At 37.5% G+C, this 72,089-nt stretch overlaps 3 protein-coding genes and 1 pseudogene across 3 annotated transcripts; all 4 read left to right on the top strand.

The window, feature by feature from the left end:
- Window positions 1-367: 367 nt before the first annotated feature.
- Window positions 368-5,564, top strand: LOC110543443 (prolactin-6A1-like). Its single transcript, XM_021629775.1, has 4 exons — window positions 368-628; window positions 1,899-2,012; window positions 4,854-5,033; window positions 5,373-5,564. The coding sequence occupies exons 1-4, from the start codon at window positions 368-370 to the stop codon at window positions 5,562-5,564; spliced, it is 747 nt and encodes a 248-aa protein (XP_021485450.1).
- A 12,030-nt stretch (window positions 5,565-17,594) lies between these two features.
- LOC132649228 (prolactin-6A1-like) lies at window positions 17,595-20,321 on the top strand (annotated as a pseudogene).
- Window positions 20,322-24,734: 4,413 nt separating this feature from the next.
- On the top strand, window positions 24,735-45,466 carry LOC110542453 (prolactin-7B1-like). Its single transcript, XM_060372519.1, has 6 exons — window positions 24,735-24,774; window positions 30,022-30,197; window positions 30,720-30,758; window positions 35,521-35,651; window positions 36,264-36,457; window positions 45,363-45,466. The coding sequence occupies exons 1-6, from the start codon at window positions 24,735-24,737 to the stop codon at window positions 45,464-45,466; spliced, it is 684 nt and encodes a 227-aa protein (XP_060228502.1).
- Window positions 45,467-47,772: 2,306 nt separating this feature from the next.
- Window positions 47,773-54,037, top strand: LOC110541837 (prolactin-8A9-like). Its single transcript, XM_021628539.2, has 6 exons — window positions 47,773-47,839; window positions 49,799-49,977; window positions 50,729-50,767; window positions 52,418-52,525; window positions 52,679-52,858; window positions 53,849-54,037. The coding sequence occupies exons 1-6, from the start codon at window positions 47,809-47,811 to the stop codon at window positions 54,035-54,037; spliced, it is 726 nt and encodes a 241-aa protein (XP_021484214.1). The 5' UTR covers window positions 47,773-47,808.
- The last annotated feature ends 18,052 nt before the right edge of the window (window positions 54,038-72,089 follow it).

Here is a 72,089-nt window from a genome sequence, read left to right on the forward strand (position 1 = left end):
TTTAGTATAAATAGGCACAAAGATGAAGCAAACAGATGACTCATGCTGTCCTTGTCACATCAGGGAACAAATGCTAATATCTGATATTGCATTTAAAATATTACAAATTCACAGAATATGAATATTGAAAAGGAGCACGAGTCTCCTAAACAACAAACCATGACTTAACAAGGTTCAGTTGTATTTGCTGTGAGACCTTAGCGTTTGCAACATTCAGAAGGTCTTCTGTGGGCAATCTCAAATGCAGGAAATCACCCACTTTCAAACTATCAGTTGCAAGATACTTAAAGATCTACATGTGACCAGTGAAGAAGGTTTGTATTTCACTCTTGTTATACAGAACTAAATCACACAGAAAGCCCCAAAGATGGCCAAAGGTTTCCACCGCAGAATTCCTTTTTATAACCACACTGGTGAGATCAACATGAGTGACACCTCCTTTTATTTAGCAGGGACACTCCTGGTGCTGCTAGTGTCAAACCTGCTTCTTTGGGGCCATGTGGCCTCTGTACGTTTGTGCCCGAGCTGGGATGGTTCCTGCCAGGGGACCGTCAAGGACATGTTTGTTTATGCCCTGAGCCTGTCTGAGGAAATGCAAAACCAAACTACGGAAATGTTAAATAACTTCGTAAGTATCTCATTTACTTTTGGCTTCTTTCTAATGGGAAATTTCATGCTAGTGACTGGCTTACTCTAAAGAATAAATGTAAATAACATCAAGGACCGAATTTCATAGGGGGAAAAAGCATCAGTGACTGAGTAGATCAAGAAGGCAAGAGTTTTATGGGATTTCAAAGTGAATAGTTAAGAAGAGAAGAAGCTGAATAGATTATTGTAGAATATTAATGTTTACTATTGACTTATTGCTTAGTTAAGCAGCTGTTATTTCTAAACCAACTATATACCCAAATCACAGAGACTGGGATTTATTTAATTAACCTAGAGCACAGTGCTGGGCAATATTTACTCCATCCTAAATCCCCAAGCCCTCATAGTTTCGTATCATTTAGCTTTCACCCATTATACTTGCTTTTAGTCATATCTAAGGTCCGGTTCATCTCTCCACGTGGTTCCAAGACCTCTCTTGCAGATTCTCCTCCTATCGTCTCTCCTGTTTCCTCTTCTTCCTCCCACTCTGTACTAGGATGTCCCACCAGATCCTCTCCATTGCTCAGCATTGTGGCTGGTTGTTTTAATTGACAATTTAGAGAACAAAGTGGTGGCATGTTTACACAAACTTGAGACAGGTAATGCTTAGAATAAGCATCATAATACAATGTCTGAATTGAAACCAGGTAGTGGTAGAGAGAAATCAGCATTTGAATGAACATGGGTAAATTGTGTACATTCCAAGAGAACATTATACCAACAACAGATAGATCAGAAAAAAAAAAAGAGATTTCATGCCCAGTCATTTAAAAATTAGATAAAAAGTTGATTTTCTTAATTTTTCTGTTTTTTCTTGTAAATGCAAGAACCTGGATACTCCAAAAACTCCTTGCAAATCATAGCACAGGAAGACATTTCTGTAAACCCTGCTTTTCTGCAGAGAGATGGGGAGCATGGCAGAAAAATCGCGGAGCTATACTGGGCTAGCTAGTCTACCTCAAGCTACAGTGTACAACAAAAGACTGTATCAAACAAACAAACAAAACAAAACAAAAAAAAAAAAACAGTGGAAAGCATTTTGAAACAACTGAGGGTGTCCTCCGATTGTGACACTTCTTCCTTGAAGCCCACAGAAGTTCATTTCCACATGTGGACACAAATAAGTACCCATGCATGCATCATATATACATACAAAGATTTAAAAAATTGCACCCATCAACTGTATTAATAGTCTGGTCATGTATAAATTCATTCATATCCAAATTTAAGATAACTGACTTCTTCAACAGTTGCATGATGTAGAGTACACGCCAGGCAGATGGTACCTTGATGGGGCCCAAAGCAGCTGCCATACTTCCACCTTTGCTGTTCTGCTACCTGGAGAGGAAACCGAACAGATCCAAGTGAGTTTCCAGCCTGTGCTTTAACCTTAAGAGCTAAGCAGTTCACTGGCTTCATCTTGAAGGTGGTCACCGTGGGTAATGACACATGCAGAAAATGGCAGATGGGCGAGCAGTCAAAGCAAAATCTGCATTATACAGTGTAACTATTGTAAAAGAAGTAAAAGCTAAGTATTATTACAGCAGATCTATAAACTGGTCATCCAGAGAAGCTATTTTACTAATGCTTACCCTTGGGGTTGTGCTTAATATTATGTAGGACACTTTGTTTTATTTTATTATTTTTAGTATTTTTTTTTCATTTTTAATTTATTTATTCACTCTACATCCTGATCACAAGCCCTCCCATTCCCACCTTCCCTCCTGCTCTCCCCATCCCTCTCTCTCCTACTCCCCAGACAAGGGGAACCTCCCACACCAATCAACCCAGACCAGCGCATCCAATCATACCAGGACACAGTGCATTGCCATCCTTTATGACCTGGCAATGCAACCCTGCTAAGAGGAAGTGATAAAAAAGCAAGCAACAGAGTCCTTGTCAGAGACAGCACCCTCTCCCCGCTCTAGGGGATCCACATTTAGGCTGAGCTACCCATCTTCTACATATGTGTAAGCGCCCTAGGCCGAGTCCATGCATGATCCTTGGTTAGTGCTCCATAAGCTCCCCTGGGTCCAGTCAGCTGGTTCTGCCAGTCCTCCCGTGGCGCTCCTGTGCCCTCTGGGTCATTCTGTTCTTCCCCTATTTTTCTACAAGACTCCTTGCACTCTTCCCAATGTTTGGCTTTGAGTCCCAGCATCTACTTTGATCTGCTGTTATGTAGAGCCTCTCAGAGGACAGCCATGTCAGTGTCCTATCGGCAAGGGTAGCAGAGTATTATTAATAGTGTCAGGAGTTGGCTGTCTTCCATGGGGTGGCTCCCAAGCTGGGCGAAGCATTGGCGGGACACTACCTCAATCTCTGCTCCATCTCCATCCCTGCACATCGCTTAGGCAGGGTAAATTTAGGGGGGAAGTTGTTGTGGGTGGGTTGCTGGTCCCCCCACTCCACTAGGAGTCCAGCCTAGTAGCCTCTTTAATCTTTATGACCCCTGCTACTCAGAGTCTCAGCTAGAGTCACCCTCATATTCTTCCAGGAGCCTAACCTGTGGTAGGTCTCCAGCTTGTCTCAGATGTGCCCTCTCCTGTTGCTTTTCTCTTTGCAAGCCCTCTGTTCTCTTGCCTCCCTCCCTACTCTGATCTGTACCTTCATTTCTCTCCGTGCACATTCTACAACCCTGTTCCCTCTCTTCAACCCCTTCTGCTCTTTAATCTGTTTCCAGTTCTGAGTGATATTTAAGTATTATCCCTTGAGTGCTCCTTGTTATACTTTTTGGATCCATGAATTGTAGTATGGCTATCCTGTGCTATATGGCTAATATCTGTTTATCAGTAAGTGCATACTATGTGTGTCTTTCTAGGACTGGGTTACCTCACCCAGGATGATCCTTTCTGGTTCCATCCATTTGCCTGAAAATTTCATGATTTCCCTATTTTTAATAGATATGTAGTATTCCACTGTGTAAATGTACCACAATTTATCCATTCTTCAGTTGAGTGGCATCTGAGTAGAGATAGATTAGCCATTAAAGGCTAGGCTCACAACCAAAAAATATGTAGGACACTTTGACCTGCATTGCATGCATACTTGAATATATTCAAGAGTATTTATAGGAAGTGAAAACATGGTTTCATTTATTATACATATGAAAGGCCCCTGTGTTTACAACTTTGCACCTTACTGATCATCAAAGCATTTGTTGTCTTTCAAGACTCTCCTTGTTCTATTTTTTGTTTCTAACCTACATGTTCATTCTTCACTGAATTTTGTGACTTCTTCTGTGGCTTAACTGAAAGTCAAGATGTTTTTTTAAAAAAAAAAATACTACAATTCTCAAGATGCAACTATGCCCTGTGTTGTGATAACGGGGTCTATGTATCACGCTGCCTCTGCTTGCTTTAACTAAACTTAGCATGATTTAAACTGAATCTCAAACATGTTCACATAATTTCTAATCGTTTTCACACCAAGATTTTGTTAGTTCATCATTAATTTGTATATTAATGAGAATAGTGCTATCCTCATTAATAGTAAATACTATAGCATAAGAACAAATGAAAGAAGAAAGATGAAAGGACAGTAAATGTAGACAGAGACTTCACTGTTGGAAATGTCACAAAAGAGTCTACTGACGTCCTTGCATTCTATCCTGATAAAATCTATTCCACAAGTTCCAGTTGCTGCAGAGACTGACATAAGGAAGCTGACGTTCAGAGATTACGTAGACTCCATCCACATGCAAGTTGACTAAGAATGGTTGTGTGAGCTGCAGCCAACTCATGCCCACAGTTTTAATCATGTCATACTTCTCCCAGAAAACTACCTTTTTACCATGTGATACCATTTAAATATTTTGTATGCATTTTCTAGTGGCCATATGTAAACACTGCCTCACAGTATAAATGCATGCTAGAGTAGCTATGAATGCAGTTTAGCATATTTGTAATTCATGTCTTACCACAATGTCAAACATGTTGGATATCAGTACATCAATGAAATCCTTACTACTCTGTTTTCCTTATTACCAGTAGGGTAGCTATCACACATCAGCACAGCAGCATTATAATCAGAGTTGGCTTTTATGCATTATGTTGGCAGTGAGTACAGCCTGGGACGTCAAACTCTTTTATGATCTTCATCGATTTTCTCTCTTTTGGAAATATTTATTTTTGTTTGATATTATGTGTTTTGTCAAATATTGCTGTATTTCAGAAAATTTAATACATTTGTTAAATCATGCTGTGTAGGGTATATTTCTTCTGCAAGAGATACTCACTATGTTGCAAGCTTGGAAAAACCCTCTAAATCAGCTCGTGACTGAGCTGAGGGGTATGACAGAAGCTCCTACTTCAATCATAGCAAGAGCCAACGTTGTCAGGACAATAATGGATGGACTTCAAGAAGGTGTTAGAAGGATCCTCAACAGGGTTTGTAGTCTTCCTATGTTCCTTTGTCTTTCTTGTCCATCAGAAAGATGAGCACTGTCATAAAAATTTGATGTAACTAAATTTATCTACCTAGTCTTTTAGAATATCTAGGATATGCTATTCCATACTTCAGGAATCTCAATAGGAAGTTAATGTTCCTCATAGTCCTTTTCTGTAGCTGATGAAATCACGCTATTGTCATGTGGGTATACTGAACTCCATACCTTTGTCTGAAATTTTACAATTCTAACTTCTCCCCAAATAGTCACTCACCATTTACAATGAATAACAGCCAGGAAATAATAATGTGTAATAACTTAATTTGGTTTTGGTGAATAGATTCATCCTGGATTCAAAGAAGTTGAGGAGTACCCTGTCTGGAAAGGATTAGCATCCTTGCAGTCACCTGATGAAGACATTCGTGTTTTGGCTTTTCATAACCTATTTCAGTGCTTGAGCAGTGATTCACGGAAGATTGACTTTAATCTAAAGCTCCTGAAGTGCCGATTTGTCTATGACAGAAATTGTTAATTTTACCCTCAACCCATCTAATTTTGATATCACTGTTACAAATCTTTCTCTTTGGAAGTTTGTTTTTGTTTAATAACTTTTGTATATGATGCATTCTTTGATTGTGAATAAAAGTTCACTCTTTAAGAAGGTAATGTATACATATCACGTGTGTTTTTGCGGTTCTGGGTTACCTCACTCAAGACGATATTTTCTAGTTCCATCCATTTGCCGGCGTGGTGTCCTTGTTTTTTTTTTAAATTATTTTTTTATTAATTAGAGTTTATTCACTTTGTATAGCTATAGGCCCCTTACTCATACTCTCCCAATCTCACCCTCACCCCCCCCCCCCGCTTCTCCTATGCCTCTCCAAAGTCCACTAATACAGAGGTCCTCTTCCCATTCCCTCTGACCCTGGCCTATCAGGTCTCATCAGGACTGTGGCATTATCTTCCTCTGTGGCCTAGTAAGGTTGCTCTACCATCAGGGGAAGGTGATCAAAGAGCCAGCCACTGAGTTTATGTCAGTGACTGTCCCTGTTCCTATTACTATGGAAATCACTTGGACACTGAACTACCATGGGCTACCTCCGTGCAGGGGTCCTAGGTTAACTCCATGCATGGTTCTTGGTTGGAGTATCAGTTTCAGAAAAGACCCCTGTGCTCAGAATTTCTGGTTCTGTTACTCTCATTGTGGAGCTCCTGTTCCTTCCAGGTCTTTCTATCTCCCCCTTCTTTCCTAAGATTCCCTGCACTCTGCCCATAGTTTGGCTGTGAGGCTCAGCATCTGCTTTTGATACACTTCTGGGTAGTCTTTCAAAGGCCCTCTGTGGTAGCCTCCTGTCCTCTTCCCCATTTTCTCTCTCTTCCCATGTCTATACCATTTACCTTTTTGAGTGAGGATTGATCATCTTACCCAGGGTCCTCCTTCATTTTTAGCTTCTTAGGTGTACAGATTTTAGTATATTTATCCTATATTACATGTCTAATATCCACTTATAAGTGAGTATATACCATGTGTGTCAATATGCTTCTGGGATACCTCACTCAGGATGATATTTTCTAGTTTCCACCATTTGCCTGCAAATTTCATGATTTCCTTGTTTTTAATTGCTAGGAAGTATTCCATTGTGTAAATGTACCACTTTTTTTTTTTCCATTTTTCAGTTGAGGGATATTTGGGTTGTTTTCATTTTCTGGCTACAAATAAAGCTACCAGAAACATAGTTGAGGAAATATTCTTGTTGGAACATCATTTGGGTATATGCCCAGGAGTTCTATAGCTGGGTTTCGAGGTAGAACTATTTCCATTTTTCTGAGAAAGTGCCAGATTGATTTCCAAAGTGGTTGTTCAAGTTTTTACTCCCATTAGTATTCTTGCCAACATATGCTGTCACTTTTGGTTTTGATCTTAGTCATTTTGATTTGCATTTTCCTGATAACTAAGGATCCTGAGCTTTTTTAATATACATGTGTGTTGGTCATTCCAGATTCCTCTGTGAAGAATTTTCCAGTTAGCTCTGTATCCCATTTTTAAATTGGATTATTTGATTTGTTGGTATTTAATTTCTTGAGTTCTTTAAATGTTTTGGAGGGTTGGTAAAGATCTTTTTACCTTTCTTTATTATTTTTTCTTTATTTTTAATTACAATTTATTCACTTTGTATCCCAGCTGTTGCCCTTTCTCTCATCTCCTCCCCATCCTATCCTCCTTTCCTCTTCCCCTCCTATGTCTCTTTTTCAATATTTTGACTGCAGTTTTGTTCTATTTATAGTGTCCTTTGCCTTACAGACACTTTTAGGTTTCATGAAGTTCAATTTATTAATTGCTGACCTTAGAACCTGAGCTGTTGGTGTTCTGTTTCAGAAGTCATAGAGTGGGTCTATGCTCCTTACACAGATTTAGCTGTTGGGTAGCTCGAAATTCATGTGGGTCCATTAGTAACGAACTGTCTCTGATGTGGACTCTGTTGCCTGCTTTATGTTCACTTCCCCCTAGCCTGGCTGCCTCTCCAAACTATAGGGGAAGAGGATGGACTCAGAACTGATGAGACTTGATGGGATGGGATCGTAGGGGATCCCCTTTTCTGAGGAGTTGAGAAGGGAGTATAGGAGAAGAGAGAGGGAGGATGGGGCCAGGAAGAGAGGAGGGAGGAAGATACAATGGAGATATAAAGTGAATAAACAATAAGTATTAAATTGATAAAGAAGATAATGCCTAAATATCCAAATTTTGAACCTTTTTTTTTTGTTTATGTAATACAAAATCTATCAGTTGGATTGAGTACTATCTATCAAAATTTGTCACCATTAACTAAAGTTTTGTTTGCAAGTAAGGCAATTCAAAGCTTACCTGGAACCACAGCAATTTAATATGGGTCATCCTATCAAAGCAATGATTGAGACTGCTACTGTTTCATTTTACTGTAAACTGGGAAAGCTGTAAGTTCTTTACAAAAGCTGACGCTGTCTATGGGCTTACACAGTAACAAAATGTAACAAAATGATATACAATACAAGTGCTATGAAACTGCTTATGCCTATGTGCCACCAATTTTTAATGTATTAATTTTTAATTAAACTATGATGACTTTTTTGCTCTACTTATGTTCCACCCCTGCCCTGCACCCCAACATCTTGTCAAATTGATAGCTTTTTTCCTTTTACTATTATTGTTAAATAAATACACACACACACACTGCTAATGTCTTTTTAGGGCAGACCATTTCTTATTGGATAAGCAATTATGGGGCTCATATCAGACAAAGACTAATTCTTCCTCTCAGTAGTGACTAATTGCCAGTAGTTCTTCAACTAGAATTGGAGCCAAGTGAGATTTCTGCCGTATTTTTTTTTTGAGTATCAACTCATTTTGAACTTCTTAAAGTCTTGTTTAAGCATTAATATTCTTGATATTCCATTGGTACATATTTCTTGTTATATCTAGGAAACACAATATCATGCAGATATCCCTTTTCCATGGCTATTATAATCTTTATGTCATCTCTTTCATTATGATTTCTGAGCCTTAGGTGTAAGGGTTGTATTATAGATTTATCAATTGGCACATGACACCCAACAATTTTTTTTCTCCATTTTGATCAGTTGTGATTTTCTGTAATGGTCTTTGCGTGATTCAAAAAGATTCTTTTTTTATAATAGGTTATTGCTATATTTAACTCCGGGCATAAGGATAAGTATGTAGAATGCAGTTAGTAATACTGATTTAAAAAACTGGCATCATTAGGTTCTTCTCTGAAAACCAGGATCATACTAGCTAAGGGCATTTGGCTATCTTTCCAGTACAAACATTATTTTCCTCTTATTGACTAGGTCTAAGCCCATTTAGACACCTGTTCTTGCTGCAAAGATAGACATGCCTCTGTTGCACCTTTAGATATATCTTTTTGTGCTGGTCATTCTTGTACTTTGAGGATATCATGTCTGAGATGGAATAGTGATTGATCTTTTCTATTTAAAGTTTACACAACAACTTCTGATACTATGAAAGCTAGTTTACAGGGATAAGACTACCAGAAAAGGTCCACTTTGATGCCTCTGAATCTCTTGCAAAAAAAACTGTGTATTGTCTTAGGAAAGGGAGACCTAACTTCCAGATGTGAGAGGCGTCCAAAACAATACTGAGAAGCTTCTGGGCCAAGAAACTAGATACAGGTGATATGAAGGGTAAAAGAAGAATAATGAGGGAGGCTTTGAAATTAGGAAGGTAGATACATAGTAAAAGAGAAATTAGGAAGGTAGGAAATACATAGTAAAGAGAGGGAGTAGGAATAAATAACACCAAAACTAATTGAAAAGGAAATAGAGAATCTTACTATTTTATGTTCATCTAAAATTACATTTAAAACATGTTATCTATACTTTGAAATTAATTTATATAATTTCAAATGAGGATTCCTTTTCTCAAAACCATAAACTATTCAACAAAACTGCCCCGCGGGACCTAGTTATTCATGGGAGCGAAGGGGGTTGCAGCCTGTAAAAGATGAGCGGGAGAAAGGAAGGACTCAAGCAAATGTGCACTTGTCAAGAGTCAAATTTTATTGAACCGAAGTAGGCTTTTAAGACCAACCTTAGATAGGGGCGGGGCGAGGGAGGAGCACAGTGTAGAATCCTTTTTACTCAGGGAGGGGTAGGTTGGAAAGGCACACTTTAGAGCCTCTCAGCTCAGGAAGGGGCAGGTTGGAAAGGCCTACTTTAGAGACTCTCAACTCAGGGAGGGGCAGGTTGGAAGATGCAGAATCTTCTTGGCCCGGGGCCTGGAACACTTTGCAGTTATTTTAGGAAGTCAAGGCACAGTTAGCACATTTCTGTAACTGTCAAGCGGGATGTTGGTCAACCAGGTGCAGCAAGGTGGGGGGAGTAAGAAAAGGTTAGAAATTTCTCAGGGCTTGTCTCCAACACAAAACATACTACCTTGAGATTTTTAAACAGTACAGAATATGTTAGGATACAAACATGGCATGCCTAAGATTTACTGCCAACTGTCCTTTACTTTGCGCCTCTGAAATTTTTGTCAACATCAATTTAGGCACTGCAATATGTTCTCTTCACTTTTCATCCAACAGGGCCTAATTGGTCTAGATTCAGCTTCAGTTAATTTAAGATACTTAATACATTTCTATTGCCTTGTTGTTTCTCAAGTTACACCCCAAGGAAGACAGAGATGATCTGTCCATACAACATCTCTGGACTTACACTTCTTTAATGCTGTCAGAATGAAATGGAAAAAAAAAACATAATTTACCAATTTGGTTGGTGAAATCAGATATTATTGACAAGGTCTCAATTTGAACTTCCTGTAACTGGTAATGATTTTTTTTTTTTTTTTACCATTTGGAATACATTAATGGATGGGACATTTGTCAGGAGAAAATCTTTTATTTATTTAAATTCTTTTATTATTTATTTAGCTCAATTCTTTTTTTTTTTTTTTTCAATGCAGTTTATTCAGGAACCTTGAACAATCATCTGACCCTGGGGAAAGCCAACCCCCAGCTTAAATAGCCTCTGGGTAGCCAACCCCAGCGAGCCACGTGGGCAATGCAGATAGGTCCACATACATGGAAGCAAGCCAGGTCCTCAGCCTTAGCCAAATGTGGAGTTGTTTGTGACAGAGAGCACTCACCATCGGGAAGGTGGAAGGCAGAAACCAGCTCCATCTTTAAGGCGCGGCATTACGCAGCTCTCTACAGTTCCCCCTTTTTGTTTTAGACGCATCAGGCAAGAGTAGAGGTCTGATCTCTGATATTAGAAATAAATTGGGACTTTGTACCAATGTTCATTTAGGTGTCATCCACCCAAAGAGCATCAGACCCGTCTGATACCTTTCTCTCAGAGGCGGGACCTGGGGCATCAACCCGCATGCAACCAGACATGCTCTTCTCTGGGTCGAAAGCGGCTGACCCTGAGTGCAGTGCTTAGCCTCGCATCCTGAGCGTAACATTTTAGCTTTTTATGGTAGCCAACCATGCTTGGGGAGACTGTCCTGCTTCAATGACTGTAAAGGCCTGAATGGTCATGGCTGCATTACGCTGTTGTGAGACTCTAATCTTGCATATATACCACAGGCAAACTAAGGAGACCAACACCAGAAGGCCTGCTAACACTCCCCTGCCTGCCCATTCCTTCAGATGATTCATGGCTGCAGCAATCCATGATGATAATCCCGTGGCTAGTCCTGTGTCCACTCTGGTAGAATTTACCATGACAATGGCCACTCTCAGCTGCTCCATCGTAGTATCGAATTCTCCAGTCCAATTACCTAAAATATAGCTAGACAATTGTTTAGACAGATTTGCAGCACAGGGAAAATTCTCATGTTGTATGCTAGTGACTCAAAGTCCAGCATACTTTCATTGACAGCCAAGTTGAGCGATTTGCCATAGGGTATCAATTTGCTCCTGCACGAGGTCAATCCTCTGATTGAACACCATCAAGCCTCCTTTTAGTTGAGCATTAATTCCTTTTTGTACATCTAAGGCATGAGCTACATTGGCTAAAAGGTTATTCAGGGTCTGAGCAGTCTGCATAGTATGACTCATGGCTAATGCCACGGTGGTAGCTCCAACAGCCGTCAATGAGATGGCAGTAACAATGGCAGCTGTAATTCCAAGATCCCTTTTCTGTCTGAAGAGAGTCATAGCGTGAGGGGCATCAACGGGCACAGGCACCCAGCGAGGCATGCGAGTAACCAGCTAGTAAATTACTAGCATTCCAGCATTGGGCAAAAAAGCAAGTATCATTACCACAATTACTTGTATTTAGCTCAATTCTTTTACTGACTGTAAAACACTGCTGTGTGTTTCACTTTTTACAGTTTTTTACTGTTGTTATCCTCTTCTGGAAGAATAAAAAATCTCTCCTGGAGAAATACTACTCAAAAAGTGTTCTTCAGTACCACATCACCAGTGAGGTCAACACCATTCAGTCACTGCATAACCTTTCCTGGCATCTCTACCACTTTCCGTCCCTTCCTTTACATGTAGCTTATAGTAGATAAGAAAGTAAAGAAATACATACACTGTAAGTAATACTGGAAGAATAAACAGAGAGTGAAATCAGTCCAAGTCTCTGCTCATGCACTCACAAGTAGAAACTAAGCAGTTCGCTTTCAAGTCTTCTACACTTTCCCTAAACATGAGAAATCGTTGCTCTTGTTATTTTTAGAAGTAGGGTAGCCACAAATAGCTTGTGCTTTAGAAGTTTGCTCCTCAACCTGTGAATTGGTAGAAATTCTACAACTGTAGGAGGCCATATTGACAGGTATACCTTAAGCCTTGGGACACTGGGATACTAATTTTTCCCACCTTCCATCTTTGTCTCTGTATCTCTATGTCTCTGTTTCTCTTTCTCTGTGTTTCTCTCTCTCTCTGTCTGTCTCTACTGTTTTTCTCCTACATTAAGTCCTAGCATAGTTTAATGTGTTGTCATTTGACCAATACAGCATATTGTTTATTGTAAAAAAACTCTCTGAAATAAATATTTTCACTTCTTAATATCATTTTGTCTAATATTTTGTCACAGCAGTGGATAACTAACTAATCACATTTTTTTTTCTTGTTTGTATCTAAACCTACCTGTCATTGTCAATTTCTGTATCACATTCATCAGATAGTCAATCAATCAATAATGAAATGGATTCCTTTGAAACCTATTTTTGCAATGTTGTTCTTGTTTTAAGAATGATGACTGCCATGGGCTACATCTGTGCAGGGGTCTTAGGTTATCTCCATGCATAATCCTTGGTTGGAATATCAGTCTTAGGAAAGATCCCTGTGCTCAGATTTTTTTGGTTTTGTTGCTTTCCTGTGGAGTTCCTGTCCTCTCCAGATCTTACTGTTTCCTGCTTCTTTCATAAGATTCCCTGCACTCTGCCCAAAGGTTGCCTATAAGTCTCAGCATCTACATTGAAAATCTGCAGGGCAGAGCCTTTCAGAGGTCCTCTGTGTCAGGCTCCTGACTTGTTCCCTTTTTTCTCCTTCTTAGGATATCCATCTTCTTTGCCTTTCTGGATAGGAATTGAGCATTTTAGCAAGAGTCCTCCTTCTTGATTAGTTTCTTTAGGTGTACATATTTTAGTTGGTTTATCTTATTTTATATGTCTATATGAGTGAGTACATACCATGTGAATCTTTCTGCTTCTGGGATAGCTCACCCAGGATGATCTTTTCCATATCCCACCATTAAATTTCCCACCTGTAAATTTCATGATTTCCTTGTTTCTTATTGCTGAGTAATATTCCATTCCAGTTCAGTATCCAAGTGGGTTCCATTGTAATAGGAACAGGGATTGTCTCTGACATAAACTGATTAGCCTGCTCTTTTTTTTATTTTACATTTTTTCTTTTTATTAATTACAGTTTAGTCACTTTGTATCCCCCCATAAGCCCATCCCTCCTCCCCTCCCAGCCCTACTTTTTTATTTTTTTTATTTTTTTTGACATCTTTATTATTCATTTATTTATTTATTTATTTATTTATTTATTATTTTTTATTTTTTTTATCAGTTACATTTTATTAACTCTGTATCCCAGCCGTGTCCCGATCCCTCATTCCCTCCCAGTCCCTCCCTCCCTCCCTCATCTCCACCGTGCCCTTTTCCAAGTCCACTGATAGGGGGGACCTCCTCCCCATTCATCTGATCCTGTTTTATCAGGTATCTTCAGGACTGGCTGCAAAGCCCTCCTCTGTGGCCTAACAGGACTGCTCCTCCCTTCGGGGGTGGGGAGACCAAAGAGCCAGTCATTGAGTTCCTGTTAGAAATAGTCCCTGTTCCCCTCACTTTGGGAAACCAATTGGTTACTGAGCTACCACAGGCTACATCTGAGTGGAGGTTCTAGGAGAATTCTTCTTCTCACTTGCCCCTCCCAAGTCTGCTGATAGGGGAGGTCCTCCTCTCCTTCCTCCTGATCTTAGTCTATCAGATCCCATCAGGAATGGCTGCATTGTCATCTTCTGTAACCTGGTAGGGCTGCTCTCCCCTCAGGAGGAGGTGATCAAAGGACAGGCCTATCAGAGACAGTCCCTCTTCCCATTACTATGGAACCCTCTTGAATACTAAGCTGTCATGGACTACATCTGTGCAGGGGTTCTAGGTTATCTCCATGCATGTTCCTTGGTTGGAATATGAGTCCCTGGGGAGACCCTGTGTTCAAATTTTCTGGTTCTGTTGCTCTCCTTGTGGGGTTCCTGTCCTCTCCAGATCTTACTATTTCCCACTTCTTACTTAAGATTCCATGCACTTTGCCCATCAGTTAGCCTTAAGTCTCAGTGTCTGCTTTGATAGTCTCTAGGGCAGAGCCTTTCAGAGGCCCTCTATGGCAGGTTCCTAGGTTGTTTCCTGTTTTCTTCTTCTTCTGATGTCTATCCTCTTTGCCTTTCGGGATGGGGATTGAGCGTTTTAGTCAGGGTCTGCTCTCTTGATTAGTTTCTTTAGATGTTCAGGGTTTTAGTAGATTTATCCTATGTTATATGTCTATATGAGTGAGTATATACTGTGTGTGTCTTTCTGCTTCTGGGACAGCTCACTCAGGATGATCCTTTCCAAGTCCTACCATTTACCTACAAATTTTATGATTTCCTTATTTTTCATTGCTGAGTAATACTCCATTGTGTAGATGTACCACAATTTCTGCATCCATTCTTCAGTTGAGGGGCATTTGGGTTGTTTCCAGCTTCTGGCTATTACAAATAAAGCTGCTACAAACATGGTTGAGCAAATGTCCTTTTTGTGTACTTGAGCCTCTTTTGGATATATGCCCAGGAGTGGTATGGCTGGATCTTGAGGAAGTGCTATTCCTAGTTGTCTGAGAAAGCGCCAGATTGATTTCCAGAGTGGTTGTAGGAGTTTACATTCCCACCAGCAGTAGAGGAGGGTTTCCCTTTCTCCACAGCCTTTCTAGCATGTGTTGTCACTTGAATTTTTATCTTGGCCATTCTGATGGGTGTAAGGTGAAATCTAAGGGTGGTTTTGATTTGCATTTCCCGAATGGCTAATGAGGTTGAGCATTTATTTAAGTGTTTCTCTGCCATTCGATATTCCTCTACAGAGAATTCTCTGTTTAGCTCTGTTCCCCATTTTTTAAGTGGATTACTTGGTTTGCTGTTTTTCAGCTTCTTTACTTCTTTATGTATACTAGATATAAGCCCTCTGTCAGATAGCCTGTTCTTTAATTACTTCCCCCTGAGGGGGAAGCAGCATTACCAGTCCACAAAAGAAGACAATGCAGCCACTCCTGATGAGACCTAATTGACTAGGATCAGAAGGAAGGAAAAAAAGAACTCCCCTATCAGTGGACTTGGGGAGGGGCATGCATGCAGAGGGTGGAGGAGGGGAGGGATTGGGATGGGAGGAGGGAGGGAACCACAGGGTGGATACAAAGTGAATAAAGTGTAATTAATAAATAATTAAAAAAAGAATGATGACAAAAAAGCTTTCAAATATCTTTCAAGAGATATTTTCCTACCATAATATCCCCTCCCTAACACCTGTCCAAAATGCCCAGAAAGCAGCCAGATATACGTCTTCTGTCTTAAAGTGTTTCATCACAATCATGACCAGCATGAATAGAAAGACCACACATAAACTCCAGCAATGTGTGGAAGCACTTCATCTACACATGGGAGTGCTACTTTTTTTTTTTTAACACAAACCACTACATACCTAACCACCATGAAAGAAGATGTGTAAGCTGAACAAAGTAGACTTCCAAAGAGACAGTTGTGTGGGAATTGTTCTAGAAGCATGTCCAGCTTCAGTCTTTAAAATGATTTTCTGAATTTACTGTTCACAGGCACTCATTTCACTTACACACTCCAAGACAAATAGAAGTTGCAATGTGTGAACAAAACTAAAGCTTTAGTACCACTTTATGAATGTTCAACATGGTTAGTACAATAGATTAAACAATTGTTTTAAAATGTAATTTGTGGTCGTAATGATAAAGTCAAGAGGAAAACGTCTTAGCCTTGTCAGATGAAATGAATACTGTTTTATGAACAATGACCAATAACCTACAGAATCCCCAAACTCAATAGATCAGCCTAAGCAGCTGTTATAGACTCAGTAATTACTGAGCATTTCCTTTTCCACTCACTCAGGCATTTACGTAGTTTATAAGTCCAAACTGATCAGCATAAAACAAACAAGCATACCTGAACTCATTAAACATATATTCTAACTGGAAAGGACACAGAACAAAAAGAACACACAGAAACACTGTGAAGCAGATGAGTAGGTGACCTGTGTGCTAAAGGAAAAGAATTAGCAAATCTCCCTAAAGGCTCAGGGAGAGCAGGTGATAGAAAAGATCCCTGTAAGGTTCAAGACCTAACTCAAGGAAAAGGTAAGCCTCATTTCCTGAATTAATTCAGACTACAATATGCTCGCTTGGATTACAAATCCAGTTTTTGTCCTGTCCACCAGGATTTATGTCCCTCTTAAGTGATTTCAAACAACCTGTCCTAGCAAAATCTATTCTTAAGATGTGCACTTCAATTCATGTTGATCTGAAGAAAAATTTTCCCATTACTCAAACTCTTTTCACATGAAGTGATATTTTTTATAATAATGGTGCAATAAACTCTGAAAATTCACACATCTTGATTGCAATGATATAAACATGTTTCTAGATTTCAACTGAATCTAGTCTTATTCATAAAGTCCTACCAATATTCTCCCTTACATAACTTACACTGTGACACACTATTTCCGTATTGTGTCTCTTAAAATTTATGTGAAATTTGAGTTAAAAACATGTTATATTGATAATTGAAATGGTTACTTCAAAAGGGAAGAGAAAAGATGTAAAGAAAGGAAAAAGGAGAGAGAAAAAGAGAAAAGGAAAATAGACGAAAAGACTATATATTAAAATAAAACTGTGTATCAACAATTAAGTTTTCATATAAGGCAAGTATGGGTCATGTCTGGAAGTTGAGATCTCCAGAAGTTTAAGGGGGAAAACCATGATAAATTTGAGAGAAGTCTGGTTATGTTGTGAGTTTCAGACTAATTTGTCTTAAGATTAAAATGCTCTAACTAATAAACAGACGGACAGAAAAATACAACCACATAGAAGAATAAAAATATTTACATGATTTAAACTAGATATTCACATAAGAATAATTTTATTATCTAATAAGTCTTTTAAAGAAAAATATTACATCTGAAGCACCTTTATGAGCATGGATCAGAAATTATTAAAGTATAAGGGACATGTTGAGTTTCCCACTGACATTTCAAATGAAGTTAATCCTATCATGTAAACATGAGTCAATTTTGGAAAGAATTTTCTCTAGTAATGAAATGTGTGCTGCTCAATGAAACTTTCTTTCCACAGTTGTGTCTGAGGGTAGGAGACATACTTGTAGAAATGGGAGTTCTTTCGAGTGCAAATGTAGGGTGGGAAGCTACAAAGCTTTATTTGTGCCTGAAGATGATTTGCTGTTGTTTCCTACCATGAATGCTAAGGTCTGCTGACCAGCCTTCTACCACACCACTCCACACTTGGGGCCAGTCCCCATCATCGCAATGGCATTTAGAACCCAGTTCTCTGAAGTTACACAGCGTTAGTCACTAGGGCTACTGGAGTCCTCTCTTCTGGGACAATTAGGAAGATGGATCTTAAGGGGATGTTTGGTCTGGCAATATTCTTCATCAGTGAATACAGACTAATACACAAAAAATGACACATGAATGTCTCCATGATACACACAGCACTCTGATTAAAACAAGTTACTTCATCAAAAATTATCTTAACAGAGTCCCTTATATAACATAGATCTATTTTTTCCTGTGGTTACAAACATCTTCCGTGCATTTGTGAAATAGCTTAATTACTTTTGATCATGTTTTCCCAGTGAAGCTTTATTTTCTTTTCTACATTGCAGTTTGGATTACGTATATTAATTTCACATGGTATTTTTTTTTTGCTTTTTGAATCTTGTCTTTAAGTAATTAAACAAATAGAAAAAAATTAAAAATAAGTAAATAAAGAAACTTTTTGAAATTGAGTTCAAAATGTTAAAATATATTCAGTCATTTTTGATAGCAATCAAAAGATTTAGCTAATAAACAATTTCATGTAGTTATATAAATTAACTATTTAATTGAATCTTTCATTGGTTGATATTATTTACTACCACAGCTGTTCAAGGACATTGGGCAGAGATTGTAAATAGTATTGATAACTTCAAATAGATAAATCGTATCCTAGCTCCTGTTTCTGAATATCATACATTGTGATGCTTTGGGACAATATGGCCTCTATGCCCATGGATGAAATCATCTTCAATTCACAATTTTTATATTTTCTCCTTTCTTATTCCCTGCTTTAATCAAACACATAAGCAGTTGAAGATAAATCACAATGTCAAAACATTGGACACTATGGATCAATGGAATCCAATCTAGTCATTGTTTTCATTACCAAAAGACAAGCTCTCATACAGCAGCACAGCAGCATTTTATTCAGAGATTAGCTTCATGTATGACCTTGGCAGTGCACACCTACTTGGAGATCAAAGTTTCTTGTTCTTTCTGTCATTCACTTATTAATCTTTCATTGCTTTTCACCTGCGCATAGTCACAAACAGGGAGCTCAGCAAAAGGCAAGTCGCTATGTTTTATGTAGCTAGGGGAAAGCACATATATAAAGGCCTATCTTCATTGAGTCTTTCTTTCAGTGTATCACAGTAAACAAAAAATCATAAATGAGTGCATCAATGAATAATGTGATATTTTACTGTAGAAGCATTCCTATAGGAAAATCACTTGTGCCACTTGCCGTTAATGTGTAGTCAGTGCTGGCATCATTTTTTTCCGAGCCAGGTCCTACGACCATCTTTTCTGGAAAGCCTTGGATTTTTTGTGAAGAAAGAAACAAATCATAGACTATTGATTTCACCAAGTACACCAATGATAGAATTTCAGAGAGAAACAGAAATATTACCAAACATATTATCATTAGAAAAGTAGTTACTCAAATAAGACATATTTATTGTGCCTAAATCAAACTATAGACAAATGGTTAAACATTGAGATTTCCAAAATAAATAACTTACACAAAATAGTTTCATAGAAATATAATAAATGGATATTTTAGTTCAGCTTTTTTGAGCATGTACCACATGGGCTAATTCGTCTGTATTTCACCCATCTTGATATAACTGTTTAATTATTGATGCTTAAGGTGTATTCCTTCTGGCAGAGATGATCAGTATGTTGGGGAGGGTGGAATGACCCTCTGCATCACATAGCAACTGAACTGGGTTGTAAGGAGGAAGCCTCTCTTGACATCATAACAAGAGCCAAAGACATTGAAGCAAAACTGAAAGGACTTCTAGAGGCTCTGAGGAGGACACTGAGCAAGGTTTGTCATCTTATAGTCATTTGCTTTTCTCATTCATCAGAGAGCTGACCACTGTAGTAAGGAATGCATGTAAAAATGTTATTTCACATAGAAAGAAATTAATAATTCAGGCATCTCAATACAATGTAGATGTTTCTTTGAGCAACTACTTTTCCTTGGGAGAAAGACCCCTGACCAACATCATCAGATCTCCTCATCAAAACAATCCCTGGACTATTTGCACCTGAAAATGTCACGTGCAGCCCTTACTAAGCCTTAGTTTTTCGTCTCATATATTATGAGGACAATAAATTTAGTTGAAAAGTAGAGAAGAGCAGGCTCAGTAAAGTATAGTCTGGGCCTATATTGAGGATGTGCTTCCTCTTGAGCAACCTGACACTACCACCTGCATTGTCTCTTGCTAAAGTCCATGCCTGTAGGCTTGTAGAATCTATCTGACTCTCTATTTGCCTTATATGTGAGAACATCTTTAACTTGGTATCTACTGTGTGCAAGAAATTTATCCAAGCATTTTTTTTCTTGTAGAAATTTCATGGTTAACACATTCACAATACTCTGGCATAAATACACTGAAATTTGTGCCTGTGTCTGAGATTTTATAATTCTAATGACATCTTAAGAATTCACTCAACATTTAAAACTACTAACACCAAGTAAGTAATAGTGTACGATAAATTAATGTCTTTTTTGGTTTGATTCATCCTGGATTCCCAGAAAGTGAGATGTCCCCCACATGGAATGGATTGGCATTCTTGCAGTCACCTGATGAAGACCTTTACTTTCTTGCTCTGTATAATTTATTCCAGTGTCTGGCCAAGGATTCACATAAGGTTAACTCTAATCTCAGGCTTCTGAAGTGTTGACTTCTCTTTAACACAGATTCTTAATCTCACAGACATCCGATTTAATTTTGAGGTGATTGCTTTTAATAAGTCTTGTTTTGACCAATTTTTAATTTGTAACTTTGAATACATGAGGGTTGTTTTTGTGTGTGTGTGTGAAGAATCCTTCATTAGAAATAAAAATGTAATCTTAAGCTATGTTAATGTCTAAAAGACAAGTTGTAGACATTTCTTTTTTTCCCTGTAATACAAACATATCACTAGCATAAATATGTAGATATCAGCAATTGTCACCATTAACAGAAGTTTGATTGAAATAAGGCAATTAATGATTTATAGACCCACAACAAAACAGTATGGGCGACCTCATTAAAGCAGTGTGAGAATATGATTAGTCAGTAACACCATCCTACAAAGAATAAGGAAAATCACAGATATTTCAGAAAAGGCATATAGGGAACAATTTTCACTGTGAAATGATAAACAGTACAAATATTATGAAACTATGTTATGCCCAAGTGCTATTAAATTTTTAATTTAGCTCAGTGCTCTTTAAAGGTTCTCCATTTTCTCTTAAGCATTCCTCATTGCTCTTGCTTACAACTGGGTTACCTGCACATACTTGTGTTTTGAAAACCCTTATGATGAATTGATAAAGACTATACATGGAAGAACATGGTGGAAGGAGCCATTGCTATTGGGGTATATGTGAACTTGACTCTAGATGTTCCTGAAATTCTTGAAATACAAGGATACTAGTTCATTTTCTCCCTTCCCCAAGCCTTCAAGGTACAATGATCTGAAACCATTTTAAACTGTAAATTAATTATCCAATTTCACCTCTGAATGTGATTTTCTCAAGTATTGTATCACAGCAATAAGAAGTTGACTAATAGTGTTTTGTTTTCTTCCTCAATTCTACCTGTGATTTTTTTATCCAAGTTTTATTATCAAGAGATGGTCAGCCAACCACTAATGAAAACAATGTTTACAGTTACTTTTGAAATACTGCTCCTACAATTGAGGAGCAACAGAATTGTTTTCATATCTTGAAAATGTATATTAGTAGCATAATGTCTAACCTTACCACCTTTCCCACATTCCCAGCAGGTATCCAGATATGCCCCTTATATAAAAAACATATAACACAATCAAGACCAGTATGCATAGATGGACAAGAACTATAACCATAAAATACGTGGGAACTTCTCTACCATTGATATATGATAAATTATTTTACTATAAACTACCGTGTGCCTACATAGCATAAGGAAGATGAGTGAGTCAAACTAGGAGTGACTTCAGCAGTGAAATCCATGTGATAATTCAATTAATAAGCTTATCTCATTCACTGCAAAGCGCTTTTCTGAATTTACTATTCAGAACCTCATTTTAGTTAATTGCACAAAGAAAATTTAAAGATCAAATTAAGCAAAACAGAATCTTTTAGGAATATTCTTACAAATTTTTATTCTGCTTAGCACCATTAGTTTGCAGTTATTCTCAGATGTAGTTCGTGTCATGCTGAAATAGTGAAAAAAAATAGCTTAATCTTGTCATATTAAGTGAATAATACTTCACCAACAATCGGTAATAACTATGGCCTTTCCAAAATTATGGCTCACCTCAGGGAGTAGTTATTGTCCACTTAACTGATATGTATTTCCTTGTCTAATTGTCCAACCATGTAGGCAAGTGTTGGATCCACACTGGTGAGCAGTTAAGACCAACAAGCCTGACCTCATTGAATGTAATATTTAATTGGGAAAGACATAACACAAATAGGACGCGAGAACACTGTGAAGTATATGAGCAATTCTGGAGGAGTGTAAACCTCAATGAAAAGCCCACTTCCTTACGTCAGACTGCTGTGTGTTTTCTTGGATCAAAGATCAAGCTTTTGCTTTGTCTCACGGGATTTAGCTTCCTACAAGATGATTTCAAAATGTCTCTTTCTAGAATGTGCTAAGCTTTAGGCATGTACTTCAAGTTGATCTAAACAAGAGTATTCCATTAACGCAAGCTTTTCAGTTGAATGAAAGATTCATAAATAATTGTTCAGCGAATTCCTGAAAATCCAGTACATATTAAATGCAATGATTTAAAACTCTTTCTAGAATATAGAAACTAAATCACATTTTGTTGACCAATTCTTACCAGTACTCAGCATTATGTAAATTGTGACATGCATATTGCTATTATTTCATTATAATTTATAATTCATTCAAGGTTTTAGTGAAGAACAAGACATATTGATAATAGAAATGACTATGTTGAAGCACTCTCCAATCAAGGTAAGATCACTTAATTTTTTTTTAAATCTAAAAAAGAAAAAAATTAAAAAATCATGTTCATTTACCCAAGTTGAGAACTAAAAGAAATGGAATTTTGTTTAGGTCTAATGGAATGTTAACTAGATAAATCTCTAAGAAGATTGTTGGTTCAAGAATTGGATAGTAAGTTTATAAAGTCAGTATTACATATATATGTGTATGTGTATATGTATATATATATATATATATATATATGGAATGACACATGAAAATATACAATGATACAGACAGCACTCTTAGATTTAGAAAAAAAATGACATTTCTTCACTAAGTTTTCTTACCAAAGCCATCGATATAACGGATATATTATTTCTTCTGGTTACAAATACCACAGTAGAGATATTAAAAAATTTCTTTAAACTAAAATGTAAGCAGACAAGTTTTTTTTTTAATCTTCTGCACATGTTTTCTATAAAACAAGAAAACTGGACCTGAAGGGTCGCTACAATATCAGATAGTGCAGACACTTCACTTCATATCATCTGATACAAAAAAATATCCGAGATTGTTCCACATTTCCCTGAGTTATCGTGGAGCTTCCATGTGAAGAGAGAACAAAACTTTACTTGATAGCACAGGCTATACAATCTATAGTAATGACTGATTAGAAAGACACAACTGTAGAGAGCTGATTGTTTTCACCCCTGCCTTCACCTGGAGACAGGGATAGGCAGGATGTTTTGCCAAGTTCATTTCCTTTTGTTTGTGTGAGGATCACAAAGACAAGTGGTTGAGGCAAACAAGTTTGACATCTCAATGAACTCCTTCATTGTATTGAGATGCTTTGCTCTGATTATAAAAAGGATTAAACTGGTGTGACAGTTTCTACTAGCAGCCCTCTTGAACTGATCTCATATGTAGTGAGCGAGTGAGTGTGTGTGTGTCTGTGTGTGTGTGTGTTTAAATTTTCTTTCAATCCTCACTCCTCACTCAGGAACTGTTTGACTCTGCCAGTGGGCTCCAGCACATACCCACTGGTGCATGAACACAGTGGGAATAGTCAACCACTTTCTGGTTGGATGTATGGCCTATTCTTCAAGGAGAAGCCTGTACCTGCCACCGTGCTTGGACTAGAAATGTATAGCAAGAGAGTTCACTGATCATAGTTGAGAACCTATTCATATTATTCTCCAAAATGCATATAATATTAAAAAGACTGCTAATAACTTATCATCGTCTTTCTAGATTAGTACATTCCTTAGTGATCAGCTGAGAAACTTACGTTTTGCAGCAGATACTGATAAATAAATAGACTCACAAGTGACCAAGTTATAGAGTAGAAGAGACTGCAGAATGCTTAGCACTAAATGGGGCATAATGCCCCCTTCTTCACAAGACTCAAGGATCCCTGATGAAGTTGGAAAATGTAAGGGCCACAGGACAGGACTATTTATGATGAAAGGGTTTTCACTACAAAAACAAACAAAAAACCCAACTGTCCAAATAAACTCATAGCACTTGTGACAGTATGAATAAGACTTGTATTAATTAGCCCAAAGCCAGACAAAGTCCTAACATGGAAAGGGTATTTTGCCAGGAAGTTGCATTCTTCTGAAAGGAACATCTGACCACTGATAGTTACAAAGAGAGAGAGGAGACATAGATGGAGATACAGAGACAGATTGAGACAGATACAGTCACTGAGAGACTGAATCAGTTTTCACTAAAATCTCAGACCTTGTGAAAATGATCATGCTCCAGTGAATATCCATACATCCAAGAATACTTTGACAGCACAAATTTGGCTTGATAAGTTTAACAGCAGCTAAAAAAGAGTAAAATGGTGGCAAAGTTCCATAGGTTGAATGGAGGGTAAAACACAGAAGAGTTGATGACGTAAATGATATAATCAAAGCATGTTATACATAATCAAATAACTAATATTTTAAGTAGAAAGGGGAGACTAGTAAAGAAGCAGAAGATAAACAGGATAAGGAGGAAGATGAGAGATTAACAAAATGTTGAAAATAAAACCAATTATTATCATTTTAGTATATGCTGATAATTTTAAAGGGATACATTTGGGAAACAAATAAAATGTCCTAAGTAAGCCTAAATTATAACTACACCCTAAAACCAAAATCTTCTTGTCTATGGGCAGCCCTGGCTGGATAAATACAGAGCGATGAGAATGAAAAAGGTTGAATTTATCTTAAGTGTGGAAAGTAATCCTGTCCTCAGAGGATACATTGTGTACAGTTCTGTACTAAACATGGGAATGCTGTGTGTGGATGTTCAGTGAAGCATCTGCTGAACAATTTTCTGGACACTTTTGCCTGAGGATGAGAAATGTTAGGCAATCACTTGTTTTCCCAGAAATTTATCTGTGGGGAGGAATTTGCTCACCCAGCTCCAGGCCCTTACAGAAAACATTCATCCCAGTTAAACATCTCCATTACACAGAGCTAATCAAAAGCCAGAAGTAGCTGACTGCAGCATGTGTGGCCTACATCTAGCAAGGTTTGTGAAGACATGGCAAAGCATCAGAAATAACAAACAGAAAAGCTTAAAAAATGTATTAAAAAGTATGTATCACACCCATTCTACCATGCCTGACGTTTTACTCTAGAGAAGTGGCTCTCAATCCCTTCGGGGATTAGATGACCCTTTCACAAAGGTCTCTTTAGACCATTGGAAAGCAGAGATACTTATATGACAACTCATAACAGTAGCAAAATTATAGCTGTGAAGTAGAAATAAAAATAACATATGATTGGGGTCACCACAACATGAGAAACTCTATTGAAGGGTCACAGCATTAGCAAGACTATATTAATATGAGAATGAGACCCATTCATGATATATTGAACATATACAAGGATTTTGTTTAGAATTCACATCAATGAAAAATTCAGAGGCAATTCTACACTTCCTTGAGGTAGGCAGAACAAGGCCTAAGGAGAGTGTGATTACCATATCCAAATTATTATGTAAGATAAATCCACAGGTCTTGATAACTTAGCAATGCACTAGAAAAAAACAGATGGGTGAACATCTAAAGACAGCTGTTAAAAAAATGAGTAAGATATTATATAGAGACACGGGGAAAAACATTCCTGAGAGCTTTAAGTTTATTAAATGACATACTAATGTAATGCCTGGCATGTGTTACCTTACTATGATTTAGTAGACAGCAAGTTCTCGAAGTCGTCTTACACCATTCGGATTGTTCAGACTACAGGTGGACACATGTCAGAAGGAATTGAGTAGACTCAGTGGCAAATATATTTCATTGTCTCTCTCCATGATAAGGAAAAATCAGATTGGGATTGAAGTGGAATCTTCCTCCATGCTACTTGTTTCATAGTTTCAAAGACACTAAAGGATCTGCATAAAAAGAACTGACAGCAATGAGAGGACTCCCTTATATGTTGATGCCAGGAACAAGCACAACACTGCATGTCCAACAAAACAGTTGTGAGAGAACAATTCTGATTACAGGAGTAATGGCCATTTAAGCTGCTGTAAGATTCTGATTAATACTTTGACATATTGGTTCAATATTGAATGGATACATACATCATACCCTCAAAAAGTCCCAAAGTTTATAAGCCTCTACTGAAAGGATGCAAGAGCATGAGCAAGGGGAGGATGTGATAGAATACAAAATTCTACATCTGGCCTAGTATGTTCATCAGTGATTATGTACTAACTTGGCTTTAGAGAGCTCTAAAATGACGTGGACACTAACTATACCATGCAAATAGTAGAGAGACATATATTCAGCAGTTTTATGACAATAGCGATGAAACTGCTAACATTTCCAGAAGCAATAAGGTCATTAGAACCTTATCTAGGTTTTGAATTTTTTTTATTTTTTTAATTTTTTATTTTATTTTTAATTATACTTTATTTACTTTGTATCCTCTCTCTAGTTCCCTCCCTCCTCCCCTCCCAATCCCTCCCTTCCTCACCTTTCTCCACGCATGCCCCTTCCCAAGTCCACTGGTAGGGGAGGGTTTCTTTTTCATCCTTCTGATCCTAGTCTGTTAGGTCTTATCAGGAGTCAAAGCAGATGTTGAGACTTATGGCCAAACTTTGGGCAGGATGCAGGTAATCTTATGAAAGAAGTGGGAAATAGTAAGATATGGAGAGGACAGGAGGTCCACAAGGAGAGCAACAGACCAAAAAATTTGAACACAGGGATCTTTCTTGAGACTCATACTCCAACCAAGCACCATGCATGGGGATAACCTAGAACCCCTGCACAGATGTAGCCCATGGCAGTTCAGTGTCCAACTGGGTTCCATAGTAAGGGGAACAGGGACTGCTTCTGACATGAACTGATTGGCCTGCTCTTTGATCACCTCCCCCTGAGGGGGTGGGGGAGAGCAGCCTTACCAGACCACAGAGGAAGACAATGCAGCCCCTCCTGATGAGACCTAACAGGTTTTGAATTTTTATTTCCTTCCTATTACAGCAGTGAATGGCCTTGGGGGCAATTTGCTGGAGTATATAGGAATTAGAATGTTAACTGAGAACAGGACTTCACGGTAGCAGTGGGCCACACTCTGTGGTGGAGCTTTTCTGAGATGCAGAAGTCATTGACTCAAGCCTGTGCCTGTAAGTAACATCTCAGTCATGCACTTTCCTTAAATATGAACACTATGGGGATTCTCTGAGGTTATTAGATGAACTCCTTTCGTCAGAGGCCTGTCTTGTTTATTTTGCATTAACAGACATTGTATTTATTCAAGTAACACAAAAACGAAGCTTAGGAGAAATTTTGCAGTCTTGCAAGCATCTTCACAGGGATGTAGCATACACTTCAAAGTGGTTGACCAACATGGGGACCCTTATATGTTTTTCTGAGATTCTTAAGTGGTAATGTATGAGGAACAAAAGAGTCAGTGTTTTCATATTGTCACAACTCAGAAAGAAAAAGGAAATGTTTTCTTGTTTCTTGCTTCTTAAACATGTGTTTGCCCACTTGAATCAAACATCAAGACATTAGGTGCTGAAGACTAGGGTAGACAATGATAACAGACATGAGTCTTACACTCCTGATCAAACAGAGGTTTTGGGGTTATATGCCTAACACTGCTGTATTTATTAACAGTTGCTGATAAAGTTCTGTAGATGATATGAGCAGGAAAACACGAGAGAAATGGATTTTAGAAGAAAAGAGAGAACAAAAGTATTTACTTCACTTCATGTTAGATTATGGAAATTCTTCATGTAATATTGGATAGCACACTTATACATACATTCATACATACAAAGATAGATAACTATTATTTTTATATTGCACATAGTAAAGTCAGAAAGCAAGACATTCATGTGAAATTAAAGTCTATAATATGTGTTATTTAATACTAGGTGAATTATTTAGCCAAGAAGCTTTTTTAGCAAAATTGCATACTACAGCATGTTTAGGTCCTCTTACTTGTGAGTATTTGTGTTCTTCAGGCAAAATCTTTAATATTGACCTGGTATATCATGAACATGCTCTGTGCGTCATAAATTTGAATATAATTCAGATTACTGAGAATCACATTTTTGTTTCGTTTTTTATTTATTTATTTATTTATTTTTTTCAGGACCAGGTTTTTCTGCACAGCCTTGGAAGTCCTGGAATCATTTATAGATGAGGCCAGCCTTGAACTCACAGTGATTTGCCTGTCTCTGCTTTCCCAAATTCTGGGATTAAAGTTGTGCATCACCACACCCAATTTCAATTTTTTTTCCAGAAATTATTTATCAGTAATGTTAAAAAATGTAAAAAGTAATTTTTAACTTGTTTTCTATATCATGTTTCTTTTGTGTTGACAGTGCAACTATTGATGTGTTAGAAATCTATCTGTTTGTTTGACTGTTGAATCAGCAAATTATGGAGGATCCCGCAGAGATCATTGTCAAAAGTCTAAAGAGGATTGTTTTCACAGAGCAAACAATATAGATAAAATGAAGATTACTAGGGCTTCTGTGCTCAGGGCTTAAAAGGGAAAGTTGGTGATTTAGAAGCAACAACATTTGCAGAAATGAGTCTCAGCAGTATAGATGGGGTCTCTGCTACATATATACTCGAAAGAGCCAGGTGTATCAGGCACGTTCCTGTGGGGTAAAGAGAGCATAGTGCAGGCATTCTGCCTTCCAGTGTCTATTAATAAGACTTAGGATATGGCTGTGGGTCTCTGCATCTGTCTCCATCAGCTTCTGGGAAAGTCCCCTCAGAGGAGTTATGCTAGAAGACACCACAAGAAAACCTAAAGGGTTAACTAACCTGGGCCAATGCGGGCTCATAGAGAGTGAACTTACAACCAAAGAGCATACAAGGACTGATCCTAGTCTCCATGCACATATGTAGCTGCTGTGCAGCTTGGTATTCATGTGGATCTCCCAGTCATTGAAGCAGGGGTCCTGATTCTGATGCCTGCCTTCTGATCCCATTCCCCTCACTGAGCTCCCTCAAGAGAAAGTTCCTAGTCTGGCAGAAACTTACTATACCAAGGCTGATTGGTACCCGTGGTGGACCTCTGCCTTCTCTGAAGAGAAGGAAATGGGGGAATGGAGAAAGGGGTGTGTGAAGGAGGGACTGGGAGAAGAGGAGGCTGTGGATCAAGATGCAAAGTGATAAATAAATAAATAGATAGATAAATAGATAGATGGAGAGAAATAGGACTTAACAAAAATCACATAAATTTTAAGTCTTTTTTCATCATGTAAAATTTTAAGATATTTTTGATTAAATTACAAAAAAATATTACATAGAGAACTCAGTCTGAGACTTTAGTAAAAGAGCAGTCCATACCTTTCTTGTGAGTTAGTAATGGCAGTATTCAGTATTGTTTCACTACTAGATTGTCATAGCTTTTATTACTACACAACAAGCAATCATGTTTTGACTCTTACCAGGTGTGAAGATACAGGAGATTAAAGTGTACTGTATTTGTCAAAATGCAAACACTGCATGCTGAGTTAGAGACAAAGTTTTGGAGAATCAGATCACTGAAAATCAACATAAATTTCTAACATTAAAGTGTCTGTGGTAAATGATTCTAAATGTCTCACTTAGAAATTACTTATGGTCAAATATTTAAAAATTTCAGTGTCACTTCTGATAGCCAACCAAAATTTTACCAAAGCAACTCTTCCAAATGTGTGTGTGTGTGTGTATGTAAATATAGTTATTTACTTTATTCTGGGTAATATAGTCATTCTTTAATACAGCAGTTTAGCAGGAAGCTGTCAAAGTCAAGACTAAGCAAGTTTATAGTAGTATTTTTAAAATAGTCTTGATAATCTCAGAAACATGGTTCTCAATAGAGCTTCTGTTTTTGTATAAATAAGTAATAAATAAATAAATACATGCAGGGAAAATGGGACTTAACAAAAATCACATGAAATTTAAGTTGTTTTTTTCATCAGTATAGCTTGATAATAATAGTATATCAGTTTAGTTTGATAATCAGGAACTATCCTGATGCTACTGGTGTCAAACCTGCTCCTGTGGGAGAATGTGGCCTCTGCATCCATAGATGCCAGAGCACTTGGCACTGGTGAGGTATCCTTCATAGACCTTTTCGACAATGCCATTATAATGTCTGAGAACATCAGCAAGTTGGCTACAGAAATTCAAAGGCTACTGGTAAATTGTCGAAAGCCTGGCATCTTTTGACAATGGATGGTCCTGATTTTACTGGTAGTGCACTATAGTTAAACAGAAATTACCATTATCTTTCAGGTAATACACATTCATTTATGAAAGCACACACCAGTCCCTGAGAAGCAGGAAGAGGCATCTTCACTGAGAAACTAGAGTTATTTAATGGAGAAGAACTTAGCCATGAACTGGGTGAATGGAACAGAACAAAATTAAACTGCAGTAGATTCAAGATGGGAGGAAATACCATAGCTTCTCTGAAACTCGTAAGTTCTAGGAAGCTTTTTAAAACATTCCTGGTACATACCTACAGATGAGGCCTAGACAAGTGCAGGGCTGAATCTTCTTGATAACTGTATGTTATGTGATCAAGAACAGTGGAAATCAAGGAGGGAAAAAGAGATAAGTCTCCAGTGTTACAACGGGCATGCCAAAATGTGCCTCTATGTTTGTAGTAGGTATGCTATTGTTCTTTTACTCACAATTTTTTCTTTCCTCCTGTTTCAGAGCACCGATGACTTCTCATCAAACATGTTCCTTAAAATTGTGTTTCTTTTACTTTCAGATTTTTTTTTTCACACATAAAGCCAGGAGCCAAGAGTTGTACTACACTTTAACCTAGACGAAAAACCATCATGGGTCAAATTTTTAATAGTATACCTCCAGAAGAAAAGAAACATCAGCCAGGAATGTTAGAAAAATAATAAAACCACGCAAGAAAATCCTCTGACTTGTATTAAATGCTGAGACATTTCACAGTGTTCTCTAAATTTATGTTACTACAAGCTTATATTAAGTATAATATAAGTATAATATACTTTATACAATATACAAATATACTATGACATAAAGCTCTAAAAGTTGTCCAAGAGAAAATATTCTGTGGTCCTGATTGTGCTTGTAGGGAGCCAGTGTTCTTTGATACATGTATTGAGTACACTGTAGATATCCATTAGCTGAGAATTTCATCCTTGTGCATTGCATTCCATGGATTGACCAGTTCTAACTTAAACTGAAACCAAGCCAAGTGTTGGATCGATTAGCTGTTCACACTCTTCCTGATGCTAGTTATCTTGTATAAGATTTCTTTCTTGTAAAAGAAACAGGAGTACTGGTTTGGAAGTAGGCAAAATTTCTGGGCATTTATATTTGTATCCCCTTGTTGTGTCTAGAAGCTGTTTCCTGGAGTCATCCATCATCTCAGGCTCATGTTCTTTCTTTTTTCCTTTTAAAAACTTTATTCATTTACTTATTTATTTCTTTATTTCTTTGTTCACATCCTGATTGTAGCCCCTTTTCTTCTCTCCTCTCTGTGTTACACTCCCTCCCTCTTCCCCCTTTCCTGTTCTTTGGACAACAGGAGCTCCCCTACCCCACCAACCTACCCTAGCTCATCAGGACTGAATGCATCTTCTTTCCTGTGGCCTGGGGAGGCAGCCCCTCCATGGGGAAGTGATCAAAAAGCAGGTACCTAGGTTCATGTCAAAGACAACCCCTCCCTATACTAGGGAACCCACATGAAGCCTGAGTTGTCCATCTGCTACATCTGTGTAGGGGGACTAGGCCCAGTCAATGTGTGGTCCTTCGTTGGTGCTTTAGTCTCCACTAGCCTCTCTGGGCCTTGGTTAGTTGGCTCTGTTGGTCCTGTGGAGCTCTTGTCATTTCTAGGTCCTTCTATCATTCCCCACTTTTATACAAGACTCTATGCTTCCTTTGGCTGTGAGTCTCAGCACCTGCTGCTAGGTGGAGCCATTCAGAGTGCAGCTTTGCTGGCTCCTGCCTGCTAGCATAGCTAATAGTGTCAGGGGTTGGCTCTCTTTTTTCTCTTTAACATGGATATCTTAGTCTTGAGAAGGGCACAGAGTACCACTCCTATCCAAGAAGCTATTTACAATTGATACCTGCTGGGAAAGAAAAAAAAATGCGTTTTCTTTGATGGAATGTAAATGAGTATATCAACCACACTGCAGAACAGGTTCCATACCCAGGAGCAGTCAGCACCCCAAATCTAGCAGACACTATGTTGCTGGTTTTGAGGTGCTAGGAGAAATTATGTTTCATTTGTTTTTTTTTTTTATATATTTGTCTTATTTTTGTTTGTCTTGATTTCAACTTTTGTTTCGTTTTGTTTTGGTTTCAAAGAGAGAAAGGCAAAGCAAACCAGAAAGAGAACATGAAGTTGAGTGGGTGTGAAAGTGGGGAGCTATGTACAACTATTTGGGAGAGGGTAAAGATATACTTAAACTATGTTGTACATGAAAATTAATAACAAAAGGAAAATAGAGTAGCTTCTCTCTGCCTGATGGTTGTATGTTATCTGTACATAGTTACTCAGTGTACAAGATGAGAAAATATATTAGGCTTCAGTCCAACAAATGGTACCCAGAGAATATATCTCAAAATATATAATAAATATATTTCTTGATTTCTTTTTACTCACATGATTTTCTGAAATTTCATATTCTAGCCTTTAACGGCCTACATTTCTGAGTAGTCTATTAAACTGTCACAATATTTGTGATTTATTTTTAATAACAAATATTTTAAATAATATAGTTAACTAAATATGGTTAAATACTTATACATTTATTAATGTAAAATGATATATTTTAAATAATTTAAGTAAATGTTTATGTACATAAATATGATTAATACATGCATATTGAATTATATTTTTTTATTTTAACTACTCCTTGTTTAGACTTTTTTTTAATTAAATTTTTGCTTTGTTTTTTTTCCAAACAGGGTTTCTCTGTGTAGACTTTGCTGTCCTGGAACTCACTTTGTGGACCAGGCTGGCCTCAAACTCAATGATCCATCTGCCTCTGCTTCCCGAGTGATAGGATTAAAGGGGTGAGCAACCATCTCTTGGATTATTTAGACATTTTTTAAAATGTCAAAATTGGTAACTGATTTTTGTCCACACAATTCCGTTCAGGATTTATGATTAACTTTTAAAGGTATAATTGTATATATGCAGTGTTTATAGAAAGAATTGTCTAATTTAATAACACCTAGTTAAAGGAAACATCAGTTTTGAGTGAATGAAAGAGGAGAGTAGTAGGTATAAATGCATATTTGCTGGAGCTATAACTGAAGTCCCAGAGTAGAGTAAATTTTAAAATATTCACTGTTTTGTTATATGAAGGACTTCATGTCAAAACATAAATATTGAGAAGAAACACAGAAACATTAAGAAAGGAAATGGCTCAGAGCCTAGGCTCTTAAATGAAAGAAAAACAGAGATTTCAGAACTAATGAAAAAACAGTAGGTGAAATAGTCATTTCAGGTATATGTAACACTTTTAAAATTATACATTTATTAAATGCATTCATATTCTGATTGTGAATTCATTTGATGAACTTCAACTCACTGAGTTACTATTTTAACATTTACAGACCCTACAATTACTCGTACAGCAAGAGCTTATGGCCAAGACTTTCAAAAGCTGCCACACTTTTTCACTCGACACCCCAGAAACAAAAGAGGAAGCCAAAAAAAATTTCAATGAGTCCCCAGTCCTTGGATTTATCTTAAAGTGTTCAAGCAGGACACTGGATCAGCCATTCTGTAGGTCTGATCTACAGACCTACAGAATGTAGATAATGAGCACTCTATAGATGTTATGATCACATCTTTCAGAAAATGCTGAGTGAGCAATGGAAAAAAAATCATGTTATATAGTTGATGAATTATAAGAAAATAAAATTTTAAGTAATTTTGTAACTAAGTTATAAATTGTTCATTTAGAGAACCCCAGCTTAGCATTGTCCAGTTACCAGATTTTCTTAATAATTCTGTAGGAAACTGTCCTGAACTGTGAACCTATGTTTAAATGTACATTGTGTAGATGCAGAAGAATGAATGTGCAATTGTATTTCTTAGATATTACTAATGCTGCCTCTTTGGCAACAATTGATGCTACTAACCCCTCCTCTTGATTCTCAGGAATCTTTTGGAGCCAAGTTTGCATCTTATTTATATGTTATTCTTCTCTGATTTATTGGTCATTTCCTATGGATTTACTGAAAAAAAAAAAAAAAAACCATGACGATCACAAAAAGATTGTATAATGTTCTTCAGAATGGCAGAATGCCCTCAAATGTGATGGAAAGATCAACTTATTTTGACAACTATAACTTGTAATTGTTATAATTATTCCTATCTGATCTCCTGCCATAACTTATCTTGAAACAATTTTATTTGAACATCATATGGAAGTAATGATGTGAAGTTAAGGTAGAGGAAGAAATGACATTTTTATGACATTCAACATTGGTAGACACTTCATAAACTACTGTATTGACTTTACTGCAGTGTTGCTACAAAATGGAATATTATCACATTAGTTGAGAAAAGTAAAGATTAAGAAGGTTAATAAAGCATTTACTGCCAGCATGCCCAGTAAGATTGGAAGTCTGTGCTTCCTCCAACTCCATCACTCACTATTAGTGATATACCACAATGCTCCCAGAAGCCATCACCATTTGGTGTGTCCTTTTCCTTCATATCTTCATATGTTTTTCTTCACAATGTTTGTTTCATAACATTCTACACTTTATATTCATTGCTACAGAGTTGCTTAAACATATCAACACAGCAAGTATTTTAAATTAGAACTGAGCTTCATGTATAGTGCTGACAGTGAACACATACTGAGAGATCTGACTCCACTGAGATTCCCACTGGTGCTGGTATTGAAAGCAACACTGTGCTATTGATCTTCATTAGCTCATGCTTGACAGCTGGGCTGCTCTGCTAGAGCCACGGACAGAGAGTGAAGTAGACTGAGGAATACAATCATGAATGACATGATTTCTTTATTAAATCTCTGTTTTCACATCACCTAAAGCCTATCCATCTTAGATAAGCATAATTGTGAAAAGTGTGATTGTTATGATGAATCTTACTGAAGTGATTTGGGCCACATGCCACTCACATTGGTGACAATCACCTTTCTGCATCAAGTCATCTGGGCATCTACTGAAGCCTAACAATGCTTTAGTTTTTTGGGTGGACAAACAACAAAATTATATAGGAAAGATCTAAAATGGGGTTCATATGGAACAATTTCAGAAGAAAAGACAAGAACAACATGATGTTTCATTAGTAAAAAAGTAGCTACTATTTACGATAATGTATTTGTTGAAATTTACAATTCAAAATTTGTTTTACAAAATATATTTTACGTCTCCATAATATTACAAATATACATTTTAGCTATACTTCTCTTATCAAAATATAAATGTACCACATCCTAATCAATATCATTTATGTCAATATAATTGCTTAATTACTGTTGCATAGCTTGAAGACTTTTTGAAAACGATACTCAGCATATTGCATGCCTGCGACAACCCTCTGCACCACTTACTGATGGAAATAAGCCCTTCACCAGGAGTCGCTGATACTATTCTATCAATAGTTGAAGAAACAGAGTTGAAAAAGAGTTCCAGGAGCTCATCATGAGGATACTCAGTAAGGTGAACCATCTTCTCACCCGCCTACTTTTTTTTTCCTTCTTGAATGACGTGACATCTGTGGAGAATGATAAATTTTGAAACACTTTACCTGCCGAGAACAGAGTTTGTGAGAAAGGTCCATGTGAAGCTTGGCCACTAAGCACCATAGATATCCCTCACAGCCACTGGAACAGTACCTCCCCTGGCAACGTGAACTCTTTCCAACTACTTATTACTACTATCCCTGGACTCCCATGTTAAGTAAGAAAGTACGAGTTCATCCATTGGCTTTGAAAAAATACAAATGACAATTTTCTGGTCTTTTATGTAACCTGTCAGAAAAAAATATATATATATTTATATATTCTACAATCAGTTTCATCTAAGAAACCATACACTTGATCCTTACCTCTAGTTTTTAGATGACGGAGGGATATTTAAGGCACCCAGGCTTAGGCACATGGAAATTCATGATTCTGACTGAGGATTTACACTACTGACATTATCTTAGGTATAATCAGTCGCTTATAATGAATAATGACAATCAAACACAAATAGTAATAATGTGAGCATCAGTTTTGTCATTAGGTTCATCCTGGTATTGAAGAAAATGAAGAGAACCTTGTCTGGTCAGAGCTTGCATTATTACAGTCAGCTGAGGAAGAATCAGGGCTTTTGTTTTTTTGTTTGTTTTGCTCTGTATATATTGTCCTACTGCCTGCGTGTTGACATATATAAAGTTGACACTTATCTCAGACTCCTGAGATGTGTGCATGTTCATGGTAACATTTGCTACAATCTCGGGGACATACATGCATTTTAATAATCCATTTTTAATGATTTTTGAATGTACGCTTAAGGATAACATGTCTTCATAAAAAGTGCTCTATATATTTCAATGTGTTATATGACAATTGTTAATACCTTCTACTTATTTAATACTAAAAACATTAATAACATTAACCTCCTCTTAAAAGGAAGAATCATAAACCTACTAAAATCTGTACATCTAAAGAAACTAATTAAGAGAGAAGACCCTGACTAAAATGCTCAATCCCCATCTCGAAAGGCAAAGAGGATGGACATCAGAAGAAGAAGAAAACAGGAAACAACCTAGAAATCTGCCACAGAGGGCCTCTGTAAGGCTCTACCATGCAGACTATCAAAGCAGACACTGAGACTTATGGCCAACTGTTGGGCAGAGTGCATGGAATATTATGTAAGAAGTGGGAAATAGTAAGATCTGGAGAGGTTAGGAACCTCACAAGGAGAGCAACAGAACCAGAAAATTTGAACACAGGGGTCTTCCCAGAGACTCATACTCCAACCAGGTACCAGGCATGGAGATAACCTAGAACCCCTGCACAGATGTAGCCCATGGCAGTTCAGTGTCCAAGTGGGATATAAAGTAACGGGAAGAGGGACTGCCTCTGACATAATCTGATTGGTCTGCTCTTTGATCACCTCCCCCTGAGGGGGAGCAGCTTTACCAGGCCACAGAAGATGACAATGCAGCCACTCCTGATGTGATCTGATAGACTAAGATCAGAAAGAAGGAGAGGAGGACCTCCCTTATCAGTGGACTTGGGGAGGGGCATGTGTGAAGAAGGGGGAGGAAGGGTGAGACTGGGAGAGAAGGGAGGGCCTTATGGGGGGATACAAAGTGAATAAAGTGCAATTAGTAAAATAAAATAAAATTAAAAAGGAAGAATCTATATTTGATTGGCAAATGAGGCAAATGACTTTCTACTTTCATTCAGGTTGATCCTCTAAAATTTACATTGATGTCTTAGAAAATCACATAAAAGCAAGAGATAATTAATTTGATGGCAATATTTTTTCCTAAACTCATGTCAGAGGCAATAATCCGACTGAATTTCAAAGCCCTACACATTATTTGGCACATAGTCAGTATCTGTCTTGACATGGGAAACCAGGCCGTTCATGTGTAAATTAAATTTCCAAATGCCAGCAACACATCAAGTTTGTCTGTACAAAATCAGTATCAAATGTTATACTGATACCAGATCATTCACAGCCTCCTGAACCCCTGTCTGTTTCATATACAGAAGAGTATGGTGAGTTCATAGATTCAAGTTTCTACTCTGCAATTATATATAAAACATAATTGGAGTTTTTTTATTTAAATAATTTCAGTAATTTTATTTAAAACATGACATATAGGTGGAAAATGTCATTTTATCACCTCCTTGGGGTAGAGAACCATGACAGGCTATCCTTATAACTATCCACTATGACACAGGGTACAAATCTTTCATGGAACAGTAACTTTCCAAAGATGGTCAATGGTAAGATATGAAATTGATATTAAAATTATTAAAAAAAAACAGGTATCTGAGAAATTTCCAATTATTCTGTATTTTCATTGTTTTTCCTTCCACTGATTGACCCATTTCTCTAGTCAATGTTTTGGCAATAATACTTTCTTCAGATTAAGATATTTCTCGCTCATAATTCTGGTGTGAATGCAGGACATCTTCACAGGTATATATGTTGGAACCCTTTGGGTCTCAGCTGGTGGAACTGTGTTGGAGATCTGTGGAAGCTTTATGACTGGGCTTAAATGGAGGAAGTGGGTCACTGGGAAACCAGAAAGAGCTGAGCGAAGTGTACCTCTACAGGACAGGTCCCGAGGCTTAAAGTGTATCCTCTCTGTCTCCACCTCTCTGCTTCTGTTTTTGTTTCCTTATGTCTCTCTCTGTGTCTGTCTCTCTGTCTGTCTCTTCTCTAATCCACTCAGTTGTGACATCTTATACTTTTAATGCCACAGTCAAGAGTTAATTTCATGCCCACCTTCCCTACTGATATGTATGGTACCTTCAAACCTTGAGACAATAAAAATACAATCCCTTCATTTTCTTTCTCAAGTATTTGTTCACAACAGTAAAAATAAAAATAACTGAGTAAAAATCACTTTAAGTTGTAGATGAGGTTATTAATATCAAAGTATGAACACTAGTAGAAGTTCGGTATTTGGGGCTTCCTCATTGTGTTCTCAAAGCCTTATTGCCTGCCATGTGATTTCTTCTCTCCCATGTTTTTGTCTTCTACGTCAGCTTAAATGGCATGGACATTTTCCCTTCTTCCATTAGATTTCATCTTTCACTCAGAGTGAGATTTTACAGCTTGTATGACCCAGAGTTTACTCTATTACTTTTATTAATCTTTGATCTTTGATTAAAAAATGTTTATGCACACAGATTCCAGAGTGGCTGCACCTGTTTTCAATCCCAGAAAGATTGATTGCGGTTCTCCTTTCCCCACATCCTTGGCAGCGTTTTGTTGTTTTCTTGATCCTAGCCATGCTGACAAGAGTAAGATAACATTTCAAAGCAGCTTTAACTGAATTTTCCTAATTATATGGATGCTGAACTCTTTTTGAGGTATTTCTTATGTTTTAAACTTTATTATATTGAGAGTTCTTTTTTTTTCAGATCCACAGTTCATTTTCAAGTAAGTTATTTTTCATTTGAGTATGTTTTTTTGAGTTCTTTATATATAATGAATAGAGTTCTTCTGTCAGATATATAGCTGATTTATTTATTGCACTCTGTGTGCTTACTCTTCACTAAATTGATGCTTTTGTTGCTCTTTTTCTCTTTCCTATAGATGTTGTCTTCTCTCACATGTGTTTTGGTAAATATTAGATGAATGTAGATATGGTCATGTTTGGATCTTTGTTGCATTAACCCACATTTCTCTTGTTTTTCCACTACAATGCTTCTCTACATTTGGTTCCATAACATTTTGAAAGGGTTAGACTAACTTTGTAACCTGTATGTCTTCTAAAGCCTATAGTTTTGAGTTTTAGGTTCAGGTTAAGCTAAAGCCTCTTAGTACCTTTCCAGAGAATGGAGGAATGTGACCCTATCTGTGCGGACAGATATAAAAAAAAGCAAGCAAGCAATGACCTTCACTCAGCAAAAAGAACGACCAGAACCTTGCCTTCAAGATAGTGTTTCTTAGCAACAAAACCAGACTTCTTCTGAGTAGCTTTTGACCTCCAGCCAAAAGTCTGCAGTCCCTAATCTTCAAGGATGAGCTAACCACCCCCACTTTAAATTGCAGCTGCATCCACACTTGGCAGGACAGGCCAAGCTTGAGCACCTAAGACTAACCAGTTATCTTACTTTATAGCTTCCTCATCCAATCCTAAATTGCCAAAACTGCAACTTCAAATCTCCTGCAATTTTTCTTTTAAAAACCTAAAGGCCTTTGTCTCCCGGTGCCACTCTTTGCTGACCGGTAGGGGTGACCCCATTGCACAATGGTTAATAAACCTTTTGCTTTTGCAACGAGTCGTGGTCTGGGGGAGTTTCTGGGAAGAGCGTGATCTTGAACTCCTGAGGTGTGAGACCCCAGGTCTTAACAATATCTTGACATCTCGAATGTTAATCTAGGTTCTTTTGTGGTACCATATAAACTTTTGATTTTTTTCCTATTTCTGTGACCTATGATAAAAAATTTTAATTGGAATTGTAATGAATATGTACATTGATTTTACTCTGATGGTTATGTTTATAATATTAATATTATCAGTATTAATAGATTTAAATTAAAATCTATTCTAATTTTAAAAGAACTGAATGAATAACTAAAATGAATTAAAGAAAATAATTTCAATTTTCAATAATTGAATGAAAAGAAATTATCACGGTGGACAGCCTGGTATCATTCCTATTTTAATGGGGTAGTTTCAAATTTTTTTTCTCTGTTTAGAATGATGTTAGCTTTGGATTTGTCACACATAGTATGTGGAGGTATGCTCCTCTAGCCCTATTTTCTTTTGGACTTTTATTGTGAATACATGTTAGAATTGTCATTTGTGGGAAGAATGAAAGTATTTTCACACATATTTAGGGGAATATTGTGGTGATTTGCTGAGGTACACAGCCAGGACAAATCCCCTTGTTTTTCAAGATAAAATATTACATTTATTTCAGAGGATCCTCTATAGTAGTCTTCCATCCTGTTTCCTCTCTTCCAAAACTTCTGGTGTCTATTCTGTTGGTTATTCTGAATGAGATTTAAATATCCTCCCTGGTGTCTTCCTTAGTATTTAGCTTCTTTAGATTGGTAGATTTTAGTATGGCTATTATATATTACATGGTTAATATCCACTTATAAGTGAGTATGTACCATGTGTGTCTTTCTGCTTCAGGGATACTTCACTCAGGATGATCTTTTCTAGTTCCCACCATTTGCCTGCAAATTGCATGATTACCTTGTTTTTAACAGCTGAGTAGTATTCTCAGTAGTATTCTATTGTGTAAATGTGTCACAATTTCTGGATCCATTCCTCCACTGAGGAACATTTGGGTTGTTTCCAGATTCTGGCTATTACAAATAAAGCTGCTATGAACATGGTTGAGCAAATGTTCTTGTATGCTCAGGAGTGATGTATCTGGATCTTGATGTAGCACTACTCCCAACTTTTTGAGTAAGCACTGGATTTATTTCCAAAGTGGTTGTACAAGTTTACATTCCCACCAGCAATGGAGGAAGGTTCCCCTTTCTCCACATCCTCTCCAGCATGTGTTGTCACTTGAGTTTTTTATCTTAGCCATTCTAATTGGTGTAAGATGGAATCTCAGAGTTATTTTGATTTTCCTCTATTGAGAATTCTCAGTTTATCTCTGTACCCCATTTTTTATTGGATTATTTGGTTTGTTGGTGTCTAATTTCTTGAGTTCTTTATATATTCTGGATATTAGCCCTCTGTTGGTGAAGATCATTTTCCAGCGTGTATACTGTTGTTTTGTTCTGTTGACAATACAGAAGTTGACAGAAGTCCCATAAGGAGAACAACAAAACTAAATAATTTGACCCCAGGTTGTCCTGCAGAGACTGATGCACCAACCAAGTACCATGCAGGAAGGGGATCTAGACTCACTGCTAATATGTAACCTATTGGCAGCTCAGTCTCCATGTGGTTCCTAAGGGGATCAAGGGGTTGCCTCTGTCATGAACTACATTGCTTGCTCTTTGACCATTTGCCCAGAGCCAGGTGGCCTTACCAGGCCTCAGAGGAAGAGGATGCAGGCAGTCCTGATGAGACTTGATAAGCTATGGCAGGCATCAGAGGAGAAGAACTCCCCTTTTCAGTGGATTAGAGAAAGAGGAAAGGGTGGAAGAGGGAGGAGGAAGGCTGGGTCTGGGAGGAGTTGAAGTAGAGGGCAACAATCAGGATACATAATGAATAAATTATAAAAAAATTAGAAATGATGGAAAAGGAAAACATACTACATTTATATGAATACTCAAAACGCTTTCATTTTTAACTTTGAAAATTTTTATTGAGTGCTTTCAAATGTAATAAAGAAACTACTTTTCTTTGATATAACACTGTTGTCAAGGGTTCCTTCTACATTTATTTGTATGATCATGTCATTTTTATGTTCAAGCCACTTCATGTTTTTTTTTTTAACTTTATTGACATATATGCAGAACAAATCTTGCACTTCTGAGTGAAGGTAAGCTTGATTAGGTTAGATAATTTTTTTTTTGATAAATGCCTGTCTCTTCCTTCTGTTTCTTTTTATTATTTTTGCCTTTTTAAATTTATTTTTTAACTTAAATATTGGCTATAGGCTTTCTTTTTTTCAAACTCTGATAGAATTCTGTTCTGAATTCATCTGGATGTACCCTTTTTGTCAGAAAATTTTATTAGTCTTTCTATCTCCTTGTTATAAGTCAGTTGAAGTTGTTGGTCTTGGTTTAACATTAGTGATTTGGGTGATTCTAAAAAATGCATCCATTTCTTTGAGGTTTTCTAACTTCATGAAGTATAGATCTTCATAATATACTTTTAAAATTTTTCTGAATTTCCTTAGTGTCTGCTGTAATGCTTCCTTGATGGTCTTTTATATTGTTAATTTGTGTTATCTTACTTTCTTCTTGTTAAAGGTCTGTAGCACCTTTATTCAAAGATTTACTCTGTTTACTTTTTGTATTGGTTTCCTTTGATTTTACTTCATTAATATCTGATCTGACTTGTTATTTCCTGACATCTACTTGATTGGGATTTTTTTCCTTTTTTTTTTCAAATTCTTGAGTTTGGCTATTAAGACATTAAATTTTTCTTGAGAAACTTTTTAAGTTAGGCACATAAAGCTGTATATTTTGGAACTTTGTGGTTGTTTGATTGCTTGATTTTTACCAGTTCAAGAAAATTTTATGTTGTCAAATTTATTTAAATCCAGAATTTTCTAATTTTTTTTCTTTGAGCCACTCAATAATGTTACATAAGATTTTTTTTCCTTACTAAACAGTTTCTGTTGATTTTAACCTTAACCTCATTGTAGTCAGAAAAAAATACATTTGATTATCACAGTTTTTTTTTCTGATCATGCTAAGTTTTGTTTTATATTTCATAATGTGGTGTGTTTAGAGACACTGCCATGGGATGGAGAGTAGAATGTATATTGTATGGTGTTTGGGTGGCATATTCTGAAGATAACTCTGAGGTGTATTTCATAAATAATACCATTCAATTATGATATTTTTTCTATTTTTTTCTTCATATATTATCTATTAAAGGAAATGAGCTGATGAAATCACCTCCTATGAGAAGGTTGGAGTCAACATCTGTCTTTTATTCTAGTACTATATTATTCATGAAATTGAGTGAACCAAATTTTGGTGAATATATATTGGGAAGTCAGTATGGGGAATTCTCAAAAAACTAAAAGGCGATCAGATCAAACATATGCAACTAACTGTCATATTCTAAAAATTCAAAAAAAAAATTCGACATCTTACTCGTTAAATTCTTCTCAGTCATGTTCTTTGTCACTAGCCCCAAACTGGAAAAATGTAAATATTTTTATCCACCCCCTAAAAAACTACAAGGTGTGGATAATGAAAGTGTAGTATATATACACAGGATATTACTTACTATTCATTTGTATGGAAAAATAAATTCATGAAAATTTCAGGTCATTGTATGGAACGTAAAAATATAATGAGTGATGTAACCTGGACTCAGAAAGACTAAAGCCACATTTTGTTTCTTATTTGCGGGCCCTGGCTCTGGCTTTAGATTTTAGAGAATCTGATAAGCCAGGAAAGCCAAAAAGGTGCAGAAAGGATGAGCGAGAAGGCACTCTAGAGAATATTATGGCAGGACACGCGAAGTGGGAAAAAATGTAAGTAATTAAATTAATGGGGGTATAATTACAGAGAAACAGTGATGGAGGGGTGCTAGCTACAATAATGCACTAAGGATGTTTCTAAAAGCCATAGAAAGTTATATTGGTTTATGTTCACCTAAAATTTACACACAGAAACAGACAGACACACACACAATATGGTGGTGGTAGTGGTGCTTTTTGGTTTTGTTGGGTGTTTTCAAGACAGAGCTTCTCTGTATAGTCCTGATTGTCTTGGGACTCGCTCTTTAGACCAAAGTATTTTTGAACTCACAGAGATTCCCCTTGCCTCTGCTTCTTGAGTGCTGAGATTAAGGGTGTGTATCTTCACACCAAGCTAACCAAAGTAATTTGTAACAGATTTTGAGTAGTAGCTCTCAGCCCTCATCAAACAAGCTTCTTTTTCTTGCAAAGAGAGCATTACAGAAAGCCACAGCAGGTCAAATGTCAGAGAACAATTGACTATAAGTTGTCCATCTGACCTAATATACCTGCAATATATCCTCGCATGCAAGACTCAGGAGAAAAATTCAGAAGGGTAGAATGATTGTAAGAGCTAGAGGACAAAGATGTTGTCTGCAGAGATTGAATCTTTGCAAGCATGAAATCTCAACATTATGGTACTCTAAACAAGACCCAAATAATGACAGCAATAGCTGAAAGATCGGTGATTGAGAGAAATTTACCAAGGCCCCAATGTTAGGTAAAGAGCTATAAGGAATAAATGATTTCTGTGAGATAGAAATCAGACTTCCCTCAGGATGAGCCCCTAATTGATTACACAAGAGAAATTATCATTTCAATAAAGTTATCTAGAAAGAGATGAACATTCATTTTTCTTTTCTTCTTGATTGCACTTTTGGTGAGCTATCTACCTCATGATGTATTGTCAAACTATGAACCAAAAAACAAACAAACAAACAAAAACAACTGTATTTCTTATTATGCTCCTTTTCTCAGGTATTTTAATCATAGCAAGGAGGAAAGTATATACTATATAAAACATTCAAGCACATTAAATAATCATTTGGCATAAAATGTAGCTATATTAATTAGAATACTTACTTAGAAATACCTTAAGAAAGCCATTTTCATAAGCCAGTTTTCACAATAAAATAAAATAATCACCATGCAACATCACTTTAAATTACTTATTAGGCTATTTTTAATAGAACATGTTGTGTTTCAAACATGATATATTATTGTATCTCTTCAGGAGTCACCTTCAACTGTGCTTCTCTGAAGTTGCAACTCTTCAGCATCTTCTCTCACGTATTTGATGTGTTCTTTACTCTGAGTCTAATAAGTCTTCTTTGTAGGAAGACTTTCAGTTTCCTCTCAATTGTTAATTATTTAACACATTAATATCTTCTGTGGTTCAACTCACAGATTATTAAATGGAGAGAAGTTCAGTTCCTATACTTTCTCTTTACTTCCTACTGCTTCTTATATGTTTCTTTCATCTGTAGAATGTAGTGGAAATGAAAAAAAATTCTCTCTGTGTCTTCTTTGGTAGATAGGAATGCTGGAGGTGAATGTGTAGCAGGGACCCAAGCTGCACATCAGGTTCGGAATGTGCTGCTTGAGGCTGTGAAATTTATGATAAACTTGTGTGGCTGAAGAAAGAGGGGTCTGTGGGGAGAAGATTACTCACCCAGACCTGGGTTCTTTCCTAAAATACTGTTGACAGATAAACAACTTCAGAGGAAGGAACCAACCAAGAGACTGTTGATTAGTGGAACACATCTGGAAGGGCATTATGTTTAGCAGTTCTGAGTGTCCTCTGCTCCTTCTTGACCCCTTAGCCAGATGCCAACTCTTTCTGATCACATGACAGAGTCCCAGTTACAGCAATCTAAACACTTCATAGTGCTGTTATTAGATTATAGGCTTATAACATAGATTATAGGAAAAGATGTAATGATGCCATTCATGATAACCCACACAATTGTGTGCTTTGGAAGAAATGGCTGAAATATGCTTGAGGTTGGCCATGATGTCCAACACCAATGTTAAAAAGTGTGATTAAACTCTCCCTGAGGGGGGACCAGCCTTACCAGGCCACAGAAGATGACAATGCAGCCACTCCTGATGTGACCTGATAGACTAAGATCAGAAGGAAGGAGAGGAGGACATCCCCTATCAGTGGACTTGGGGAGGGGCCTGTGTGAAGAAGGGAGAGGAAGGGTGGGACAGGGAGGGGAGGAGGGAGGGGCTTATGGGGGGATACAAAGTTAATAAAGTGTAACTAATAAAATAAAATAAATAAAATTTAAAAAAATAAAACAAGTGTGATTAATATCTAGGTAGGTACTTCCCTAGTAAGGGGAACAGTGACTGTCTCTGACATGAACTCAGTGGCTTGCTCTTTGACCTCCTCTCCCTGATGGGGGAGCATCCTTGCCAGGCCACAGAGGAGGACAGTGTAGCCAGTTCCGATGAGACCAGATAAGCTAGGGTCAGATGGAAGGGGACGATGACCTCCCCTATCTGTGGACTTGGAGAGGAGCATAAGAGGAAATGAGGGAGCGAGGGTGGGATTGGGATAGGATGAGGGATGGGGCAATAGCTGGGATAAAAAGTGAATAAACTGTAATTAATATAAAAGTAAAAATTTAATTTAAAATAAAAGAAAGGGAAAAAAAGAAGTTAAAGTATGGTTTCCTGAAGCAGGTAGTATTAGTCTACGGAAATGGTGGTCTATATAAAACTTCCATTACAAAATCCAACTTCCATTACAAAATCCAACCTCTACATATCTTGCATATTTGTTGGGGCATTTGGAAGGATACAAAAGACAGCTGTTAAGGAATCTGTGGGAATGTACTTGAATGAATAGAAAAGGATTCCTGAGAACCATATCTTTACTAAGTTAAATCCCTGAGATCAGTGTTAGCTTCCCAAGAGATATTGGACAGTCAGGTTTATGAAGCCCCTCACACCATCCTTGCAGTTGAAACTCATTTTGAATGCACACTGGAACTACCTGGTTGATCTAAATTCTTTAAGCAGCATATACTCCGCTTCAACAATATGAGGAAATGTGGTTGGCATTGATGTGGGAGATCCCCCTATGTTGCCTGATTGTCAGAGTCTGGAAGCCACTATGGAGTTGACTTTTGGAGTATTGTCACCAGTTGTACCATGGAACTAGTGCTAATGCAGTAAACACATAAAACTATACTCACTAAGTCAATAGTGTTACACATGTTTCTGGTGCAATAAACTTCTAATATAATTAAGACCAATTCCAATAAAAGAATCCATACTTGATATTTTAGCCAATGAACAGCCATCTACTTGAGAGGCCATAGGATCTAGAGAGGAGTTAAAGGAGTTTTTCTGTTACATATACCTTATGTCTTTCAAATTGACTTCTAAATATCAAAGTTAAGCATGTAGATTATTATAACTGTCAGCTAAGTTTATGGGAAATCGCTCTTCACAGTAGTGAGTGACTACAGAGAGAGATTCATGATAACACTATGGTTAATTTACTAATGCTGTGGCATGGTGGTCAAATATTGAATAAAGAATCCCTCTCTGTACACAAACATCATGAAAGAGATGATAGAAAGAATGTAAGATTCTAAGGAAGGGAAATAATTATGAACAACAATTCTCTCTTGGTCTGACATGACCATCTGTCATCAGGCATCTGAGATGGCTTCAGAGATATCAAAAAATAATTTGGAGAATAGTCAGCATGTAGTAACAAGCAGAAAGAATTAATCCAGACACAAATAAGTATTTGCAAATAAAATAAAACTGTTAACATTCCTTGAAGATAGACAGAGTTGGCTCACGAATGAGGAATTCTGCATGTGACTTCTTGCTGTTACATGGCTGTGAATGCCCTTGGGGCTATCTGCAAGAATATAAGGAGGAGGAAACTAACTGAAAGCATGACTCCAGTGAAGCAGCTCTCCAGAGTCGGTACTCATCTTGGGAACTCCTTAGTGATGGAGCGGCCATTGAGTCAAATTCATTTCTGTAAGTAAATTCTCCCCTATGCCTCTCTGAGTAAAAGTATTCAGTTCAGTGGTTCTCTAAAATTTGGGGTTATTTTTTGTTTGTTTGTTTATTTATTTGTTCATTTGTTTTTAATGGAATTGTTTCTTAGGAATCTTTGATGTGCAATCTGGCTTGGAGAGATAGCTCATAGTTCACCAGAAGAAGAACTTAGCATAGACTTTCTAATATCTTTTAAAATTGTTTTTTCAAAGCAACCATACAAGAGCACAAGAGACAGATTGCTAGTTTCACAATGTTGCAATGTTCAAAGATAGTCTGAGTCTACCGAAGTGGGAGAAGGAGAAGGAAAATGTTACTGATATCCAATGAGTAGAGATTATGGGAATCATTAAACATCTCCAAATGCACAGCATACCTTCCAGAACAAATAATGCAGCTCAAAAGAACAATGTTTTTGATTTTTAGAAACTGGAAATTATTGAGTACATAAAGTCAGTGGGTCCAACTCATCTTACCTCAAGCCAGAAGAAACATAATTTTGGTTGTTAATATTGTATATACGAGTGTCCTTATTGTAATAGATCTGAAGAATCTTTAAGTTCTGAAAACTGAACTATAAAAAGGTGGCAGATTGTGTCTTTTATTGTTTTCCAGTTTAGCACAAATCAAAGAATATCACACAAAAAAGATCAAGGGGACGCTGACAAAGCCCAATATTATATAGGAAATATTTGCTAGAAAAAAAACAAAATTATTTTTGAAATTATATAAGATCTTTTTATGTTTTTAATATTATTTGAGAATTTCATTCATAAGTATTATATCACTCATCCAATGCTTCAAAAACCCTTTCCCATGGTCTTGCTCAAAAGTAGGAGCATTTTCTTTAATTATAACTGTTAGTTATATTTATAGATAAATATAAACATATATGCAACTTGTTTAATCCATTTGGTGTTGCACATATGTCTATGACTTTTGACCTGGCTACTTGCATTGAATTATCAAATAAACCTTCTGGACCTCTGTCGCTTATATTCATTTTCCCCTTGCTCTAAGATGTTCTCTCAGCCTTACATGTACTTCTGTTGTGGTGCTAAATAAGTAGCAATTTGAAGTTGCAGCTAACCCTGATCATTGTCAAAACTTTTAAAAGTGAACGTTTAAAGAGAATAAATAGATCAAATTGGGATTCTAAGCTTCTGCTATAATATCATAGAGACAAATTTATTCTTGCCAAGTAATGGCAATGACCTTTGACAAAACTGAGCATCAGAACGGTGACTTTGTTCTCTGACAGAAAGATGTGTAGTGGTCTCTCTATGACCAGGGAAGGATAAAGTACTGATGTTTGGTGTTCTCATGTCTACATCAGCCAATATCAAGCCATTAGGGAAATTATTGGATCATGTAAGCCTTCTTCTTCATCTTCATGAATATTATCAGAGTACGATGGTGATAACCTAATCTGCTCACAGAATTATAATGAAGATAAACTTTAAAGAAAATAATCTGAATTTTTTTGATGAAATAGTACTCGTTGAAGCTTTGTCATGTTAGCAATTCCAAACTGACATATGTTAAGACAGCATTCTCTTTATACTCTGTTATCTTCTTGTGCTTATTATCAAACTGTGTTGAGGAAGCAAATAGATAAACTGCACTATCTTTATTCAGTCAGTGTTCAGAATGCTGATTTAAGAAACAAAGTTTAAAAATTAAATTTTTTTTCAAGAGTTTACTAGTAAACTAGTAAATGAGATCAGTCTCTAAAGATACTAAACAGTCCTTAAATTATACACAATAATACAATTGCTTACCAAAGTACTCTGAGTAATTTTTTCTGCCATGCCAGATATTCAATACCAAGTCATGCAGCAAAACAAACTTTGGCCAGATAAAACTTTACTGAATCAATTGAGCCCTGAAAACCTCAGATTAATGCATCATTCCTAAGTGGCTCCTGTTTCTATATAGCAGGGACACTTTTGCTGCTGGTGATGTCAAACCTACTGCTGTGGGAGAAAGCTGAATCAATTCCTGCATGTTATACTGAAGAGGGAGGGTGTTGGAATCCCCTTGAAGAAACATTTAACGGTGCCATGAATCGAGCTAAAACCATCTATAGTCTTGTTCTTCAATTACATGAAGAATTTGTAAGTACCTCAATCTTCATGCTAATGTTTGAATTGCTCTAGATCCTGAGATCTTAAGCACCATGATCCAAATATCAGAAAATATACCTTACTAGTTAAAGGATACGCAATGTACTAAATCATGGACAAGGTCAATTGGACAGTTTCTTGAAATTTCAGATAAACTAATGATTTTTCTATTTTTTCTTAAAAAAAAAAAGAAAAAGTAAAATCCTCTGAAATTTGCCCAGGAGAAGAACTCTCATTTCCCATGCTTGCATTTAGGGTCATAAGTATCCATTGGCTATGTTCAACTAGTAAATTGCAGATATACACTGTAGAAGGTGTGTATTACAGTGATGCAGTGAGCTATAGATTTGGAACAAAGGTAAACCAAATCATGTGAATAGAAAAGAAAGACACATGCACACACACACACACACACACACACACACAGAGAGAGAGAGAGAGAGAGAGAGAGAGAGAGAGAGAGAAGAAAGAAACAGTACAGAGGAAATCGAAACCTTCACTAAGTCCTTGGATGCTGGGAAGTGCAGCTTAAAGATTTTCAGTGCTAGAATTTGTCCAATATCTGTTCCTTTCTTGCTGATTACTACACATCATTTCTCAAGGTCAGAATATACAAAGGAAAAAAATAGGCGAACATTCAATATGATGGATATCAGGAGAATATGTCTTAATTGCAATAAAAATGTCTGCATGTTGTTGTTTTTTCATTGACAATGTTATTTTTTCCCCTAACGTGACTCAGTTCCACAATGAATTCTCTGCCAGTGAATTTTCTACTATTGTAAGTACCTCATTTCTTTCCAGCTGTTTCCCAAAGGCAGCCTCATGTCAGTGATGGCAACTTAGATGAGGAAGCATTACAGAGTTTTTTTTTTTTTTTTTTTACTTCTTAACTGACAGTTTTTCAACTTTCTACCCTTCATAGTAATCTACTAACCTTTCCAAAACTGGTTGATTATTAGAAATAGTTAATATATTTTAGATTACATATTTAGGCAAATTTAAAATTTCATTAATCATACAATGACTAATACAATACATAAACTTAATAACGTTTTATAGTTTAGTTGTCTAAAGTTTACTAAAATCAGTCTATTTTTTTCATGAGTAATATTGTCACAACGCAAAAAAAAATTCTAAAACTATTATATCATTGCCTTACACAGCTATCTATATGCAGTGTTAAATTAATAAACATTTAATTTTATGTTTTGGTAATAAATGTCAGAATTTATTTACAGAAAATAAAAAAAATGATAAATATGTTCTTTGGCTTCGTGTGAAATACCAGAGAAAGATGTTAATGAAAACATTTAGTTCTTGAAAAATTTAGTCCTTTCAGTGTTGCCTTCCAAAAACTAACTTTTAGGAAAAGTGAGAAGACAGCAGAATAAGAGGGGAAGGAGTTCAAAAGTGAGTGAAAAATCAAATTAAGTTGCAGGTACATGAGACACAGAATGAGGTGATGGGCACTTTCTTAACTTCTTAATACCAGCTTTTATGAAGTACTTATTGTTATAATTTAGATAGCCTACCACAGATCTCCTATAAAATCTCCACCCTTCAGGTGATGGTAAAGATACAGAGACTTACAACCAAACATTGGACAGTGTGGGGAGTCTTATGGAAGGATGGGGGAAAAGTAGGACCTGGAGGGGACAGGAGCCTCACAAATAGAGCAACAAAGCCAAAGAAGTTGGTCTCGGGGGGACCAAATAGACTGATGCATCAACCAAAGACCAGGCATAGAGAGGACATAGACCTCTGCCCAGATGTAGCCCATAGACAACTCAGTCTCCATGTGGGTTGTCTAGTAAGGGGAAAAGTTTCTGACATGAACTCCATTGACTGTTCCTTGAACAGTTCTCCCTGGTGGGGCTACTTAGACAGCCCACAGAGGAAGGAGATCCAGGCAGTCTTTAGAGAACTTGATAGGCTAGGGTCAGATAGTAGGGGAGGGGAATATCCCCTATAAGTGGACTAGGTGAGAGGGATAGGGGAAAAAGAGGGAGGGAGAGTTAGACCAATAGGAGATGAGGGAGGGGGCTACAACTGGGATACAAAATAAATAATTGTAAATAACAATAATTTAAAAAATACCTACCATATTTGACCCCCCCCCCACCTCCAAGAGAGGAGCAGCCCTGCTAGCCACAGAGTAAGACATTGCAGCCAGTCCTAAAGAAATGAGATAAGCTAGGGTCAGATAGAGGGAGGAGATGAGAGAGAGAGGGTGGGATTGGGAGGGAATGAGGAAGTAGGCTACAGCTAGGATACAAAGTTAATAAACCGTTACTAACATTAAAAAAATAAAAAAGAAATAACAATTAAAAATACCTACCTTCAAGAAAATGGAAAAAAAAATTATTCCGGTCTGGTAGTCATTTAAACAATTGCTGAAGTCTAACTGAATTTTTGTGTTTGTCTGAAGGAGGACCGTCTGCATAGAAGGGATCAGGTTGTTTTCTCAGCCAGAGCTTACTGCCATTCTAATATCACCAGCCCTCCAGATACGATAGAAGAAATCACAAATTTGAAAGTGAGTCTCCTGCATGGGTTTTTCACAAAGTATCAGAGGCAACGAATAGGATTTTTTGGTGCATACATAGTTCAGCTTCTTCACTTGTACGTTACATGCAATAACCTGCCTTACAGAAACTTTTAATAAAATGGTTCTATTGTGTTTGCTCAGACCAAAAGATATTTGAAAATTATGATCAATTTTGTGGGTGCCTGGATCAGCCCTCTATATCATTTGGTGGTTGAACTGAGTGCCATGGAAGGGGTTCCTGAAACTATCCTTTCAAAAGCCTATGAGATTGAAACGAACAACAGAGAAATCCTGGAAGACCTTAAATGGATACTCAACAAGGTATGAAATTTCCCATTAGATATTCTGGTTCATAAAACAGATGAGTTCTGAAAATTAAATAAACAAAAAAAGATTCTGAAATACCTCATTTCCCAGAGTGAAACATAGAAATCTGATCTTATGAACAATCTTCTTGTGAGACAGTAGTTCTCAACCTGTGGGTCAGGACTTCTTTGAGGGTCAATGACCCTTTCACAGGAGTTGACTATCAGATCCTGCATATAAGAGGTTTCCATTATGATTAATTACAGTGCAAATTATAGTTATGAAGTGGCAACAAAAGCAATTTAATGGTTGGGGGTTGACCATAGCATGAGGAACTGTATTAAAGGTTCACAACATTGGAATAGTTGAGAAATGCTGCTCTAAGAAGTAGCTGGCAGCTCCAACCCTCTCAGAGATGCTTCTTGTCACCAAGCACCCCGGGAATCAGAATAAAACACAGCCGTTACTCTTAGGGATTTAGAAGACACCTTTTCTGGACAGAGTGGAAAGAGCTCAGCTCCTTCTATCACAGTCATCCCTTGGCTTTTCTTATTGAATCACCATCTGGTCCTCATCACATACGAGATTACCATACATAAACTTCATAGAAAATGGATTTATTTGAAATGTGTAAAAGAATAGTGGTGCATTTCAGCTTCTGTGAAACACGAAAGACCTGTAATTGTCTCCTGAGTGAAAAACTGACACTGGCTTTTCCATTGCCACAGAGTCGAATAGAAATTTTCTATTTCTTCTCTGCTTCTGAAAGTGCATAGTTCCTCTGCAATCTATTACCTGTTAGATCAAATGCAGATGAGTCTTGATCATACTTACTAAAAGACTAACTGCTTGAGAGTCTCCTGGCCTGGATAAATGAATACCTGTAACTTTGATGGAAGCAATACATTTCTGAATGTGTTACTCTGATTGAACATGTAAGAAACAAGGAGAGAAGAACTCTAACAATATACTCAATCAGTAACTTGCTCTCATTTTGATTTACAGGTCTATCCTACAGCAAAGATGAAGGAAAACTTCCCCAGCTGGCCTCATCTTTCACACTTAAAATCAAATGACAAATATTATAAATTTTTGGCAATGTACAACCTTTCTAATTGCCTAAAACATAATATAGTCTACACTATGTATCATCTCAGAGATCTGAAGTGTCGAATAACCGAGGAAGATTGCTAAGTACATATCTTCCCAGTCTGCTTTGGAAGTGGTCCTTGACAGCCCATTGCTGAGAAGTTTCTTCTAATTTAATACCTTTGAATATATGTGTGGGCATAATGTATCTCACTTTACATAATAAAAACCATTTTCTTGAGAAATAGCAAAGTCTAAAAAGCCTATCTTTTTTCATTGAATATAATGCCAGTCATTAAAGTTAGCTTTCCCCTATCAAATTTATCATAGAAAATCAATCACAAAAAATGTCAAGCTTGCAAATAAACTTACAATTCACTTCAATGTACTCACAATTACTTCACAGAAAAGTAATGGAAGTCAAGTTATTCTATCAAAGTGTGAAACTCAAATTAAGTAATACATGTATCCTAACAAGAAATCAAAATTTAATAATGCTTCATGATGTCCAGACTGTCCTGAGGAAAAAATGTTCACAGTAAAAGCACAGTCAAACCAACACAATTGCTATATGAGTCCACAGCCTCAAAAGGAGTTGGAAGACACCTAAATGAACTTCAGTACAAAGTCCCAATATATTTCTAATATCAGAGATCAGACCTCTACTCTTGCCTGATGCGTCTAAAACAAAAAGCGGGAACTGTAGAGAGCTGCGGAATGCCGCGCCTTAAAGATGGAGCTGGTTTCCGCCTTCCACCTTCCCGATGGTGAGTGCTCTCTGTCACGAACAACTCCACATTTGGCTAAGGCTGAGGATCTGGCTTGCTTCCATGTATGTGGACCTATCTGCATTGCCCACGTGGCACGCTGGGGTTGGATACCCAGAGGCTATTTAAGCTGTGGGCTGGCTTTCCCCAGGGTCAGATGATTGTTCAAGGTTCCTGAATAAACTGCATTGAAAAAAAAAAAAAAAGGAGTTGGAAGGAAGGTGGAAAGATATGATAAAGATAGACTCAATTTATGAATCAAGTTTCCAAAGAATTAATTTTTAAAAATTAAAATTTGTTTTAGGATGCAGATAACAGTGAGTCAAGATCTCTTTAGAACATGCTGATGAATTTGCTTTTTTGTGGGGTGATCATGGCTACGTTGTGAATGTTTTCCTTTCTCTGTATCTAACAAGTCCTTCTTTGCTCTATGATCATGTTAACTAGATGCACTCTTCATGTGGTGTTTAATTAAATCCATAGCAGCTTGAAGATGAAAAATCCCTTTGACTGTCTGACATGAAACTGAAGCAACCAGTTGTCTTTCATTCTGTTCAGGATGAAGTATAAGTCTTCGCACACAATATTGTGATTATTAATATAAATTTGTAAAAAACAGATTGTTATAATTGTTAATATCTTTTATTATCTATATTTTTACTATATTATCTATAATAACAACTGTTATTCTACTTCATGTATACCCTAAAGGTTATGATAAGCATTGCTTTGATTTTGATTTTTTTTTTTAATTTTGATTTTTATTCTAGGAAAATTTTGTATTTCCTCTCTGTTTTTTTTTTTTTTTTTTTTTCCAATAACATTCTGGATCATTCAACCTCCATGTGTTTTTGTAGATTTTGCAGTTCTTCAGTCTTATAAGATATTGAATTACTGTTACAGACTACCACAACAAATTGCAGACTTGTGGATTCCAGTGTCAAAAAATACGTTTACAACACGTCTTTGGCACTGATGATTGAGGGTCATTGTGGAAGAGAGGTAGAACTCTTTTTAAAGCCAGAAGATGGGAGAGTTTGCTTTGAGATTGCACTTGGAATGCCACAACTTAACACACAGACAGTCTCACCAGCGTGGCAGTCCAAGCATGAGCTAAACAAAAGCAACAATAATAGATGTGATGAATCCCAGGGACCTTAGCCCCCCAACACACACACACACACACACACACACACACACACACACACAAAACTGCAGACAGCTAGGGAACATTCATGTTTAAAGAAAATATTACATGGGCCTTCCACAGAAGACCTCTGAAAGACTCTACCCACCAGGGTATCAAAGCAGATACTGAGACTCACAGCCAAATTTGGCCAGAGTGCAGGAATCCTTATGGAAGATGAGAGAGATAGAAAGACCTATAATTGTCAGGAACTCCACAAGGAGAACAACAGAGCCAAAATACCTGGGCCCAGGGAAAGAGGTGATGCAGAGACCGATACTCCAACCAAGACCATGCATGGAGAGGAATTCCTACTCCTGTTCAGGGGAAGCCCATAGGCTACTCAGTTTCAAGTGGGTTACTTAATAAGGGGTACAGGGGCTGTCTCTGTACTTCAGTGGCAGGCTTTTTGATCACCTCCCTCTTGGGGGAGAGGGCTTGCAGCCTTGCCAGGCTACAGAGGAAGATGTTGCAGCCATCTTTGATGAGACCTGACAAGCTAGGATCAGATAAAAGGGGAGGAGGCAATGGTGGGATCTAGAAAAGATCATTCTGAGTGAGGTATCCCAGAAGGAGAAAGACAAACATGGTATATACTTGCCTATATAGACCTACAAGATATGGTAAACATAATGAAGTCTATACACCTAAAGAAGATAAACAAGAAAGCAGACACGAGGTAAGATGATCAATCCTCACTTAGAAAGACAAATGAGATGTGCATTGGATGTATGACAGGAGTCTACCGCAGAAGGCATCTGAAAGACCCTACCAAGCAGCAGTGACAGTATGAGATACTAAGACTCATAACCAAACCTTTGGCAGAAGGGGAGTTAGTATCATGCGTAAAGGATAGGAGCCCCACAAGAACCAAATATATCTGGGCACAGGGTTTTTTTTCTGAAACTGTTTCTCCAACCAAGGACCATGTATGGATATAACCTAGAACCTTTACTCGGACAAAGCTTGTGGTAGCTCAATAACCAATTGGCTTCCCATAATAAGGGGAACAGGGACTATCTCTGACAGGAACTCAAGACCTTGAAAAAAAGATTCTCAGCTTCATATGGAGAAACAAAAAACCCAGAATCTCCAAAACGATCTTGTACAATAACAGATCATATGGAGGTATCTCCATCCCCAATCTCAAGCTGTACTATGGAGCAATAGTAATAAAAACTGCATGGTATTGGCATAGAAACAGAAAGGAGGATCAATGGAACCAAATACAAGACCCAGAAATAAACCCACACACCCAAGAATACTTGATTTTTGACAAAGAAGCTAAAACCGTACAATGGAAAAAAGATAGCATCTTCAACAAATGGTGCTGGTCCAACTGGATGTCTACATGCAGAAAAATGAAAATAGATCCATATTTATCACCCTGCACAAAACTAAAGTCAAAGTGGATCAAAGACCTCAACATTAAACCAGATACTCTAAATCGGTTAGAAAAAAAAGTGGGGAACAGCCTAGAACTCATTGGCACAGGAGACAATTTCCTGAACAGAACACCAGGAGCACAGGCTCTAAGAGCAACAATCAATAAATGGGACCTCAAGAAGCTGAAAAGCTTCTGTAAAGCAAAGGACACCATCATTAAAACAAAACAACTGCCTACAGATTTGGAAAGAATCTTCACCAACCCTTTATTTGATAGAGGACTCATTTCTAGTATATATAAAGAACTATAGAAGCTGAAAAGCATCAAAGCAAGTAATCCAATTAAAAAATGGGGAACAGAGCTAAACAGAGAATTCTCAATAGAGGAATATCAAATGGCAGAGAAACACTTAAGGAAATGCTCACCATCATTAGCCATTAGGGAAATGCAAATCAAAATGACCCTGAGATTTCACCTTACACCCATCAGAATGGCCAGGATGAAAAACTCAAGAGACAACACATGCTGGAGAGGTTGTGGAGAAAGAGTAACCCTCTTCCATTCCTGGTAGGAATGTAAACTGGTACAACCACTTTGAAAGTCAATCTGGCACTTACTCAGACAATTAGGAATAACGCTTCCTCAAGACCCAGCTATATCACTGCTAGGTATATACCCAAAATTTGCTCAAGTACACAACAAGGACATTTGCTCAATCATATTTGTAGTAGCGTTATTCGTAATAGCCAGAACCTGGAAACAACCCAGATGTCCATCATCGGAGGAATGGACAAAGAAATTGTGGTATTTTTACACAATGGAATACTACTCAGCAATCAAAAATGAGGAAATCATGAAATTTGCAGGCAAATGGTGGGATCTAGAAAAGATCATTCTGAGTGAAGTATCCCAGAAGGAGAAAGACAAACATGGTATATACTTGCTATATAGACCTACAAGATATGATAAACTTAATGAAGTCTATACACCTAAAGGAGATAAACAAGAAAGCAGACATGGGGTAAGATGATCAATCCTCACTTAGACAGACAAATGAGATGTGCATTGGACATATGACAGGAGTCTACCGCAGAAAGCATCTGAAAGACTCTACCAATCAGCGTTTCAAAACAGATCCTAAGACTCATAATCTTGGCAGAAGGGGAGTTAGTATGACAGGGAAAGGATAGGAGCCCCACAAGGACCAAATATATCTGGGCACAGGGTTTTTTTTTTTTTTCTGAAACTGTTTCTCCAACCAAGGACCATGTATGGATATAACCTAGAACCTTTACTCGGACGAAGTTTGTGGTAGCTCAATAACCAATTGGTTTCCCATAATAAGGGGAACAGGGACTATCTCTGACAGGAACTCAATGGCAGGCTCTTTGACTTCCCACCCCCCAAGGAAGGAGCAGTTCTGCTAGGCCACAGAGGAGGATTTCGCAGCCAGCCCTGAAGATACCTGATAAAACAGGGCCAGACGAAACGGGAGGAGGTCCTCTCCATTCTGTGGATTTGAAAAGGGGCAGGGAGAAGCTGAGGGAGGGAGGGTGGGATTGGGAGGGAATAAGGGAGCGGATACAGCTGGGATACAGAGTTAATAAAATGTAACTAATAATAATAAACAATAAAAAATAAAATTAAAAAAATTAAATAAAAAATTATACACAATTGAAAAAAAAAAAAAGAAAAAAAAAGGGGAGGAGGTCCTCCCCTAGCAGAGCACTAGGGAAAGGTCATAGGGGAAGAAGAGGGATGGTGGGTGGGAATAGGAGGAGAAGAGGGAGGGGGCTGCAGAGGGGATAAATGCATAAATTATAATAATAAATATATAAATAAAAGTAAATTTAAAAACGTGTGGCATGTTAGTTCAAAATTTCAAACTTTTGTTTTATTTTCAAAATAAACATGTAATATTTGAAAAATAAAAAGAAAATATTAGATACATCCAAAGCTTCATGGCAGAAACTGTAGGTAGCTTTAAAACCAGAGAAAAGTGTTGAAAATGAAGCCTGCATTAGAGAGTATGGTGCATGTCAATCTGAAAAGTTTCTGTATAGGTCCACAGAAAAGCACTACATTTTAGTACAAGGAAGCTCTTGGAGCTGTGGCAGTAAGAAATGCTGCAAATCGAAAGGGACTAGAAACAGTTTCAAATACTGTTACAGTACTTCTCAATAAAAAGCAGGGAGGACTCTGGAATGAAGTAAAAAGGATATGAGATATCTGAGGACATGAACAGGCCATGCTTCTAGAGGATAGGAGGGGAAAGTTGTAGAGAGAAGACACAGGAATCTGTACTGGACACAAGAATGAATGAATAAGTGGGTGAGTAATTGATGGACATATGCATAGAGGAAAAAACAATTTAAGACATGATGAGTTACATTATACTTTCAAAGATATTGAAGTACAGTCAGTGAATCTGTTCCTAAATATTGTTGAAAGTGAAAATAATAATAGAAGCCTCCATACAATGAGAGACAGGTGCACTGCTGAATTTTACAATACCAAAGAAGAATAGCTGTCATCTATGGTCTTCAAACAACTCAAAAAAAAATGCAAAAGAAAGGCACAACTACCAAACACATTATAGTAAGCTAGCATGGCCATGATACCAAAACAGACAGACAACCAAAACAGTGAGGCAATGGACTTGAAAAAGAGCAATGGAAGACACAAGTTAGGGGATATAAGAAGAAAGGAAAGTGGAGAAACTATGTAATTATATTAAAATTTAGGAAAATTAAAATGTGCATTCTTTCTGAAAGTATTCAAATATATAATGAATTTTCTAATTGAAATTAATTATATATTTGAATACTTTCAGGAAGAATGTTAATCCTGAGACATTTTGAAAGCAAACAAATGATGTAAACAATGAACTAAACTCACCATGGTTATCGTAATAAATCCCCATTTATATACATGATTAAGGAAGAAACGGTAAGTACTCAAATGTGAGCAATAAAATCACAGCCAGTCAGAGAGGATTAACTATTAATGTGTTACAGAGGGTTTTTTGTTTGTTTGTTTTCCCATACCATGACTTTTCAGAAAAAGAATAGTTCCAGAGCCCTATGGAAGGTTTGGGGGAGCTTGAGTGGAGTCAAGGGTTCCACAAGAAGGAAGACCTACATAGTCAACCAACCCGGACCCACAGGGACTCACAGAGACTGAACCACAGACAAAGGCCTCGGCCCTCTCCACACATGTAGTTGAAGGACATCTTTGTCTTCATGTGGATCCCTCCTCTGGAGCAGAGGCAGTCTCTGACTCTGATGCCTCCCTTCAGATACAGTTCCTCTAATTTTGCTGCCATATCTGCATGTGCCTAGTTCTTCAGAGACTTAGTGTACCAGGCAGGATGGTACCCTTGTGGGACTGCCCTTCTCTGAGGAGGAGAAGAGAGTAGGAGGAGGGTGTGCCAGGGTGGGGACTGTGAGGAGAGGAAGGGGGCTACAATCAGGATTTCTTTTTTTAATTAATTTTTTTTAATTTTTTTACACTAATTACATTATATTTGCTTTGTATACCAGCTGTAACCCCTTCCCTCATTTTCCCAACCCAAAAATTTAGACATGCCTGATATCATTTTTCCCAAGAAAGATGCAAAAGAGAATTGAGAATTGATTAATCATGTGAAGAAATTCAGCTTTCTTGCCACCCAATTACCAAAATAACAGTGGAGAAACAGTTAAATTGTACCTGGGAATAAGCTTAACCAAATGGAGGTACATATGCATATTGTATTGTAAATAAATATACTGTAAGAAAAGACTATTAAATGAAATAATTTAAAAATCAATAAAAAGAAGACATAAATTGACAGATTGGCAAAAGAGTGATCCTATTATTAATTAAGGAAAAATGAATTTCACAGTGTCTGGAGGTATCATACTTTCATTCACTAACACTCCTTTGGGAGATGGTAGAACCTTAAAGTCTTCAATAAGATTTCAGGAACTCCACAACGAGACCAATAGTGCCAAAAATAAAAAGAATAAAAATCTGGGCTCGGTGGAGGGAAGACTGCAGAGATTAATGAATCAACCAAGGACCATGCATGGAGAGGAACTAGACCCGCTGTGCAGATGTAGTCCATGGACAGCTCAGTCTCCATGGAAGATTCCCAGGAAGGGGAGTAGGGACAGTCACTGGCATGAACTTTCAGAGAACAGTTATGCTAATCTCCTGTCTGCAAGCATAGCTGAGTACCAATAATAGTGTCAGGAGTTGGCTCTCTCCAATGGGATGGTTCCCAAGGGGGGCGGGCATTCAATCTTTGGCACTTCTGTCAATATCTGCTTTATATTTATTCCTGAATATCTTGTAGGCAAAGAAAATTTGGAACAAAAATGTTGTGATTGGGTTGGAAGTCTTGTGTGCTTAGAGCAGATATCTACTTTAGCCTTCATAGCCCCCACTACTAAGAGTCTCAGCCAGATTCACCTCCATATTCTCCAAGGACCCTACCCAGTCTGGAGTGTCCAGCTTGTCCCAGAGATGCCCAACCTCCCAACATATCGCTTTCTTGCTGGATGATGGTGGCATAGACCTTTAATCCCAGCACTTGGAAAGCAGAGGCAGGTGGATTTCTATGGTCTATAGAAAAAAAATCCAAAACAGCAGGGGCTACAAGAGAAACCCTGTCTCAAAAAAACAAAACAAAACAAAACAAACAAACAAACAAAAAACTATAACAAAAAACACAACAAACAAACAAAACCCCCTAATCATCATTGTGACCTACATGGCTTTTTAAATTTCTTTAAATTTTATTGATTTTATCACTTTAAAACCTGATCCCAGCACTCTCTCTCCTTCCCTCCCAGTCTCACCCTCATGGCACAATCCCCCATCCCACCACCTTATTTTCAGAGACAGGAAGGCCCCTGATGTATTCCTGCACATCTAGCACATCCTAGGGGCCCACTGAGATGAGACAAGACAACCCAAATGGTGGAAAGGGATCAAAAGCAGGCAATAGAGTCAGAGACGGCCCCTACTCTCATTGGTAAGGGATCGACATGATGACCATGCTGCACATCTGCTACATATGTGTAGGCAGTATAGGCCTAGCTCAAGGAAGCTCTTTGGTTGGTACTTCAGTCTCTGTGGGCTTAACTTCCCAGGTAAGTTTACTCTCTAGGTCTTTTTTTTAATTTATTTTTATTTTTATACTAATTACAGTTTATTCACTTTGTATCCCAGCTGAACCCCCTCCCCTCTCCCCTCCCAGTTCTACCCTCTCTCCTTCATCTCTTCCTGTGCTCCTCTCCAAGTCCTCAGGCAGGGGAGGTCTTCCTCCCCTTCCATCTGACCCTAGCTTATCAGGTTTTCTTGTGATGCCCTTGACCCCTCTAGCTCTCTCAATGCTTCCTCCCACTCTTCTACAAAACTCCCCCCATATCCACCTATAGTGTGACTGCAGGCCTCTGCATCTGTTTCTATCAGCTGCTAGATGAAACCTCTAGAATGCAGTCATTCTAGGCTCCTGTCTCCAAGCAGAGCAGCTTATCATTAATAGTCTCAATGGCTGCCTCTCTCCCATGGTGTAGAGGATCTCAAGTTGGGCCAGACATTGGTTTGTCACTTCCTCATATCTTTACACCTACACTTCTTGTATGCAAGACAAATTTTGAGTCAAAAGTTTTATGGGCGGGTGACTTCCTTCCACAGGGAGTCCCACCCAACTACAGGAGGTGGCAACTTCTAGTTCCATGTTCCCAACAGTCAGTGATCTCAGCTATGATAATCTCATAGATCCTGGGGGCCTCCTCTGTCCCAGTGATGGCCCCCACCAATTTTCTTTATCTCTCCATGTCCTACTCCTCTTACTATCCAAGCTTCCCTACACCTGATCCCCACCCCAGTTATATTCGCTGTTTCCTCTTCCCCAAAGCTCACTCCCTCACCCTACCTCAGAGCTCTATGTTATTTCATCTTCTGCATGAGATACATGCAGCGTTCCTTGAGTCTTCCATGGCTTCTTTGGATTTGTGTATTGTAGTATGATTATCTTGTACATTGTGGCTAATATCCACTTACAAGTGAACACATACCATGTGTGTCTTTCTGGGTCTGGGTCATCTCAGGATGATTTTTTTTTCTATTTCCATCTATTTGCCTGCAAATTGAATGATGTATGTGTTTTGAATAGCTTAGTAAGATTGATTCTTTTGTGTAAATGTGCCACAGTTTCTTTTTTTAATTTTATTTTTTTCTTATTAGTTACATTTTGTTAGCTCTGTATCCCAGCTGTATCCTGCTCCCTCATTCCCTCCCCAATCCCACCCTCCCTCCCTCATCTCCTCCCTGCCCCTTTCCAAGTCCACTGATTGGGGAGGACCTCCTCCCCTTTCATATGATTCTGTTTTATCAGGTATCTTCAGGACTGGCTGCAGCGTCCTCCTCCATGGCCTAACAGGACTGCTCCTCCCTTGTGGGGTGGGGAAGTCAAAGAGCCTGCCATTGAGTTCTTGTTAGAAATAGTCCTTGTTCCTCTTACTATAGGAAACCAATTGGTTTCTGAGCTATCACAGGTCACATCCGAGCAGAGGTTCTAGGTTATATCCACTCATGGTCTTTGGTTGAGTGTCCATCTTAGAAAAGACCCTGTGCCCAGATATGTTTGGTCCTTGTGTAGCTCCTATCCTTTCCACATCAAACTCCCCTTCTTTCATATGATTCCCTGTACTCTGCCGAAGGTTGGGTTATGAGTCTTACTATCTACTTTGAAACACTGCTAGGTAGAGTCTTTCAGATGCCTTCTGTGGTAGACTCCAGTCATACGTTCAATGCATATCCCATTTGTCTTTCTAAATGAGGATTGATCATCTTACCCCGTGTCCGTTGATGGACATCTGGGTTGTTTCCAGGTTCTGGCTATTACAAATAAAGCTGCTACAAACATGGTTGAGCAAATGTCCTTGTTGTGTTCTTGAGCAAATTTTGGGTATATACCTAGCTAGGTCTTGAGGAAGCACTATTCCTAATTGAGTAAGTGCCAGATTGACTTCCAAAGTGGTTGTACCAGTTTACATTCCTACCAGCAATGGAAGAGGGTTCCCCTTTCTCCACAACCTCTCCAGCATGTGTTGTCAGTTGAGTTTTTCATCTTGGCCATTCTGATGGGTGTAAGGTGAAATCTTAGGGTTGTTTTGATTTGCATTTCCCTAATGAGTCACAGGTTCTTCATCCATTTATAAGTTGAGGGACATCTAGGTTGTTTCTAGTTTCTGGCTATTACAAATAACGCTGCTGTGAATAGAGTTGAACAAGTGTCCTTGTGGTATGGATGGAGCATCTTTGTGTATATGTCCAGGAGATATATAGCTGAGTCTTGAGGTAGAATAATTCGCAGTTTTTGGAGAAATCTACAGATTGATTTCCCAAGTGGTTGTACAAGTTTGTACTTCTACCAGCAGTGGAGGAGGGTTCCCCTTTCTCTACACCCTTTCCAGCAGGTACTGTCACTTGAGTTTTTTATTTTAGCCATTCTGATGGGTGTAAGATGGAATCTCAGAATCCTTTTGATTTTCATTCGCCTGATGACTGAGGATGTTGAACATTTCTTTAAGTGTTTCTTGGCCATTAGAAATTCCTCTGTTGAGAGCCCTCTGTTTAGCTCTGTACCCCACTTTTTAATTGGGTTGCTTGCTTTGTTGGTGTTTAATATCTCGAGTCCCTTATATATTTTGGATTGTTGAAGATCTTTTCCCATTCTGTAAGTTGCTGTTTTATCCTATTGACTAAGTCCTTAGGGCCTTTCAAAATCCTTCCAGAAGCTTTTCAGTTTCATGAGGTTCCATTTATTAATTGTTGATCTTGGTGTCTGAGTTCTTGGTATTCTGTTCTGAAAGTTGTCTCATTGCCAGTGTGTTCAAGACTTTTCCCCACTTTTTCTTCTTTAGTGTATCTGGATTTACATTGAAACCTTTGATGCACTTGAGTTTTGTGCAAGGTGATGAATATGGATGCATTTGCATTTGTCTACATGCAGACATCCAGTTAGACCAGCACCATTTGTTGAAGATGCTTTCTTTTTTCAATTGTATGTTTTTCTACTCTCAATTGATTTCTTCTATTGTTTGAGATTATGAACTTCATAATTTCCTTATTACCTTTTGCCTTTCATAATCTTGTTCATTTTCCTACTTGCTCTGTTTGAAATTCATGACATTTTGTATTATTTAACTATTGTTTTGTACACTTACACCATGATCATTCTGCATGATGTCACTATATGTATACTTCGTTTGGGATTAGATAAACAATTCATGTGCTCTTTACAGAGAAAACTATTTCAATCCTCTCAATATTCCTTAGTAGCCTATAAATCTTTTTGCAGATTTGAGGAAACTTTGGCTTTCCTCCCATCCACATTAATGACTTACACAACTAACACTATTGGCCCATTTGTATATTAAGGTAAATAAAAATTTACTTTCTCCAAAGCTATTTTTCTTTTTTATTATTTTTATTAATTACAGTTTATTCACTTTGTATGCCCACCTTAGCTCCCACCTTCCTCCCCTCCCAATCTCACCTTTCCTCTTCCGCACCAGTGTCCCTCTCCCAGGCCACTGATAGGGGAGGTCCTCTTCCCCTTCCCTCTGATCCTAGTCTATCAGGTCTCATCAGGAGTGGCTGCATTGGCTTCTTCTGTGGCCTGCTATGGCTGCCCCCCATCAGGGGAGATGTTCAAAGAGCTATTTTTCAAGATACAAAATATTGCAATAAAATTTAAAAAATATTGGCATACTTTAAAACTCCTTGTTTCTTCACCATATTCTAATTCTTCAACATTTTAAAATAATTAATCAGTAACAATTGATATTAATAAGTAATAAGATAATTTGTAATAAGGTAGGTAATACATATCTTTTTTTTAGGAAGCACAAATTGAATTTCATTGTGCTTTATCTTTTTCCTTTATTATTATTATTTACAATTCATTTGATTTAGATTGCAGTTGAAGTCTCCTCATTATTTCTTCCTGGTCCCACCATCCATTCCTCTTCCTTCCCTATCCCTCTTCCATAGTCCACAGATAGGGAAGTCTTCCTCTGCTACTGTCTGACCCTAGCCTATCAGATCCCACCAGGACTGCCTGGATATTTTTCCTCTGTTGGCTAGTTAGGTTACCCACCAGGGAGAAGTGATCAAGGAGCAGGCAAACAAGTTCATGTCTGAGACATTTCACAGGACTCAAGGGAGAATAATTTGAGTGACATCTTCAATGAGGTCTCTGTGTGAACTATGTTATGAAGTTAATCAATTTGACTGACTAAAAAACTAGTTCTGCAATCTAAGACTAAGATCTACTCATTTCTGTCAATTTTATTATTGTTAAAAACTTTTGAAAAGTTTCAGTTAAAACAAATAAATCTTCCAGGACTGTTTTGTTAGTGGTTTGTTCTATCTGCCACAATAGTTTTCAGAACTTTAGACCAGTATGTTTTAGAACAGTAGTCCATATGTGAGGAGTATGTTTTGGTTTGCTAAGGTGGTAAACATGCCCTGAGATCTGAACTCAAATACACAGAATCCATAGGAAAAGACAGAACGAAGTTGCCTATGACTGTAACCCTGTTTTGGGAAGGTGGTGACAGTGGGGTTCCTGGGGTTTGTAGTTAACCATTCTGTCCAATTAATGGGCACTATGTTCAGTGAGATAATCCATCTTTAAAAAAAAGGGTAGAGAGTGAATAAGCATGTCCTTCAAGATAGGCCCTCATATACATGTATATGTACAGGTACAATTGCACATTACACACACATACACATACATGAACATATATGCTTGCAGGTTTATACACATAGGCACACAAACACATAATCACAAATACACACATGTTTGCATACAATCACTGATGAACCTGTCTTGTTTCTGTGATAAAACACTCCAACAAACCCTGCTTAAGTGAAAAAGAATTTTTTTTCAAGCTCACTTCTATATGAACAACTCAAGATTGGAATTATTTGTACTACTGAATAAATTGCAACTCCTCACTTAGAAATATTTCCTTCTTATCACCTGTTACCCCCAAACTTCTTTTACTGCTCTGCTAATATTTTTTTCTAAAGCACAAGTAGCTTGTGTACACACCTCAGAGTGCTGTTCCTGTTCCTGGATTAATTGTCTTGCCTTTCCAAATAAAAGTCTGAAGCCCTTGAAGAAGTGTCTTCAACTTTTATCTTTATTAATAATGGACCAAGAACTGCAAAAGTGCCCAAATGTGGAGGCAAAAATATTCACATTAGTATTATCTGTGGTATTAATAATGTTCTGTGTCGACCTGTAAGTGTGGAGATATGAGTTATTTGTGATTATGAAGTTTTCTTCTTTTAATCTAAGAGTAGGGTAATTTTCTCTTTTCAGTGTGAATGTGGGCTACACTTACAGATAATTTATGCTTCCCTCTTTTTGTATGTGCATATATATGTATGTATGTATTTGTTTGTATAATTGTGTATAAGCATCTATGTTTCTATGCATATCGGAGAGAGAGAAAAAGAGCTTTCACAAGAGTTTGTGAGAGTTACTTTGTAAACTTCCCAATACATAGAATGAAAAAAATATGACAGAAAAACAATTCCCAAATCTATAGAGAGAATATATATATATATATATATATATATATATATATATATATTTACAAACGCCCAAGAAGCTTTTAGAAGATAAAACATGTAAGAAGAGGGTAAACCTTTCCATTGAACATTATAATCAGGTTTCTGTGATGAAAAGAGTTTTCACTTGACTAGATTAAGTGTCAAATAGAAGACAACTGTTTGGGCATGGCAAAATACATCCTTTCACTTATACCAGGTAGCTTTAGATCACAACTCCTGCATTCCTGAAAAATATATTCATTTTGTGAGAAGAGGGTACAGCCTTGTTTCCAAAGCTGTGAGTTTAGAGTTTGTGTATAAGTGCCTCTTCTGTGATGATTCAGTATAAAATTACATTTTCAGTAGAAGGGACTCAGTAGGAAGGAAGTGACTAGGATATAACTTAAATATCATTCATGCAGTACTAATCCAATTAAGAAAGGAGAAGGCAAAATTATGAGAACAGGCCGTGTGGGAAGTCAAATGTGGCAAGATCTGCACTGTGAACAATCTAGGATTTCCATCAGAAATGCTGTCTGTAGAGAGGGTGGCAGATATGAGCAGCAGAATGGCTGTACACTGAATAACAGTCCTCTATGGGGTAGAAGATGAAACACCTCTTTCCACTCAACTCGGTGCTGCAGGAAACAGAAGTCTTAAAGGTAAAATCAGCAGATTAACCAAGAGTGTCTTCCTGTAAATATGTTACAGAGGATCTGAAGACATATATTTAATTTTTTTTCTTTTTTATATTAATTACAATTTATTCTATTCACGTGTATCCCAGCTGTAGCGCTCTCTCTTATACTCTTCCAAACCAACCCCTGCCCTCATCTCCTCCCATGCCCCTTCCCCAAGTCCATTGATAGGGGAGGTCCTCCTCCCCTTCCATCTGACCCTAGCCCATCTGATCTCATCAGGACTGGCTACATTGCCTTCCTCTGTGGCCTGGTAAGGCTGCTCCCTCCTCAGGAGAAGGTGATCCAAGAGCCAGCAACTGAGTTCATGTCAGAGACAGTCTCTGTTCCCATTCATTACTAGGGAACCCACTTGGATACTGAACTGCCATGGGCTACATCTAAGGAAGAGTCCCTATCAATTTGCCACATGGACTAAAATTCTCGGTATCCAAAATCACTGGGGCTAAAGCCAACAGTGGAAGAATGAGGAGATAGATCATGGAACATAAAATTTGCTCTAAGGGTAGGCAATTAGGTCTGCCTCCAAAAGTACTCTGTGTAGTACTCTCTCCTTCATAGATAGGGGTGCTGGGCATGACGGTTCAGTAAGGACCCAAGCTGCACATCAGGTTTGGAATGTATTTGCTTGAAGCTGTGAAATTTATGAACTTTTGTGGCTGAGGAAAGGGTTGTCTTTTGGGAAAAGATTACTCACACTGACCAAAGTCCTTTCCCAAAATACTGTTGACAGATAAACAACTTCAGAGGATGGGGCCAGCAAGATACTGCCCAAAAGTAGACTATATCTAGAGGGGCAGACATTAAGTTTGGAAGTTCTGAGTGTGCTCTGCTCCTTCTTGACCCTTAGCCAGATGCCGTCTCTTCCTGATCATAAGACAGAGTCCCAGGTGTAGCAACCTACGTAATTCATAATGCTGTCATTAGATTATAGGCTTGGAATAGAAGTTATGATTCCATACATACTACACTACACAACAATGTGCTTTGGAAGAAACAACTGATATATGCTTTAGGCTTGTGTATGATGTGTTACACCAATGCTAACGTGTGATTAATGTTCATTTAGATGCAGATTCAGGAAGTTAATGTATGGTTTCCCGAAGAGGGTAATATTGGTCTAAAAGAATGGTGAGTTTCTATAAAGCTTCCATTACAAAACTCTTTGCATACCTTACTTATTTGGTGAGACACCGGGAAGGATACAAAAGACAGCTGTTAAATAATTTGTGAGAAAGAACATACAGGAAGGTGAAAGTACCTGTGAGAACCACCCATGTATTCAATACAATCCCAGATTCTTTCCATAAGATTTATTTGAAAAACAGGTTTCAGGGGCCACTAAAACTATTAATGCTGCTGCATCTACTTCTAAATGTATACCTGAACTAACTGTCGGGGCTTAGTGCTGATGACAGTCATGAAAATTAGGCTAAGGTTGAGGTGGAAGCACACACTGTGTAGATCTACTTTAAAAAATCCAGAAGCCATTTTGGAGTTGGCTTGTGGAGAATTGTCAATAGTGGTACTACTGACCCAGGTAATAATTCCAGCTGTAAGCATTAAGGTTTAGTCATTCAGAGAGCTGTGGTATAATTTTTTCTGGTGAACAAACTTCTCATATGATTTAAGGCCAATTCTAAAGAAAGAATCAATAATAGGCATTTAAGATCATATACAATGTTTTAATATATATGTGTATAAATATATGAGCATATGTACATATTATCATGTACATAGACATGTTTTAAACACATGTATATTATACAAGTACATGTATATGTGTACACACATACCTTTTTGCACATATATGTATACATGTGTACACACACATCTACTTTCAGAAATACCACAGTGTTGAGATTTAAAACTGTGCCTCATTGAGAATATAAAAATTAAGGCATTAGGGCTGGAGAGATGACTCAGCAATCGAACTACATCTTCTCAGAGAGGGCCTGGGTTCAATTCTCAGCACCCAGATAAGAGCTCAGAACTGTCTGTAACTCCAATTCTATGGGATCTGACATAGGTATACATGCAAGTAAAAAACTAATGTAGTTTTAATATATAAAATAAATTAATCATTGAAAAAGAATTAATGTATTATATTGTCTAAATTCAGACAAAATAGTTGTGATTTTTGTTTGTTGTTTGTTTGCTAGATTTCACATATTTTTTTCTCTTGAAAAACCCTAAGGAATCTTTCTGTTATGTAGTCTTATTTTTCAATGGGAACATATTTGTGTCATATATTTTCTGAGTATGCTGTAAGATAAAAATATTAAAAACACTGAGGGGCTGTAAACTGACATGAACTCAGTGGCAGGCTTTCTGATCACCTTCCCCTGGAGGGTGCAGCCATAGAAGGCCACAGAGAAAGATTGTGCAGCCAGGCTTGATGAGACTTGATAGGTTAGAGTCAGATAGAAGGAGAGGAGGACCTACCCTATTAGTGGACTAAGGGAGGGGCATCGGAGGAGAAGAGGGAGGAGGCCTGAGCCGGAATACAAAGTGAATAATTTGTAATAAATAATACATAAGAAATTTTAAAATATCCAAAATGGAAAAATATGTAAAATCTCCCTTGCCGGTAATATAGGTAAGAAAAATTTATAACAGTGATAAAGTAGTCTAATCAAGAAGAATATGAAGGAAAGATTTCTTTACATGAATCCAACCTCTACATGCTCTGCACATTTGGTGAAGTATTTGAAAGGATACAGAAGACATCTGTTATAGAAACTATAAGTGTTTATAAACATGTAGGAAAAGGGTTTTCTGAGAACCATATGCTTGTTGAATTAAATCCATGAGATCAAGGTGACCCTGAAATCAGAGTTGCCTTTCCAAAGAGCTATTCGAAGGTCAAGCTTCTGAAGTCCCTCATACCATTCTTGCAGTTGTATCTTGTTTTGAATGCACACCAGGCCTAAATTTAGGTAGCATATACTTACTTTCCAAAATATGAGTACATTTGGTTGGCATTGGGATGGAAGATCCCTCTGTATTGACAGGATGCCAGAATCTGGGAGCCACTATGGAGTTGAGTTTAGAGAATTGTAACCAGTGGTACTATGGCCCAAGTGATAGTACTAGCAGTATGTGTATAAAGTTATACTTACCGGGGAAATAGAGGCACAACTATTTTGATTTTGGTGCAATGAATTTCTGAGATAATTAAGTCCAATTCCAAGGAAAGAATCCATATTTGATATTTTCATCTAATGCACAGTCATTGGCTTGATAGGACATAGGATCTAGAGAGGAATTAAAAGAGTTTTTCTGTTAAATATATGTGATATCTTTCAAACTGACTTCTAAATATCAAAATTATATATGTAGATTATTATACCTGTCAGCTTAGTTTATAGAAAATCACTCTTTACAGTAGTCAGTAACTAATGGAAGAGATTCTGGTAACACTCTGGATAACTTACTAATGCTGTGGCATAGTGGTCAAATATTCAAGAAGGAATCCCTCTCTGTTCATAAACAT

The sequence above is a fragment of the Meriones unguiculatus genome, chromosome 19 (assembly GCF_030254825.1).
Source record: "Meriones unguiculatus strain TT.TT164.6M chromosome 19, Bangor_MerUng_6.1, whole genome shotgun sequence".
NCBI lineage: Eukaryota > Metazoa > Chordata > Mammalia > Rodentia > Muridae > Meriones > Meriones unguiculatus.

Bases quoted from the DNA above. Each gene is read 5' to 3' on its own strand.
- LOC110541837 (XM_021628539.2), top strand. From the start codon at position 47,809: ATGGAGCGGCCATTGAGTCAAATTCATTTCT. The intron at 47,840-49,798 runs GTAAGTAAATTC...GTTTCTATATAG, and splicing joins ATTGAGTCAAATTCATTTCT to CAGGGACACTTTTGCTGCTG. The intron at 52,526-52,678 runs GTGAGTCTCCTG...GTGTTTGCTCAG, and splicing joins AAGAAATCACAAATTTGAAA to ACCAAAAGATATTTGAAAAT.
- LOC110542453 (XM_060372519.1), top strand. From the start codon at position 24,735: ATGAGAATGAAAAAGGTTGAATTTATCTTAAGTGTGGAAA. The intron at 24,775-30,021 runs GTAATCCTGTCC...TTTGATAATCAG, and splicing joins ATTTATCTTAAGTGTGGAAA to GAACTATCCTGATGCTACTG. The intron at 36,458-45,362 runs GTAACATTTGCT...CTTCTTTGGTAG, and splicing joins GAGATGTGTGCATGTTCATG to ATAGGAATGCTGGAGGTGAA.
- LOC110543443 (XM_021629775.1), top strand. From the start codon at position 368: ATGGCCAAAGGTTTCCACCGCAGAATTCCTTTTTATAACCACACTGGT. The intron at 2,013-4,853 runs GTGAGTTTCCAG...CATGCTGTGTAG, and splicing joins AGGAAACCGAACAGATCCAA to GGTATATTTCTTCTGCAAGA. The intron at 5,034-5,372 runs GTTTGTAGTCTT...TTTGGTGAATAG, and splicing joins TTAGAAGGATCCTCAACAGG to ATTCATCCTGGATTCAAAGA.